The sequence below is a fragment of the Zingiber officinale genome, chromosome 4A (assembly GCF_018446385.1).
Source record: "Zingiber officinale cultivar Zhangliang chromosome 4A, Zo_v1.1, whole genome shotgun sequence".
Classification (NCBI taxonomy): Eukaryota; Viridiplantae; Streptophyta; class Magnoliopsida; order Zingiberales; family Zingiberaceae; genus Zingiber; species Zingiber officinale.
The window spans coordinates 152180956-152253044 of NC_055992.1; positions in this window are offsets into that span (position 1 = coordinate 152180956).

The window sequence follows — 72089 nt, forward strand, 5'->3', positions numbered from 1 at the left end:
TTAGGGATGCGCGCACAACAAGTACAGTTGCCAGGGCCCTACAGCAGTATGTTTAATATTTTTATCTATTATATGTAATAGTTTTCCAAATCAGTTTTAAAACATAATGGAATTCAGCATTAGCTCAGCTTCAGCTTAGCTCACTTTTGTATCAACTCAGCTTATTTCAGTTGTTAACATGATAGCTTCATATACAGTTCTAGACATGTTATGATCAGTTTTATTTTATGTTCAGCTTATGTTATGCCATGCTTTGTATGATACCATGCCATGCCATGCTTGCATATTCAGTATGTTTTCCAAACAGCATGATTTAAAAGCATATTTGCATCGTATGCATGTTTTTGTGAGTAGATGGTTTCTTACTAAGCGAAAGCTTATAGATACTTCTTTCCCTTATACTGCAGACAAAGGTAAAGGAAAGATGGACTAGCAGTGGAGGCTGGAGGTCAGTGCAGATGAGGATGTGTGTGGCAGGAACTGGAATAAAGATCCTAGGGATCTAGTTTTATTTTGCTACGCCTTAGAACTTGTAGCAAGTCTAGTTATTAAAGTCTTGTCCTCTTTTCCTTATGTTTCGCATTCTAGTATGGTTAATGGTATGAACTAGTGAACATGCATTATATCGTGTCTTGAATGTTTCCCAATGCATGATAGAATAGTTATTGGCATTTGTGGAGTTGTTTCACTGATTTTGGCACGAACTAGTGCAGAAATCAGAGTTTCAGTGTGAAATCAGAAACTCCGATCGATCCATGGATCAATCTGGGGTCCCCGATCGATCCATGGATCTATTGAGGGCTGATTCCGCGAACAGAAGGCTTCTGGATCGATCATCCGATCGATCCAGTCACATTCTGTCGCGAACAGAAGGCCTCTGGATCGATCGGTCGATCGATCCAAGCTATTTCTCGCGAACAGAAAGGTTTTTGATCGATCATTGGATCGATTGACCTATGTTGGATCGATCAGCCGATCGAACCAAATAAAATCCCGTGCACAGAAGCACGCTGGATTGATCACTGGATCGATCAGTGAGCCTGGATCGATCAGCCGATCGATCCAGATTATCACCCGAGCACAGTAGCAGTCTGCATCGATCCATGGATCGATCCAACAGAGAGCAATCGACCCAGTTCAGCCTAGATCGATTGGGAAGTTCAGTTTCGACCAAGAAACTTCGCAGATCAGCTTCTAGTTCATACAGGATGTAGGATACACCTTGTATTCCTTAGATTACATCCTTCAGTACATGTAGAACCAAGAATGGTTATCAGTTAGCAACTAAAATTTAAATTAGATTAGTTTTCCTCACAATCAGCTCAGCATAACTGTAGCGATCGGCCTTACAGCCTAGTTAGTAGAAGGCGGGTCGTTACATGTCACACACAGAGGATCATGTTATCGGCACCTTATAAATTATAAACAGTTGCTCACGACTAAGATGGAAAAGAATGAACCATTGGAATAGTCGTAGTGTAATTAGGCATTAGTTTATCTTGATTAATAAATTACACTAGTACACTCTAAGTGTATTGAGTATGATCATTTTAGGTAAGTTCTTTTTATACTGACTTAATAAAAGAACTAGACCTTAGTTATTATGGAAGTGTGTGCTCTTAATCCTATTATAATAACAAGCACATATATTTGATATTTATTTCTTTAATTTATCAATGGGTGAGATTTAGTTCGATAAATCAATAAGACCGATAAGTTGGGAAATGATATCACTTATAGTGTGTGTTGTTGATTATAGAAGGAAACTGTGTCCTAGTGATCTAGGTTGAGAATGACCCCAAGAGGAGCTCATAAGGATTGTCATGTTAAACCCTGCAGGTGGACTTAGTTCGACATGATGATAAGGTTGAGTGGTACTACTCTTGGACTAAGATATTAATTAAGTGAGTTGTCAGTAACTCATTTAATTAATGGGCATTCATTATCTTAAACACAGGGAGACTAACACACTCATAATAAGAAGGAGCCCAAAATGTAATTTGGGATTGGTGCGGTAGTTCAATAATAGTTCTTTAGTGGAATGAATTATTATTGATGAAATTAAGTTATGTATTCGGGGCGAACACGAGATGCTTAATTTCATCGGGAGACCAAAACCAATTCCTCCTCTCGGTCCCTATCGTAGCCTCTTGTATATAGAGATTTATACCCACCACATACCCACCTTCTTACCCATCCTATTGGGGCCGGCCAAGCTAGCTTGGAACCCAAGCTAGGGTCGGCCAAGACCAAGTGGATGAGCCAAGTTGGTGGCCGGCCAAAGCTTGGGTCCCAAGCTTAGGTGGCCGGCCACTAAAATATTAAAAAGGATTTTTATTAAAATTATTTCTTATGTGGATATCATGTTTTTAAAAGAGAGTTTAAAATTTAAAATTTTCCTTTTATAGCTTTCTACAAAAGATTAAGAAAAGATTTGAAATCTTTCCTTATTTGTAGATTGAAAGGAGATTTTAATTTTGAGAAAACTTTCCTTTTTAACCATGATCATAATTTAAAAGAGAGTTTTAAAAATTAAATATTCTCTTTTATTAGTTTCTATAAAAGATTAAGAAAAGATTTGATATCTTTCCTTATTTGTAGATTGAAAAGAGATTTTAATTTTTAGAGATAACTTTCCTTTTTGGAAATTATCCACATGTTTAAAAGAAAGATTTTAATTTATAAAATTTCCTTTTTATAACCCACCATGAAGGGAAAAATTATTGGAGAATTTTTTTTATAAATTTCTGGAAATAAATTAGGAAATTTAAAATTTTGTTTTAATTAAAACTCTCCTTGTTTTGGGGAAATAAGTGGTCGGCCATGTAATAATGAAAAGGAAAATTGTTTTTAATTAAATAAAATTTTCCTTTTCATGGCAAAAAAATTAAGGAAGTTTTTAATTAAATTTGCTTATTTGCCAAGACCAAGGAATATAAAAGAGGAGGTAGAGGTGCCTTCATGGTGTACAACTCTATTATTTTTCTTCTTCTCTTTTCTTCCTTGGTGGTGGCCGACCCTATTATTTTTCCCTCTTCCTTTTCTTTCTTCTTCATTGGCCGGACCTTGTAATCTCATGGAGCTTGAAGATGGCCGGATTTTAGCATGGAGAAGAAGGAGAGAAAGGAAGTATCCCTTGGAGCTTGGTGGTGGTGACCGAACCACATCTATTCATGGAATATTTGTGGTGGCCGAATCATGCTTGGAGAAAAAGGTGGCTTAGGTGGATTCTCATCTCGGTAGATCGTTGCCCACACAACGTCCGGGATAAGAAGAGGAATACGGTAGAAGATCAAGAGGTTATTTGCTTACAAAGAAAGGTATAACTAGTAATTGTTTTCCGCATCATACTAGTTTTCTTTGTATAGTTATTTTTGGAAATACCAAACACAAGAGGCATTAGATTCTAGATTTTCAGATTTGTTTTGAAGATGTGTTTCTTTTTGTTTTATTTTTCGAATTTGTGATTCGATTGTTCTTTTTGGTTAACCTAGAGTTATTTAAGGAAATTAAATATTAGCTTTCCTTAAAAGACTTTGTCTAGGTAGTGGTGGTTGCTCTCATATCCAAGAAGGTCATGTGCCTCACCATGCAGTCCTAAAAGCCAATTTTGGAAATTAATATTTAATGAAATTAATAACATAGGTGGATTTGGATCAATAGTGTTGAGTTCCGCTTGCGATCCAAATCTAAACCATTAAGAACATATAAGTTAAATTTGGAATCAATGATGTTAAGTTCCGTCTGCGATTCCTAATTTAACTTCTAAAAGAACACAATAGGTTATTTAAGGAAAGGTTCGACACTTGTATAAAATTTTTGTACAGTAGAACCGATACGATTTTCTTAGGACTAACCAACACCTTTCCTTAAATAACCTATTGTGTTCTTTAGAAGTGAAATTAGGAATCGCAAACCAAACTTAACATTATTGATTCCAAATTTAACTTATCTGTTCTTAATGGTTTAGACTTGGATCGCAAGCGAAACTTAACACTATTGATCCAAATCCACCTACGTTATAAATTCAATTAAATATTAATTTCCAAAATTGACTTCCAGGACTGCATGGCGAGGCACATGGCCTTCTTGGGTATGAGAGCATCCACCACCGCCTAGACAAAGCCTTTTAAGGAAAGCTAATATTTAATTTCCTTATATAACTCTAGGTTTAACCAAAAAGAACAATCGAATCACAAATTTGAAAAACAAAGAAAAACATAAACACAAATAACTAATTCGAAAAACTAGATCTAACGCCTTTTGTCTTTGGAATGCTTACAAAGAAAATAACTAGTATGATGCGGAAGAAAAATACTAGTTATACATTCTTTTTGTATGTTAATGACCTTGAGATCTTCTGCCATATTTCTCACCTCGCTTTGGGCGTCGTGTGGGCGACGATCCTCCAAGATGAACACCACCCAAAGAGCTTTCTTCTTCCTCCTCTAATATTCGACCACCACCACCACCAAGGAAAAGAGAGCAAGGGAAAGGAGATGGAGAGAGGGGCCGACCACACCAAGATCTCCAAGCAAGAGAATAAGAATTGTTCCTCATGAGGCCTCCTCACCCCTTCTTTTATATTACTTGCCCAAAGCAAATAAGGGAAGAATTTTTACAAAAATTAAAATCTTTCTCTATTTTTTCTTTTCCCTTTTTATTTTTCCTTTTCTTACCTCTTGATTGAATTAACCACCAATCATTGATTGAGTTTAATCCTATTGGCCAGCCCCTTGCTTGGGCACCAAGCAAGGTGGCCAGCCACCTCATCAAGGAAAAAGAATAATAATTTTTTTATAAAATTTTATAAGCCCTTATAAAATTTTACAAGCTCTCTTCTAATTTCCTAAAGTAGGAGTTAAAAAAGGAAAGTTTTAAAAATTAAAACTATGTTTTAAAATTTAAAACTTTTCTTATAAAATTTTCTTTTTTAACATGGTGATAGAAAATTTAAATTTTAAAACTTCTTTTCCTTTTTTTTCTTAAACCATGAGGATGGTTAAAAAAGAAAAGTTTTAAAACTTTTAAACTTTCTTTTAAAACATGTGACCTAATTCAAATAAGGAAAGTTTTTAAATTTAAAAACTCTCTTTTAAAACTTGTAGTTTTCTACAAAGAGAAGATTTTAAAAATTCAAAACACCCCTCCTTGTTTGAATTATTGTGGCCGGCCCTTACATGCTTGGTGTTAGAGTGTATACTAAAAGCCTAGCTTTTGGTATAAACATTTATCTAGAAATAAGAATCACATTGGTCAAATGTCTACATTTATGATAAATATAGTTGTTCAATTAATTTATATTGTAGATAACATGGTGTGTGGTGTCACACACAGAGGATCATGTTATCAGTACCTTATAAATTATAAACAGTAGCTCACGACCATGATGGAAAGGAACAAACCATTGGAAGGTTGTAGTGTAATTATGTATTAGTTTATCTTGACTATATAATTACACTAGTACACTTAGAGTGTATTGAGTAGGACCATTTGAGGTCGTTTCTTTTATACTGACTTTATAAAGAAACAAAGACCTCGGTTATTATGGAAGTGTGTGCTCTTAATCCTAATATAATAACAAGCATATAAATTTGATATTTATTTCTTTAATTTATCAATGGGTGAGATTTAGTTCAATGAATCAATAAGCCCGGTAAGTTGGGAAATGGTATCATTTATAGTGTGTGTTGTTGATTATAGAAGGAAACTGTGTCCTAGAGATACTAGGTTGATAATGTCCTCAAGAGGAGCTCATAAGGATTGTCATGTTAAACCCTGCAGGTGGACTTAGTCCGACATGATAATAAGGTTGAGTGGTACTACTCTTGGACTAAGATATTAATTAAATGAGTTGTCAGTAACTCACTTAATTAGTGGACATTTGATATCTTAAACACAGGGAGACTAACACACTCATAATAAGAAGGAGCCCAAAAATGTAATTTGGGATTGGTGCGGTAGTTCAATAATAATTCTTTAGTGGAATGAATTATTATTGATAAAATTAAGTTGTGTATTCGGGACGAACACGGGATGCTTAATTTTATCGGGAGACTAAAACCAATTCCTCCTCTCGGTCCCTATCGTAGCCTCTTATTTATAGAGTACTATACCCACCTATACCCACCTTCTATACCCTCCAATAGGGGGCCGACCAAGCTAGCTTGGGAACCAAGCTAGGGCCGGCCTAGGTATAAATTTGGGTAGCCGACCCTAGCTTGAACCCAAGCTAGTGGGGGCCGACCAAATTAAATTAAAAAAGAATTTTAATTTTAATTTTTATTATGTGGAAGAAATAATTTATTAAAGAGAATTGAAATTAAAATATCTCTCTTGTAAAAGATTTACAAAAGATTAAAGAAAGAGATTTGATCTCTTTCCTTATTTGTAGATTGGTGAGATATTTTATTTTCTCTTTAAAAATTATTCACATGTTGTAAAATTAAAATTATGGAAATTTCTTTTTATCAACCATGAAGAGATTTTTAAAGAGAAATTTTTATTTTTAAATTTCCGGAAACAAATTAGGAAGTTTTAATTGATGATTGAAACTTGTTCAATTTGTTCTTCATGATGTGGCCGGCCACTTGAATTTAATTTGGGAAATTTTATTTTATTTTTCTCAATTAAATCATGTCAAGGAAATTAAGGAAATTTTATTGTAATTAAATTTCTTAATTTGCCTAGGCCAAGGAATATAAAAGAAGGGGTGAGGGTGCTTTCATGAGATAACCTCTATTATTTTTCTCCCACTTTTTTCCTTGGTATGGTGGCCGGCCCTTCCCTTTCTCTCCTCTCCTCTTGATGGCCGAAATCTATCTTCTTGGTGGAGCTTTTGTTGGTGGCCGGATCAAGGAAGGAGAAGAAGGAGAGAAAGCAAGTCTCGTCTCTAGCATCCCTTGGAGCATTGGTGGTGGCCGAAATTCTTCATGCTTGAAGAAAGTTATTTTGGCCGGCCATCTTCTTCTTTTCTTCCTCTTTGTGGTGGCCGAAACTTATCTCTTGCTTGGAGCTCTTGTGGTGGCCGGATACTACTTGGAGAAGAAGAAGAAGAAGAAGGAGAGGAAGCTAGCATCTCTTGGAGCTTGGTTGGTGTTTTGATTTTCTTCCTTGGTGAAGCTTCCTTGTTGTGGCCGAACCTAGCTAGGAGGAGAAGAAGGTGGTTGGTGGTTTCTCATCTTGGTAGATCGTTGCCCACACAACGTCCAAGGTTAGAAGAGGAATACGGTAGAAGATCAAGAGGTCTTTCTAGAAGGTATAACTAGTAGTTTTTCCTTTTCCGCATCATACTAGTTATTTATGGAAATAATACCACATACAAGAGGCTTACGATTCTAGTATTTCGAATATGTTTTTTCGATGTTGTATTCTTTTGTTTTTTCTTTTCCTTGTGATTTGATTGTTCTTTTCGGTTAACCTAAAGTTATTTTAGGAAATTAAATATTCGCTTTCTATAAAAGGTTTTGTCTAGTCGGTGGTGGTTGCTCTCATATCCAAGAAGGCCATGTGCCTCGCCACGTCAGTATTGGGAACCAATTATGGAAATTAATATTTAATGGAATTAATAACTTAAGGTGATTTGGGTTGAATGTGTTAAGTTCCGCAGGAGATCCAAGTCAAAACCTAAAAGAACAAATAGATTAAGTTTTGGATCAAACGTGTTAAATTCCGCAGGCGATCCAAAATTTAATTTAAAAGAACACATGGTAGCTAGGAAAAGGTTCAGACCTTTGTACAAAATTTTTGTACAGTGGAACCTCTAGGCTTTCCGAGTAGCAACCAACACTTGGGCACCAAGCAAAGGGCTGACCCTTTAAGAGGAAATGTGGCCGGCCATTGCTTGGTCACCAAGCAATGGACCGACCCCCTTCTTGGACACCAAGATGGGCCTTTCTTTGAATGGACTTGAGGGTTTAATCAGGCTACGACAGAGACCTAGAGGAGAAATTGGTTTTGGCCTTTCGATGAGTTTGAGTATCTCATGTTCACCCCGAACATACAACTCAAGTTCATCGATAATAACTCATTCCACTAGAGAGTTATTATCGCACTACCACACCAATCCCAAATTACATTATGGGTTCCTTCTTATCATGAGTGTGTTAATCTCCCTGTATTTAAGATTACGAATGTCCACTAATTAAGTAAGTTACTGACAACTCACTTAATTAATATCTAGCTCCAAGAGTAGTACTACTCAACTTCATTGTCATGTCGGACTAAGTCCACCTGCAGGGTTTAACATGATAATCATTATGAGCTCCTCTTGGGGACATTCTCAACCTAGATTACTAGGACACAGTTTCCTTCTATAATTAACAACACACACTATAAGTAATATCATTTCCCAACTTATCGGGCGTATTGATTTATCGAGCTAAATCTCATCCTTTGATAAGTTAAAGAAATAAATACTAAATATATGTACTTGTTATTATATTAGGATTAAGAGCACATACTTCCATAATAACTAAGGTATAGTTCTTTTATTAAGTCAGTATAAAAAAACTTACCTAAAATAGTCCTACTCAATACACTTAGAGTGTACTAGTATAATTTATTAGTCAAGATAAACTAATACCTAATTACACTACAACTATACTAATGGTTTGTTCCTTTCCATCTTAGTTGTGAGCAACTGGTTATAATTTATAAAAAGTTGATAACATGATCTTCTGTGTGTGACACCACACACCATGTTATCTACTTTATAAATTAATTGAACAACTATATTCAACAAATATAGACATTTTGTAAGACCGTTAGATTCGATAGAGGGGGGGGGGTGAATATCGATTCGAAAATATCGAGTATAAACGCAGCGGAAAAGTAAAATAGACACAATGGTTTTACTTCGTTCGGAGCCTGTGACGACTCCTACTCGAAGGCCCGTGGTCCTTGACCACTTTCGTTGGGCAATCACTAGCAATTCGAAATGATGATTACAAAAGAACCGTACAGGGAATGCTAATGAAAACTGAAAACAAATACCGACAAAAGGGGAAAAGAACAGAGCGTAGTGTCGGAGCTTTGTTGGCGTCGCACTGAACGTCGAGCAGCAAGACCAGCAGTAGAAGAGTTCTCAGCTTGATTGATTGATTCTGAAGCTCCTGCCTAGGGCTTATTTTATATGCTGTTCCGGGCGCCTGGATTCCTTCCGGGCGCCTGGAATGTGACGTAGCTGCTCAAACCGAGATGCTCCACGTGGCGACGACTTGGCTGGATAGAATTCACCTTCCGGGCGCCCGGACCACCTTGTTCCATAAAACTCCCTTTTCCTGCAAAACAAAGTTAGTCCGAGGCAAATATACTGTAGGACCGTTAGATTCGATAGAGGGGGGGGTGAATATCGATTCGCAAAACAAGAGTTTAAGCGCAGCGGAAAAAGATAAAGTAGACACAAATATTTTTACTTCGTTCGGAGCCTGTGACGACTCCTACTCGAAGGCCCGTGGTCCTTGACCACTTTCGTTGGGCAATCACTAGCAAGTCGAAATATGATTACAGAAAAAGTACAGGAAATGCTAGTGAAAATAAAGCAATACCGACAAGGAAATTAAATAGAAACTGAAGGAGCACTTTGTCGGAGCGTTGTTAGCGTCGCACTGAATGTCGAGCAGCAAGACCAGCAGTAGAAGAGTTCTCAGCTTGATTGATTCTGAAGCTCCTGTCTGGGGCTTCTTTTATATGCTGTTCCGGGCGCCTGGATCCCTTCCGGGCGCCTGGAGTGTGACGTGACTGCTCAAATCAAGATGCTCCACGTAGCGATGAGGTGTCTGGATAAAATTCGCCTTCCGGGCGCCCGGATCCCTTCCGGGCGCCCGGACCTCCGGGCGCTCGGATCCCCTCCGGGCGCCCGGACCACCTTGTTCCAGAAAGACTCCTTTTTCCTGCAAAACAAGGTTAGTCCGAGGCAAATATATATCCTGTAAAACAAATGGTTAGCACAGTTAAAGTTCAACAGATAGATAAAGAGAGTATGACTTAGATTCCGTCTTTCCGAGACCGGAATCTAGTCACGATCTCGACTTAGACATCCGAAATGGATCTAAGCCGGATCGACGCCTAATGTCCCCTTCCCGGGAACGCGTCCTCACAGTCACTCCCCTCCGGTGACTTACGCCAGCTGTCCGGTCAGCCCGTCGACCTAGCTGGACTTCGTGCCAAGCGTCTGGTCCGCCCGTCGACCCGGCTGGACTTCTCCTGCGCACTTTATCAAAGTGTCAGACACCCGTCGACCTAGCTGGACTTCTCGCCAAGCGTCCGGTCAGCCCGTCGACCCGCTTGGACTTCTCGCCAGCTATCCGGTCAGCCCGTCGACCTAGCTGGACTTTTCCTGCACACTTGATCAAAGTGTCAGACAACAACACAACTAACTTAACCTATTTGTCATTCATCAAAACCTGGGTTAGACCATTAGTGCTACCCGCACCAACAATCTCCCCCTTTTTGATGGAATGACAACCTGGTTAAGTTAGTGAAAGCATATGTACGAAACAACATGCATTTGTGTGGTTTTAAAGTCAGTTTGTGTTTTCAAATTGGTTTAGCTAACTTAACCACCTAACCCTCCTCCCCCTTTGGCATTCATCATCAAAAAAACAAGGGTAAACAATCATAGTGTAGAGTTACTGAATAACACTTAAACAATCATAGTTCAGAATTTAAGGACAAAAGTATAATTTTTCAATCCAAGAAAAGATCAAGTTGACTTGGGGGAGTATAAAGTTTTGAAAACTTGTATAAAGCAGTAGTTTTTAGCTTTTAGAAAAATTTCAAGATTTACATTTACAAACATAAGTGTATAAGGTCTAAATTTTAAGATTTAAATATTCAAAACAAGTTTCAACTTTGAGACGCTTTTTCAAACATAAGTTTTCAAAACCAAAAATTCCAAAACTAAGTTTAAAAAACCTATTTTTCCAAAACTGATTTATTTTTCACCACTAAATTTGTAAACGATTTAATTTAAGACTTAAGTTTTGACAATGATTTAAGTTTGAAAAATCTAACTTTCATAATTTTCAACACTGAGTTTTGCAAATCAAATTTCAGTTTGCAAATATTGATTTTGAACTTTACTTTTAGTTTTCAAAGGAGTTTGGTAGAACTAACTTTGATAAAGTAAAATAATTAAATCTAATTTTCAAAAATCAAAATTCTAAAGTTCAAAAGTACTAGTTTCAAAACCATGGTTTAAAATACTTGAAAAGTTGAGTTTTCAAAGACTAAGTAAAAAGGATAAAAAGTTTGTGATTTAAAACAAACAATTTTGAGTTGATTTAAAAATTTTCACAATTTTAAGTAAGTTGATTTTGAAGATTGATTTTTGAACTTTGATTTTCAAAATTAAGGAAAAAGATTTTGAGAAGCTTAGTTTGTAAACTTAAGTTTTGAAAAATCTAATTTCCACAATTTTCAAAACTAAGTTAAATCTAATTTTCAAAATCAATTTTCAATAACAAGTAAAACCCAATTCTTAAAAACAACTTAGTTTTATAAGAGTTAGTTTTCAAAAGTAGGTTTAAGAAATTTTTAAGAAAACATTTTTCAAACAAAATTTAAAATATTTTATATAAAGGGAAATTTTTAATTAATTCCTCCCCCTGAACCTGACATAAAATTTGAAAATATTTGCTAAAAATATTCAAAGTAGATATATATATATATATATATATATATATATATATATATATATATATATATATATATATATATATATATATTTTAAATTGAGGTATAATTTTCTAGAGAGATTTTAAAGAGAAGATTAAAAAATAACACTTAAGGAGATAAAAAAAATAAACCTCCCCCTTAATTTGATACTCCTTTAATTTATTAATCCTCCTTATTTATTACTTCCCCTTAATATAAAATTTTACAACCGTAACATATTTTTGTACCTAAGTGTTTTAGACGATTGTATAATTATCTTTATAAAATTGTTCATTTAAATTTGATTAACCGTAATTAATGTTAGATTAAGTTGAAATAAATTAACTTTTAGTGTAATGTTAAGTAAGATAAGTTGTTATTAATTCAATAATTGATCAATATTAATAATTTATTGATTAAATTTTGCTATAATCTAAATTTTGTATTAGTTGATGAAGGTGTTAGTTATAATTTAGCTTTTCATTTACTTCCTTTTAAGTTGGATTGACTTAGTTTAAAGTTGGTGGTAATTTGAAGTTAAACTCGTTATTAAACAAGGTTAAGTAAGGTTCAATTTAAGTCAAACTTTAATTATTAATATTTTAAAGGTTGATTAAGAAAAATGACTTAGAGTAATTTTAATATTTTTACTAAGGTTAAACCTAGGTTCTGATCAAATCAAGCTTAGTTCTCAAATAAAGTGAGACTTAAATAGTTAAGTTCTACTTATTAATTACATAATTAAGTTTAAAGTTAAAGTTAACGGAATTTAAGTTTTTAAGTTAGGTGTCTAAGTTTTAAATGAATTTAAAAGAATTATAATAATTATTATTTTTAAGGGATTTCTAACAGGATTTTAAAATGATTTTTATAATTATTTAATGACAATTAGTATACGTTCAATTCAGTTTTGATTTTTGATTAAAATTAATATCAGTGATTAATTTAGCTTTAAGTTTTAAGTTTAAGTTAAATTTTTAAGTTTTAATTTTCAGTTAGGTTAAATTAAGTTGAAAAGCAATGTTTAAATTAAGTTTTAATGAGTTTTAATTTAAGATCTAATTTTCAGTTAAGTTAAATTAAAAAATAATTTTAAGGTTAAAATGATGTTTAAGATTAAAAATGAGTTTAAAGTCAAAATAATAATTTTTAAAGTGAAAATAGTCTATAGAAATAATTTATTATTATTACTATTTTTTTAAGTTAAAAGAATTTTATTATAGTGAAAAAAAATAAGAAGAATTTTTCAAAATGATACATAATTTTTAAAATAGTTTTTAAATGATTTTTAAAAGTTTTTAAAATAATTTTTGAAATAATTTTTAAGTTAAAATAATTTAAAAATATAATTTTTATATTAAAATAATTTTAAGTTAAAATAATTTTTAAGTTAAAATAATTTTTATGTTAAAATAATTTTTAAAATAACAATAATTTTTAAAAGGTTTTAAAAGAATTTTTAAAGTTTTTAAAATAGTTTTTTTTTAAAATAATTTTTAAAATGTTTTAAAGTTTTTAAAATGATTTTTAAAATAGTTTTTTTTTAAAATGTTTTAAAAGAATTTTTAAAAGAATTTTTTAAAGTTTTAAAATGATTTTTAAAATAGTTTTTTTTAAAATAATTTTTAAAATGTTTTAAAACAATTTTTAAAAGAATTTTTTTAAGTTTTAAAATGATTTTTAAAATAGTTTTTTTTTTTAAAAAAAATAATTTTTAAAAGAATTTTTTAAAGATTTTAAAATGATTTTAAAATAGTTTTTAAAATAATTTTTAAAATGTTTTAAAGGAATTTTTAAAAGATTTTTTTAAAGTTTTTAAAATGATTTTTAAAAGAGTTTTTTAAAATAATTTTTAAAATGTTTTAAAAGAATTTTTTAAAGTTTTTAAAATGATTTTTAAAAGAGTTTTTTTTTAAAATAATTTTAAAAAATTTTTTTTTAAGTTTTTAAAATGATTTTTAAAAGAGTTTTTTAAAATAATTTTTTTAAAAAAATTTGGAAATAATTTTAAAATAATTTTTAAGTTTAGAATAAAATTTTATAAGTTGAATATAAAATTTTTAAAGTTAAATTTAAAAATATTTTTTTTAAAGTTAATTTTTTGTTTTAAAATAATTTTTTAAAGTTAATTTAATATTAATTTATTTTTTTTTAAAATTAATTTAGTTTTAATTCGAAATTTAATTTTTAATTAATTTAAAATTTAATTTTAATTTGAAATTCAAAATTTTAATTTTAATTAATTTTAATTTAATTTGAAATTCGAAATTTAATTTTAATTAATTTTAATTTAATTTGAAAATTAATTTGATCCTTATTCATCTCACCCGATCTAGATTATCAATAAGGGAATCCTATAATTTTGTGAGATGAATTAGATTTAATTACAGAGTTTGGTTTAACTTTTGTTAGATTCAGGTTTAGCTTTGGTCTCAACAAATGGGCATTCTTCGGATAAACTTCTAAGCTTGGTGAGTCACTTGGACGTCATTAGAAGTAGCCAACCTTTCGAGGTTTTCCGAATAGTCCTATCCACAGAGCTTAGTATTAAACCTTGGTCTAACTAGTTAGGATCCATTTAAGGGTAGCTTCGGTCAGTTCCACTTGGCTAAATGCACCAGATCGAAGCCATATCTTTCTAGACATGCGATGCCCAAGCTTCCCTAACGTACTATCATCCAAAAACTTCACCAGTACCATAATTCAAGTTAAACTTGGTCTCTTTTTAACTAATCCTAATTACCCTGCCGGGTTAGTTTGTTTGGATTACCCTGTCGGGTAAGTTAGTTTTGAAGGTGCCAGCTATTCTGGAGCCTCCCCCTAAATCATTGGTCTTTAATTTAAGAATTTTGTATAATTAGAGTTGGTTTTAGTTAAGTTGTAATGTTTAATTTGTAGTTTAAATTTAAGTTTTTAATTTTGAATTAATTAAATTGGTCAAATTATCTTTTTTTAAGAGAGTGTATTTAATATTTGAATGTTCTTTCAATTTCAATTTTATTGGGTTAATCGAATTATCTTTCTTTAATAGCTTATTTTTAAAGTTTAAATTTTTATTTATTTTTAAATTTGAATTAACTAAACTGTTTGAATTATATTTTCTTAACGGTTTATCTTTTAGCTTTTTATTAATTGTTAATTTTGAGATTTCTAGATTATTTTTGTTTAATATGTTATCTTTAACATTTAATTTTAAGTTTGTTAAATTCCGTTTTGATTTTATCAAAGTGTTTGATTTTATCCTTATTTTTTCTTTGCCTTTTAAATTGATATGGTTAATTGAATTTATTAGATTAGTTTTATCTTTAAAGTTTAATTTCTTATTAATTAAATTATCTTGGTTTGGATAGCATTTTCTAGATTAATATTGTCTAGATTAAATAATTTATTAATTTTATCTAGATCAATATTGACCTTGTCATCTTTTTTGTTTGAATTTTCAAATTTGTTTAGGTTTAAATTAAAATTTTTAGATTTATTAATTATTTTCAGATTTTCTATATTTTCTAAAGTAATTATATTTGTTTTATCAGAAAATATCCTAGAGGTATTTTTTCAAGTATTGTCATGTACACTATTTTCACATATACTTTCAGACATATCCAAATTAATAGGCGCATATTTTAAACTACTACTAGCAAGGGTGTTTTGGTAAATATTACTAACCTTGAGCGCAACCCCTAATTCAGCAGGCTTCTCCGTTGGATCTGACTCGAGTCCGGATTCGACTTTAACTTGATCTTCTAGCTCCATCGGTATCTCGTGAAGCTTGATCAACTGGGTCCATAGCTCATATGCATTCTTGTACTTTTCTAATCTGCATAAAATATTGTTAGGTAAAACATTACAAATAATGTTACTTACCTTTTTGTTCAGTTCCGAGTTTTGAGAAGGTTTCCTCAAAATTAGCATATAATCGATGTCTACGCTTCCTAAGAAGCATTCCATTAATCGCTTCCAGTAGTTGAAGTCTTCATGATCGTATGGTGGTGGTTCGCAGGGGTTCCGTCCTTCTAGAAGAGTCATAATTTCTTGTACACAGAGAAACAAACAAAAGATCCCAAGACTTGGTCTTGGATTAGCAGTGCCGAAAAAAAATAATATTTCACTATTTTCGAAAAAATAATAAAATATTATTAAAATATTAATAAAAAAATATTATTTCAAATTTTTGAAAATGTAATATCTTGTCAATACTAAGTAATTGTGAAGAGATGGTGATGTATTTTTCAAAAATTGTTTTGGAGGGAAAAAAAACGAAAGGCGTACCTGCCTGATTGGTGGTTGCACCAAAAACGAAAGACAAACGATATCTAATTTTTCTTTCAAAAAGTCCCCCCTTTGCCTGATTGGTGGTTGCACCAAATCAGAGCGGTACCTGCTCTGATACCACTTGTAGGACCGTTAGATTCGATAGAGGGGGGGGTGAATATCGATTCGCAAAACAAGAGTTTAAGCGCAGCGGAAAAAGATAAAGTAGACACAAATTTTTTACTTCGTTCGGAGCCTGTGACGACTCCTACTCGAAGTCCCGTGGTCCTTGACCACTTTCGTTGGGCAATCACTAGCAAGTCGAAATATGATTACAGAAAAAGTACAGGAAATGCTAGTGAAAATAAAGCAATACCGACAAGGAAATTAAATAGAAACTGAAGGAGCACTTTGTCGGAGCGTTGTTAGCGTCGCACTGAACGTCGAGCAGCAAGACCAGCAGTAGAAGAGTTCTCAGCTTGATTGATTCTGAAGCTCCTGTCTGGGGCTTCTTTTATATGCTGTTCCGGGCGCCTGGATCCCTTCCGGGCGCCTGGAGTGTGACGTGACTGCTCAAATCAAGATGCTCCACGTAGCGATGAGGTGTCTGGATAAAATTTGCCTTCCGGGCGCCTGGATCCCTTCCGGGCGCCCGGACCTCCGGGCGCCCGGACCACCTTGTTCCAGAAAGACTCCTTTTTCCTGCAAAACAAGGTTAGTCCGAGGCAAATATATATCCTGTAAAACAAATGGTTAGCACAGTTAAAGTTCAACAGATAGATAAAGAGAGTATGACTTAGATTCCGTCTTTCCGAGACCGGAATCTAGTCACGATCTCGACTTAGACATCCGAAATGGATCTAAGCCGGATCGACGCCTAATGTCCCCTTCCCGGGAACGCGTCCTCACAGTCACTCCCCTCCAGTGACTTACCTCACTTACCTGCCAGACGTCCGGTCAGCCCGTCGACCCGTCTGGACTTCTCGCCAAGCATCCGGTCAGCCCGTCGACCCGCTTGGACTTCTCGCCAGCTATCCGGTCAGCCCGTCGACCTAGCTGGACTATTCGCCAAGCGTCCGGTCATCCCGTCGACCCGCTTGGACTTCTCGCCAGCTATCCGGTCAGCCCGTCGACCTAGCTGGACTTTTCCTGCACACTTGATCAAAGTGTCAGACAACAACACAACTAACTTAACCTATTTGTCATTCATCAAAACCTGGGTTAGACCGTTAGTACTACCCGCACCAACATATACATCCTGTAAAACAGATTGTTAGCACAGTTAAAGTTCAACAGATGGATAAAAAGGGTATGACTTAGATTCCGTCTTTTTGAGACCGGAATCTAGTCACGATCTCGACTTAGACATCCGAAATGGATCTAAGCCTGATCGACGCCTAATGTCCCCTTCCCGGGAACGCGTCCTCACAGTCACTCCCCTCCAGTGACTTACCTTACTTACCTGCTAGATGTCCGGTCAGCCCGTCGACCCGTCTGGACTTCTCGCCAGCTATCCGGTCAGCCCGTCGACCTAGCTGGACTTCTCGCCAAGCGTCCGGTCAGCCCGTCGACCCGCTTGGACTTCTCGCCAGCTATCCGGTCAGCCCGTCGACCTAGCTGGACTTATCCTGCACACTCGATCAGAGTGTTAGATAACAACGAACCTAACTTAACCTGATTTGTCATTCATCAAAACCTGAGTTAGACTGTTAGTGCTAACTGCACCAACAATCTCCCCCTTTTTGATGGAATGACAACCTGGTTAAGTTAGTGATAAATATATGTAGAAATCAAGCATGATTTTCGAGGTTTTTAAGGTTTTAAGTTAGTTTTTCAAGTTGACATTTAGTTGTTCTAACTTAACCACCTAACCCTCCCCCTTTGGCATTCATCAAAAAAGGCACAAGGGTGAACAATCATAGTGTAGAGTTATTGTAAAAATCTGAGTTTGGTTCAAGAAAACAATTTTCAAAGTTAATCAAGCTAAATTTGAAAAATTAAGGCTAATTTGATAAAAGCGAAATTTGGAAAGTTTAATTTTCAATAGTTAACTTTTAAAATCAGGTTTGAAAATTAGGTGGGATTAAACTTCCAAGTTTTTCAAATATTTAGTTAAATTTTAACTCTTTGTAAACTGATGTTCAACCACAAGTTAGTTTTTCAAACACATAACATTTTAATTAATTTCTCCCCCTGAACTTGATACTAAAATTTAAACAGCTGTCTAACCAATTAGTTACTAGCTAACTATCAGAAAATAGTAGTTTTCACTTGGTTAGTCAGATTAAGTTGATTATAAGCAGTCAGTGTTTGACTTGACTGATGAACTTAATCTGATTACTGTCTGATTTGTATTTAACGTCCAGACTTATGCTGATGCACTGAGATAAGCATCTTAAGTCCAGACAGTTGGCCTATGCATCTCACCCCTTTCTATGTTTGTCAAACACACGCAAGGTAAACCTAAGGTGTTGGTGAGATGCTCAAAAACTAGCCCTATGGGTGCATGCTTTCTATGGATTCCAAGCTAGTCTAAGGACAAAACTGTTTTTGAAAGTCTAAAAGTGGAAGGTTTTGAAAACAAACAAATTTGACTTATAATTTGAAAGAGTGATTTTTTAAAACAATTTTGAAATTTAAAATTCCTAGTCTATTGAGCACATTCCTAATTTTCGGCGTAAGTTGCTAAACTCACTTTCAGGGAGTGGTTTTGTGAAAATGTCAGCTAAATTTGATTTGGACTCAATGTATTTGAGTTCAATATCACCTTTAGTAACATGATCCCTGATAAAGTGGTGCCTAACTTCAATATGTTTGGTTCTTGAATGATGCACAGGGTTCTTGGTTAAGTTAATTGAACTTATATTGTCAATTAATACTTTTACATTTGTAATGTTTAAGTTGAAATCTTTTAGAGTATGCATCATCCATAGTAATTGTGCAACACATTCACCTATAGCTATGTATTCTGACTCAGTTGTAGATAGAGCAACACAATGTTGCTTTCTACTAAACCAGCTAACAAGTGATGAACCTAATAATTGGCATCCTCCACTTGTGCTCTTGCGGTCTAATTTACATCCAGCATAATCTGAGTCAGAATACCCTATTAGTTCAAAATTATTGGTTCTAGGATACCAAATTCCTACATTTGTTGTTCCTTTAAGATATCTAAAAATTCTTTTAACTTGTGTCAAGTGGGATTCCTTAGCACAAGTTTGGTATCTAGCACATACTAACTGCAAATAAAATATCAGGTCGGCTTGCAGTTAAGTACAGTAGGCTACCTATTGCACTCCTATAATATTTTAGGTCAACTGATTTTCCATTTGGGTCATTATCTAAGATTGTGTTCACTGCCATAGGTGTTTTTATTTCTTTTGTATTTTCCATTCCGAATTTTTTAAGTAATTCTTTAGTGTATTTGTGTTGATAAATGTAATTTCCCTCATTTGTTTGTTTGATTTGTAATCCTAAGAAATAAGTTAATTTTCCTACTAGGCTCATTTCAAATTCTTTTTCCATTAGATTAATAAATTCCTCTAAAAAATCTGAATTTGTTGAACCAAATATTATATCATCTACATAAATTTGTGCAATAAATATGTTTGAATTCAATGATTTAACAAACAAGGTTGGGTCAATTTGACCTTGTTTGAATCCTTTAGATGTTAAGTAGGATGTTAGCCTTTCATACCATGCCCTGGGTGCTTGTTTAAGTCCATATAATGCTTTCTTTAACTTAAATACATAATCAGGGTGTTCTAGACTTTCAAACCCAGGAGGTTGACCTACATAAACTTCTTCTTTTATTAGTCCATTAAGAAAGGTAGACTTAACATCCATTTGGTATAGTTTGAACCCCTTATGGGCTGCATAACTTAGTAACATTCTAATGGATTCTAATCTGGCTACTGAGGCATAGGTTTCATCATAGTCAAGTCCTTCAACCTGACTAAACCCTTTGGCAACTAGCCTAGCCTTATTTCTAGTGATTTCCCCAGTTTCACTTAATTTGTTTCTAAATACCCATTTTGTTTCTATTATTTTCTTGTTCTTAGGTGGTGGTACTAGGTCCCAAACTTCATTACGCTCAAATTGGGCTAGTTCTTCTTGCATGGCTATAATCCAGTCTGGGTCTAGTAGGGATTCATCTATAGTTTTGGGTTCTATCTTTGAAATCAAGGAGATTTGACTCAAGTTCCTACAAGATGATCTGGTTTGAACCCTTAGGTCTGGGTCACCAATTATTTGATTGGTTGGATGGTTGGGATTCACTCTTATGGTTCTAGGGGGTTCATTTTCTTGATGTTGTTCCTCTTCTTCATGACTTAGAGTTTGGTTGGTTTCTGGAACAAATTCAGGTGGTTGTGTAAGTTCTAAGTTTTGTTTAGTTTCTTCAAATTTTACATTAGTAGTTTCTTCAATTTTTAAGGTAACCTTATTGTAAATTCTATAGTCTCTACTATTTAGGGAGTATCCTACAAAGATTCCATTTTCAATTTTAGAGGAGAATTTTCCTAAGTGTTCTCTTGTATTTAAGATGAAAACTGGACACCCAAACACTTTAAAATATTTTATATTGGGTTGTTTATTATAAAATATTTCGAAGAAGGTTTTGTTATGGGTTTTATTTATTGTTGTTCTGTTCTGTACATAGCAGGCTGTACTGACAGCTTCTGCCCAAAGGTATTTAGGTAGGTTATACTCATTTAACATTGTTCTAGAGGCTTCAAGTAAGGTTCTATTTTTTCTCTCTACAATCTCATTCTGTTGGGGGGTTTTAGGACATGAAAATTCATGATGGTAACCATTTTTAAGGCAAAAACTGTTAAATTTGTGATTTTTAAATTCTCCCCCGTTGTCACTCCTGATTCTTTTGATTTTAATCCCTTTTTCATTTTCAATTTGTTTGCAGAAGTTTATAAAGATTTCACAAGTTTCATCTTTATGTTTTAAGAATTTTACCCAAGTAAACCTAGAATAATCATCTATAATTACTAAACAATATAAGTTTCCATTTATGGATTTGACTCCATGGGAGTCAAAAAGGTCTAAATGTATAAGTTCTAATATTGAGTTCGTTTGTGGTTGATTTGTTTGTTTGTGAGTGGATTTAGTTTGTTTGCCTTGTTGACAAGCATTACAGATGGTTGAATCTAAGTTAGGTAATTTTGGTAAACCCCTCACAAGTCCATTTAGTTTGCTTATATTTCGAAAATTGGCGTGTGACATTCTTCTATGCCATAACCATGTTTCTTCTTTTTGTGTTAAATAACACTTATTGGAAGAAGTGGTTAAGTTGATGGCATAGATGTTGTCTTTTCTAAAACCTTTTAGGCTTATGGTAGGATTATCTAGATGTTTGATTAAACACTCTGTGGCTAGAAATTTGACCTTATACCTAGTATCACACAATTGACTTATGCTTAGAAGATTATATTTAAAATTTTCAACAAGTAAAACATTTGTAATTATAAAGTCTATTTTTAATTCAATATTACCTATACCAATTACCTTGAGTTTGTCGTTGTTTCCAAAGGCAACTGTTCCTAAGCTTTTGTAAGTGAGTTGCGTGAACTTGGTGTGATCTCCGGTCATATGTTTGGAGCAACCACTGTCCAAAATCCACTTGGTTTCCTGCAGTAACTGGGATTTAACGTTAGTCCTTTTAGTTTTAAGTTTTAAAATTGAAAATTTTAAGTTAAAATTAAAATTTTGAAATTAATTTTTAAGTTTAAAATTAAAATTTTGAAATTAATTTTTAAGTTTAAAATTAAAATTTGAAATTAATTTTTAAAATTAAAATTTGAAATTAAAAATTAAGATTTTGAAATTAATTTTTAAGTTTAAAATTAAAATTTGAAATTAATTTTTAAGTTTAAAAATAAAATTTGAAATTAATTTTTAAGTTTAAAATTAAAATTTGAAATTAATTTTTAAGTTTAAAATTTAAGCCTTATTCATCTCACCCGATCTATATTATCAATCAGGGAATCCTATGATTTTGTGAGATGAAATTAGTTTGATTACAGAGTTTTGGTTTAACTTGTGTTAGATTCAGACTTAGCTTTGGTTTCCACAAATAGGCATTCTTCGGATAAACTTCTAAGCTTGGTTAGTCACATGGACATCATTAGAAGTAACCAACCTTTCGAGGTTTTCCGAATAGTCCTATCCACGGAACTTAGTACTAAATCTTGGTCTAACTGGTTAGGATTCGTTTAAGGGTAGCTTCGGTCAGTTCCACTTGGCCAAATGCACCAGATCGAAGCCATATCTTTCTAGACATGCGATGCCCAAGCTTCCCTAACGTACTATCATCCAAAAACTTCACCAGTACCATGAGTCAAGTTAAGCTTGGTCTCTTTTTAACTAATCCTAATTACCCTGCCGGGTTAGTTTGTTTTGGGTTACCTTGTCGGGTAGGTTAGTTTTGGAGGTGCCAGCTATTCTGGAGCCTCCCCCTGAATTATTGGCCATTAATTTAGATTTTGGTTTTAGGTTTGTGTCGATTCTTTTTATAGTTATGGTTAACTTGGTGATAATTTTGTTGATTTTTAAAATGTTTAGATTTTGAATTTGATTTAGGTTTGTATTTTGGATTTTGGTTTGGTTTATTCGATTTTATATAATGTATTTTTTCTTTAGGTATATAATATTGATTAAGTCCTACTTGCGTGGTCAGACACGCTTTCGGAACCCAAGCTAGATTGGTTGATTTATATTGGGTTATTAATGATTTGAAGGTTTTATTTGAATTCGACTTATATCCTAATCCGGTTTTATTATAACATGCTTTTTGATTATTTAGGATTAAGTCTAGATTTTTTGATCTTGTTGTGAATTTTTTTAACATTTCTTTTAAATTGTTAATCTCATTTTTTAATGATAAATTCTCCTCCTCAAGTGTTAGATCTTGAGTTGGATTTGAATTTTTGATTTGTTCCTTGAGGTTTTGATTTTCCTCAAGAAGTGATTTGTTTTCATTTTCTACTTTAGTTAATTTACTATTTAAACAGGAAATAATTCTAAAAATTTTTTTGTTTAAATTAAAATATACCTCATTCGAGTCTTCGGAAACGAGTATGGACTCGTGGCTTGTTTCGGGTTCAGACCCGTCTTCATCTTCTGACTCGTCTTCTGTTTCAACTTCGTGGGCCATCAGTGCGAGGTGGCTCTGACGTTTCTGCTCTTCTTCTTCCGATTCGTTCGAGGAGTCGTCCCACGTTGCTTTGAGTGCCTTCTTTTTGGTTGGCTTCGGTTTGTCGAACTTCAGTTTTGGGCATTCGTTCTTGTAGTGTCCCTTTTTATTGCATCCGTAGCAAGTCACGTTCTTTTATTCTGAGGGAGAACTGATCTTTTGAAGGTCCTTTTTGCTGAAGCTCCTTTTTCTCCTGGTGAACATTTTTCTTACCAAGTTCACCAGGTGTTCTTCGTCTTCAGAATCTTGATCGGAGTCTTCTTCAAGTTCAGGCTTGCTTTTCTTTTCTTTGGAGGAACCTGCAAATAAGGCTATACCTTTCTCGGCTCCAGCATTAGTTTGTTCGTGTAATTCCAATTCATAGAAAAGTTCATCTAACTTTAACTTAGAGAGATTTTTAGAAATTTTGTAGGCATCCACTATTGATGCCCACAAACTATTACGTGGAAAAGCGTTTAATGCGTACCTTATTAAGTCTCTGTTTTCCATCTGATGACCTATCGCATGAAGCCCATTGAGGATGTCCTTGATCCTCGCGTGAAGCTGATTCGCCATTTCACCTTCCTGCATTTTTATATTAAAAATTTTATTTAAGAGCAAGTCTCGTTTGGTTACCTTGGCGTCGCTCGTTCCCTCGTGCAGCTCGATCAACTTGTCCCACAGCTCTTTAGCGTTCTTGTGTGGACCGACTCTGTTTAGTTCTTCTCTTGTCAATCCGCACTGTAGAGTGTTGATTGCTTTATTTTCGGTTGACGCCTTCTTCTTCAAGTCAGCTGTCCAGTCTTCAGGATCCAGTATATTCCCGGAGGTGTCTGCCGGAATCTTGTAGGGTCTCGTAACGCTCATCCATTGGTCGAAGTCTGTTTTGAGGTAAACCTCCATGCACTTCTTCCAGTATGGAAAGTCGTCCCCATTGAAGAGTGGAGGTCGTACTGTGCTGAATCCTTCTTGTTGGGACATTCTGTGCACAGGTAAATAACCAAAAAAATATCCCAAGACTTGGTCTTGGATTAGTAGTGCGGGAAGAGAAAAATAGAAAAAAAAATCTAGATTCGTGTTGCACTAATTTAAGTTAAACATACACCAGTTTTAGAATTAATTGAAAGAAAAAAAATTCACCCCCTGTCTGATTGGTGGTTGCACCAAATCAGAGCGGTACCTGCTCTGATACCACTTGTAAGACCGTTAGATTCGATAGAGGGGGGGGGGGTGAATATCGATTCGAAAATATCGAGTATAAACTCAGCGGAAAAGTAAAATAGACACAATGGTTTTACTTCGTTCGGAGCCTGTGACGACTCCTACTCGAAGGCTCGTGGTCCTTGACCACTTTCGTTGGGCAATCACTAGCAATTCGAAATGATGATTACAAAAGAACCGTACAGGGAATGCTAATGAAAACTGAAAACAAATACCGACAAAAAGGGAAAAGAACGGAGCGTAGTGTCGGAGCTTTGTTGGCGTCGCACTGAACGTCGAGCAGCAAGACCAGCAGTAGAAGAGTTCTCAGCTTGATTGATTGATTCTGAAGCTCCTGCCTGGGGCTTCTTTTATATGCTGTTCCGGGCGCCTGGAATGTGACGTAGCTGCTCAAATCGAGATGCTCCACGTGGCGACGACTTGGCTGGATAGAATTCGCCTTCCGGGCGCCCGGACCTCCGGGCGCCCGGACCACCTTGTTCCTGAAAACTCCCTTTTCCTGCAAAACAAAGTTAGTCCGAGGCAAATATACATCCTGTAAAACAGATTGTTAGCACAGTTAAAGTTCAACAGATGGATAAAAAGAGTATGACTTAGATTCCGTCTTTCCGAGACCGGAATCTAGTCACGATCTCGACTTAGACATCCGAAATGGATCTAAGCCTGATCGACGCCTAATGTCCCCTTCCCGGGAACGCGTCCTCACAGTCACTCCCCTCCAGTGACTTACCTTACTTACCTGCCAAACGTCCGATCAGCCCGTCGACCCGTCTGGACTTCTCGCCAGCTATCCGGTCAGCCCGTCGACCTAGCTGGACTTCTCGCCAAGCGTCCGGTCAGCCCGTCGACCCGCTTGGACTTCTCGCCAGCTATCCGGTCAGCCCGTCGACCTAGCTGGACTTATCCTGCACACTCGATCAGAGTGTTAGATAACAACGAACCTAACTTAACCTGATTTGTCATTCATCAAAACCTGAGTTAGACCGTTAGTGCTAACTGCACCAACACATTTGACCAATGTGATTCTTTTATTTCAAAAATAAATATTTACAAAAGCTAGGCTTTTAGTGTACACTCTAACAAAAATACTAAGTCTAAGAGCCAAAATAACCAATAAAAATACTCATTATCATCTCCCCCACACTTATTCTCGCTCGTCTCGAGAAAGTAAATAAAACAAGAAAGATAATTAAAATGCATTCCCTTAACAATTCTTAATCATACATAGAAAATAGTGAAAAGAGAGTTATCTAGGATTGTCCAATTCAAATGACCCAAGCAATCATGGATTCAATTCATACATCAATTAACAAACATGATAACTTCAATCCATAATAGATAAATTGAAAATGATAATAAAATAACCTCACAAGGAAAGTGATGGTGGCTCTCCTCTCATATACATGCAATAGTGGAGCTCACTTAAGCTACTCATGATAAATGCACTACCATATGCTTGCTTTGCTTCTAATCTCCACCACTATAAACATAAGAGTGCACAATAAAATAATGAAGGCATTATTTGAAATGTAAGGGAAATATGAATCAAAGCAAATGATAGTATAAGAGAGGAAATGAGGAAAATTAAACAAGATAAAGGTGGAAGACATGGATATAATAGAATGTTACATAGATGAGTACAATAGAACAATGCCCAAAAAGATATTCCATCCAACTCCCAAGCTAGCTTTTCACAACTCAATAAAATGTGAACAATCTCTACTATAGCTTTTACAATAAACATCTGCTCATGATATACAATAAAATCTAAATTTTGCTACAATAAAGATTGTCACCAACAAAAAGTTCTACCACCTTTCACCAATACAATAAAAATGTGAACAACTCCTACTCTAACATTTCACACTAAAAATCTACACATGATATGTGATAATATCTCAATATCACTAAAGTAAAAATTGTCACTCACAAAAATTCTATCACAAATGAATAAAAATGACACATGTCAAAGTTTTTCACAAATCTAATAAACATGTAGACAATCTCTACTATAGCTTTTCAATAAAAATATACTCATGATATACAATAGAATCGAAATATTGCTATAATAAAGATTGTCTCTCTAAAAAAAAGTTCTACCACACACAAATACAAAAGGGCACAACATGTTAAAGCTCTTTTTTTTTTTTAATTTTTTTTCTTTTTTTTTCCTTTTTTTTTTGCTGCTCTTTTTTTTTTCTTTTCATTTACTTTTTTTTTCTTCTTTTTTTTTCTGATTTGTTTCTTTCCTTTTTTTTTCAATTTTTTTTAACATGTTGTGCAACATTATACAACATCATCAATACCTCAAATAAAAAGATAAATAGCATGATTTACCTATGGTGATCAAGCATGGTTCACCTATGCTTCCACTAAATTTCACTAAGCTATCTCTCTCCCCCACACTTAAACTTTTGACCGTCTCGGGCAAAACACTCATTATGTAACATCCAAAAATATCCACATCCCAAGAGAGCAAGAGAGTGAAATAAATGGAAGAGAGAAAAAAAAAATAATATGATGGATGATATGGATTTTATTCAAGAAACATGTGATAACAAAAGAAATGAATACAAGAAAGTGAGATAGCCTTCATAAAAATCATGCAAACCTATGATAATGTGGTCTTGAAAGAACTAAGCAAGTTCTAGAGTAGCATTAACCACAAGTGCATCACACATCAATAGGAATAATAGGCTCAAAAAATATCCTCACTAGGTATATAAAAAATTATCATCTCAATCTATCAACATAGAATCCATCATCAAGTTGTAATCACATGTAATCCAAAAATCCAATCATGGCAATAAATCATCAAATTTGACAATCAAATTTAACTGACTTTCACAATTTCTAAGATGATAAAAAGAATGCATAGAGAATTTATTATGAAAACCGACAAAGCAAACTAAAAATGAACTACTAAGTAAAAGCAAACCAAGCTAACAAAGCAAAGAAATATATACAAGCAGAAAGGAAAAGAAAAAGTAAGATGGAACAGACTCCTCTGAAATTCTGGTGGTCGGAGTCGATTCAGTTCCAGAAGCCATTCTGGAAGTGGAATGGTTTTAGGTGAAGTGAAGAATGCTCCCTCCACCTTCGCCTCCTTAAAAATTTTCTCTGGTGGTTGAAGATGGTTCAGTTGGAGTGTCCACTCCAGAAACTTCATTATTGCATAAAATGTTAGGGCTTTCTTCAAGTGATAAAATGCATCCTTGTGTGAATGACTGCCAATGAAATATCTGAAGAAATCCCGTGCACTAAAAAGAGGATGCATATCCTACACGCATGCTGTGTGAGAAAGACTATAAACAATATCAATATAAATAGAGCATGAATCAAAAGATGTGTCACATTCAATATAATCAAAATGAACTACTTCCATGGTATTTCTTAAAAATTTAGAAGAAATATCAACCTTACCATCCTGAAAGATACCTAGAGGCTCGTGAATACTGAATGCGACATTATCTTAGTCAGGTAAAGGTATTGGCTCTGGATCAGGTTCAATCAACGGAAGTGATTCTTGAGTTTCCCCAACACTTCCATCGTCACTAGGTACAATAAAAGGCTTAATCGGTGGTAGAATAATCAAAGGAAGCGATTCTTGGGCCTCCCCTACACTTCCATCATCATTAATACCACCTACAACATCAAGAACATTTGGAACATCAATATCATCTACAACAACATAATCAGAATCAACTACAACATCACAATACAAAATACTAGAAGAAGCATGTAGAGTTGCAAAATCAAAGTCAAGAATATCACAAACTCTACAATCCATCTCCCCAGGAATTGATACGGTAGGTTGATCTGAATGCAACTGTAACTGTGTCAATGAATGTGTTCTTTCATGAACTTGCATTTCTTCTTGTTGCCAACATCATTGTGACTGCTTCCTAAAATCCTGCTCAGGCTGATGGTGCTCAGAGTAAGGCTGGTAATACTGGATTCTAGTCGAGAATACACTAGCAAAGGAATGAACATCTTCGGTAATTATCGGTCTAATCCTATACTGCTGATAATTTGCAGCCATAATCTCGATAAGTTCTTTGTCCTGAGTAGATGTCTTGTTAACTAAAGCCCCTCCACTAGCCGCATCAACCATACTTCTGTCCATGGGAAGCAATCCCTCATAGAAGTATATAATCAGTAGCTGATCGCTTATCTGGTGCTGAGGGCAACTAGCAACAAGTCTTTTAAATCTATCCCAATAATCTTGAAACGGTTCTCCTGTGAATTGTTGGATTCCACAAATACTCCTCCGAATAGCTACAATCCTAGAAGTAGGAAAGAACCTTGCCAGAAATAATTTCTTCATCTCGATCCAGCTGGTGATAAAGTTGGGTGGGAGACAGTACAACCAATATTTTGCTGAATCTGCTACTAAAAATGGAAATGCTCTAAGTCTAACATCTTCTGATATGCCATGTGGGTTCCATAAAGAACAAATCATCTCCAAATCTTGCAGATGTCTATTGGGATCTTCACCAGAAAGTCCATGAAATTTTGGTAATATATGAACAATTTTCCATAGCTCGAAGTCTGTCTTTAAATCAGAATAACAAATGCAGAATGAATCAACTGACAAATCTGGTGCCCAAAGCTCTCTGAGAGTCTTTTCAGTGTTCTCCATAATGCACATCAAGTCTGAAGTTCTGATCACACTGAAACTCTAAAACTGCTGATAACACAAGATATTTCCTGGTCTTACCTGAAACACTCATGCAAATATCATCAAAAGACACAAGAAATAGACAAGATAGCACACATGCATACAAGAGATGAAATAATTAAACCCCTAACAATGTTTTTAATTTTTTTTTTTTTGCAACCACAAAAAATAGAAACAAGAAAAGAGAGAAAATAGAAAAAATAATCCTAAGATTACCAAACACCGCTACTTCTCCCCGACAACGGCGCCAATTTGATTAAGGCCCAATTTTGTCATGAATTGGGCATCAAATAATGAAATATCAAACCCCTCCTACGCTAATGTAGCATAGAAATGACTCGGGTTGTCCGCCAACAAAAGCAATGATAGGATGGTAAACTTAGGATCGTATGTTATTTCTATTTTTTGGGGTTCTCAATATGGAAATGGGGGTTTGAGTTTTGATTTTAAATTTAATAAATGAAAAGACAACAAATAGGAAACTAATCTAATGCTGCAATGAAATCTAACTAGGTGCTAACAATTAATCCACAACGCATTGTCACTCTACGCTATGGATTAACTATCAACACAATTAAACTAAGAAATAGAATGACAAAGCATTAAATGAAACCTAATATAGTAAATGAAAGACAATGCAAGTAAAGAAAACTATGTCTACCCTAACTAACCATTGAAGATTTTCCTACATTGCATTGTCACACTACGATACAAGATTATCTATCAATGGGCATAACATGAAGTAAAGCACTAACAAAACTAAGAATGTAATGAAGCCTAAAGCATGAAACAAAACCTAAACTAATCTATCCTAATTGCATTCAATCAAAACTAGAACCTAATGAAATTGAAAGAACAAGACAAAGCAAGAATTAATCGAACTAAAATGCATCAAAATAAACTTAACTATTGGTTGAAGCATTTCATCGAACACATTGTATGCGTGAAACTAATTAAACATAGTAAGTGCAATTCAAACATGGACAATCATATTCAATACAAGCATTCAATGAAATAACTTCAACACAAGCAAACTTAAGCAATGAACAGAATTAAACTAAGTATGAACATGAAATAAACTAAGGATTCCAACCACAATCCACACTTCAATTCTTAATTCCAACGACTACCCTCGTCCTGAAAAGACATGTAACAACCACCCTTCTCACTACTTTCTAAAGGTGTCTGTTACATAACTACTATAAACTCTTACTTAACTAGTGTAACAAACTGTACTTAACTTTTTCCAGAAACTTAAAATTTCGACAGAGTATATGCAGTACAGCGGGACTAAAATACAATAGAACACTGACATGCACATATAACACATAATAGCAGGAACATATGGAACTATATCTCAATGCAAACAAAAAAGTACCTACTTACTAAACTGAACTCATTTTAGCATGCAATCTAAAACAAGAATAATCTCAATGACATGGAGTATAAAGTACAATCTCGAATGACATAGAATGTAAAGTACAATCTCAAATGTTTCTTATCCACTAAAACACGGAAACTTAATACGCCCCAAGTCTCTCCCATAGTCCTGGCATCACAGATCATCGAACACCTCCTTGTCGCCTTCCTTTGCTATAGCTTTTCCTTTCCTTTATCTGCAGTAAGAGGAAATGCAAACTATAAGCGAATGCTTAGTAAGCGCTGTCTAACTCACAAAAACTCGAATGTGCATATAAATACAGCAATGCTAAAAAATGAATCTGTAAGAAGAAAACTATTCATGCTCATCTAGTAGCAAAGCACTAAAATTTGCATACTCATGATATACAAGAATAAAACTGCATGCTGGAAGACAAGGCTAATCATGCTCAATAAACTAATCAGGAAACAAATAAAACTAATACTAGATGCTTCGAATTAAAAGAAACTAAACTTGTTGACTCTAAACATAAGTGAAGCTTGTTTCATTTGTTTCAAAAACTTATAATCTTATACTTGAAAATAATAATAAACTTTTCTCTTGGACCCAGGCTTAGTACCAATGCACGCTCACTAATAGAGACTGTGGTAGCTAGTCACCAGTCCTACGAGGGTAAAGACCTTGGTCTTACTAGGGCCAAGACCTTAGAATTGGTCACATGGATTTGTTTAACGACAACCTTGGAAGTCGGGTACTAGCTTTTTTAAAATAAAATACTTGTTATCTTTTATTACTTCTAATATATAATGCCTCGACATTTTAATAAGCACCTTGTGTGCCAAAATCCCTAAAGTCTTGACCTTGGGATCTACTTAAGGCCTTGGCCTTTTTCTTTCTTATACTTTATCTTTCTTATACTTGTTAATACCTCTAAAAACAATGTCTCATACAAATTCTAACTTTGAAATGCTTAGATAAACTGAACTTGCACACTTAAACATACTAAGAGCGAATGCTTAAACAAACTGAAATTGGATACTTAAACAAACTAAAACTGCTGTGCTTGAGAAGTTCCAAAAATTTCAGTTCAAACAAACAAATAAATCTGCATACTATGACTAGCAAAATCTGCACTAAATTTCAAACATTCTCAACTAATAAATTTCTGCATACTATGCCCACAAAAATCTGCACTTATTGATAAACTGCACTTAATGGAAAACTACACTTAATGGAAGAAATCTGCACTTAATGAAAACTGCACTTAATGGAAAACTGCACTTAAAATTCTGCAAGGATAAACATAAACAAACTATTTGTTCATGTTATACTTTTATCATTAGCACATTTCGTTCATTCTGTATACTTTCTATCCTTTAAAAAAAACATAGAATCATGCATTCGTGAAGGAGATGAAAGAAATGGAAAATTCAGTTCCTTCCCGTATTTCAATACCTGACAGAACAACTAAAGACTTATACACATGGTGAAGAATTGGAACATATTTCAATACCTACAAAATATAGAGACAACTAGCAGCAGGCATACCTATTAAGAAACTAAAATGGAATTTAACACCTACAACATATAGAAATAGATAAAAACTCCACCTGCAATCCCATTTCACCCACAGGATCAAACCACAACCATTAGCAAACTATTCAAAGAATATCACCCCATCAGAAACAATTCACTGATCCGATCAAAAATCTGAATTAAGCTTCATGGCGGCAACTCCAAACAAAAGTCTAAAATCTGAACCAAAAGGCCAAACATAAACCCATCTACAACATGTCTAAATCTGATGTACTAAAAGTGAAAGGATTTAAATTACATGCCCAACTATACTAATCGTTCCTCTCTCTTGTTCTTTCTTTGAATCTCACGGCAACAAGCCCTAAACCACAATTTCCACAGTAAAACTTGAAAACAAGGAGGATAAGAATCCGGAACTACTCTTACCGCAGGTGAGAAGCAACTTACCGAGGTGTTCTTGAACTTACAACCGAATCGGCTTCAAGGGCTTCGGAAAATCTTGAAATTTCCGGCCTCTTCTTGCGCCCACAGATCCTCCTCGACAAAAGGCTCGTGATGGTGGTGACAACCGCTCGGAGATCCCCCTTGGCCAGTCGTCGGAGAGAAACCTAGCCTCCGACTTCGTTTCCACCCGAGAGGAGCCGCCGCGGACGCGAGAGGAAGAAGGGAACGAATTTAGGTCACGGGCTAATACCTAAGTTCTCTTCTTATAACTAGGGTTCTTATTCAATGCTATTCCTTAAATATATTTTGCTACCTATCTGATCAGGATCATCCACTTGGACACTTGGTCTGCCGGATTCGCTTAAGGTTTGGGTCGACCGGAGGTCTCCGGTTCGAATCTCGGCTTGGACATTTTTTTTTTTGAAACTTCTTTCGTTTAGTAAAAATACCAAACGACCTTAAAAAATTGTATAAAAATACTCTAAAAATTTCTAAAAATCTCTAAAATATTTCTATAGCATTTCTAAGTATTAATAAGGACTTTTAGAACTTAAAACAAGGAAATTTTGGATCATTACAAGACAGGAACTAATTACTACTTTGTATTATTATTAAACTGTCCTAATATTTATTTTGTAGGGTATTTTTAGACTACCATTGTTTTGCAGGGTAAAAAGAAGAAAATTGCCTTCGGATGAACAATGTCCGAAGGCACCTTCAAGCAGTGAAGACGCCTTCATACTATTTATAGAATGCACCTTCCATGGCTATGGAAGGCGCCTTCCACAGGAGAAATTTTGGCCGAAGGTGCGGATAAGTGTCGGGCTGTTCGGGATCAAACTTGCCTAATTGGAGGCGCCTTGCATGCCCTTTGTAAGGCTAACTCGAGAAGGCATTCAACAAGAACTACTATTCGAGCTACTACGCGTTCTTTTGAGGTTCTGATTGCTCTGGGCACCTGCTACGACTCTACTACAAAGCTGCGGCGCCCGACGACTGTTCCGAGGACTTTCGAATGCGGCCGGCAGACCGACATCGACACAAGTGCTCTCACTTTAATCTTTAATTGTCGGTAATTTACTTTTGTAATTAATTACTGCAAAAGGACAAGTATAGTGTGTTGCGCTTGTTCAACCTACTTTGTACTCAATTTCCTCTTTTGGAGGTACCGGAAGAGGTCTTTAGTGGATTACTCATCGATAGGTCTACGGGACCTTGGTCTTGGAGTAGGAGTCGCCGAAGGTTCCAAACCAAGTAAAACCGCCCGTGTTTTTCTTGTGTTCGTTATTTTCATTTTCTTTTTCCGCTGCTTATACTTTGATTTCAAAATTGAAAAAACAAGTTTTTGAAAACCACATGATTCACCCCCCCCCCTCTTAAGTGCGATCAATACAACAAGTAATATCAGAGTGGGTACCGCTCTGAATTGGTGCAACCACCAATCAGGCAAGGGAGTTCCTTTTTGAAGGAAAATTATATATCATTTTTTTCCTCCAATTTTTTTTTTTAAATTCATTTTCATTTTTTCACTATTAGTTAGAATCGGTGAAATAACCATTTTGACAAAATTTATCATAATATTTATTATTATTATTATTTTTTATTTTTAAAATTAGTGAAGCACCCTCATTTCCTTATCTCCCATGTTACTTACCCCAAGACAAAGTCTTGGAAATTGCTTCTTGTCAATATTTTTTTTACAAGTATACTAATGTCTCTTCAAGAAAGACGGAGCATCCACGAACCACCACCATACAAAATATACGACAAGAACGAATTTCATCTATGGAGGATGTAAATGGAAAGTTTTATCCTGATGATCGACTTCAATGGTAGCATGGCGCTGAAACAACCTTCTCAGAACTTGAAAGCAAACCAAAAGGTAAAAAAATTGATTTTAGATTTATTACCTAACAAAGTTACCTACAAGATAGGAAAGGTCAAAGATGCCCACGAGTTTGGACCCGCCTAATCAAACATCATGAGAAGTCGTTAAAACTAGAAGAAAAAGATAGAAATAAATCCAAGCTTGAGTTAAATCCAATGGAGAAGCTCGTAGTATTAGGGGTCACGCTTGAGGTTAGTAATATTTACCAAAATACCCCTATCATTAATGATTTAAATAATCTGCATGGTAATCTAGATTTGCATATCAAGTTAGATATAAAAAATTCTAAAACAAATCTAGATTTTGATCTAAGTCAATCAAAACCTTAATCAAATCGACATCAACCTTGATTTGATCAAACAAAACATTGACCAAGTCAATTTAAATAAATTAATTAATTTTGAAAATTTAGATAATTCTAAAAGTAATAAAAATACAACTTTAAATGAAATTTTAAATAAACCAAACTTAACGAAACAAGATAAATCTCAATTAACTGATTTAAATCTTATCCTTAATAATTTAATTGATAATAATACTTTAAGCAATTCAAACTTTAACATAAGCTTAAAGCCTAAAAACGACAGAGTCAATATAGATCGATCTAGATAAAATTAATATATTTCCTGATAAAGTATTTTGCAATATAGATCTAGAAATTTCTATCCAAAATAACAATTTAAATATTAAAGATAAGATCTTAAACTAAGATAATTCAATCAATTCAAAATTAAAAATTAGGAAAAAGTTAAAAACTAAAGATAAAATCTGAAGCACAACCAAGTTAATTAGATTGAGATTAAAAATTAATAAAAATTTAAATAATTCTTTAAACAAAGATAACTTAATCAATTTAAAAAATTAATTTAAAAATTAATAAAACATTAAATATTAAAGATAATCTAACAAGCCTAATTAATTCAAAATTAAAAACTTAAACTTACATTACAATTACTTAAACCTTAACTAAAAATTTAATTAATCCTAATTAAAAAAAATAAAAGTTTAATAATTTAGGAGAGGCACCAAACTAGTTGGCACATCTAAAATAATAACTTATTCAGCAGGGTAATTAGGACTAGTTTAAAAAGGGACAAAAGTTTAACTTGATCAACGATACTGGTAAAATTTTGGATAATAGTATGTTAGGGAAACATCTATACATGTCTAGGAAGATATGACTTCGACCTGGTGCATTTGGCTTAGTGGAACTAACTGAAGCTACCCCTTATGAATCCTAACTAGTTAGACCAAGGTTTTATACTAAGCTCAATAGATAGGACTATTTGAAAAACCTTGAAAGCATGGTTACTTTAATGATATCCAAGTGACTCACCATAACTCAGAAGTTTATTCAAAAAATATCTATTTGTTGAGCCAAAAGATAAACATGAATCTAATACAATGTTAACCCAACATTGAAATTGAACTTAATTCATCTCACAAAATCATAGAATTCCCTAATTGAAAATATAGATTGGGTGAGATGATTAAGGCAAAATATTTAAATTTAAACTAAATTAAATTAAATTTAAAAATATTTAGTTAAATTAAATTAAAATAAGTTAAATTATTTTAAAGATTTTGGTTTAAAAAAACTTTAAAAAAATATATTTTTAAAAAATCTATAAAAAAAATAATTTTAAAAATGATTTAAAAATAATTTTAATTTTTTTAAAAATTATTTTAAAAATCATTTTAAAATCATTTAAAAATAATTTAAAAATTTTATTTTAAAAATCATTTTAAAAATTATTTTAAAAACATTTTATAAATTATTTCAAAAATAAAAAAAACTTAGACACATAATTTAAAACTTAAACCTTATTTAACAAATAATTAAATCAAATAAAATTTAATTAACCTAAATTTTAAATTGAATTAAATAATTAATTAAAGTTTAATTGAATTAAAAACTCAAAATATTAATCTAAACTTAACTTTACTTTAATTAAAACATTAACTTTAATATAATTCACTTTAAATTTGACTTTACATTAAAAAGTTAATTAAAACTTAACTTTAATTTAACTTAAACAACTTTAATTTCAAAGTTAATCAAAATCTTAACTGTACTTTAATTAAATCATAATTTATTAAAGATTGACTCAAGTTGATTCTTAACTTTACTTAACTCTATTTAATAACTCTAATAAATTTAACTCGTGCTTACAACTTAGTTAAACTTAACTCAACTTTAATCAATAATCTAATTAAGTTAAACTTAATTATCATTTAAAATTAAAACTAATACTTTCACTAGTCAATTAACTCAATCAATTAATATGAAATTTTAGTTATTTTTCAAATAAGTATTGAGTTAGTAACAAATTAATTATTATTGAGTTAGTAATAAATTTCTTATCTTAATCCAAGAATAATTGATTAATGATGAAGCTTGTAACGACCACCCTTCTTACTACTACTACTCTCTAAGGATGACCGTTACTTATCTACTAACTCTACTTAACCGGTATAATTAAAAATCTCTAGGAAACCCTACCGAAAAATTTCAACAGACTCTCCCTGTACCGGTGACCATAATCATTAATACATGACATAATATACACAGCCACAAGCGGCTGGAACACATATCAATCAACCACGCAGTATAATAAATCCAAAATAAAGGAAACAATACCACAACTCATCACACCATATCACAATCCTTCTACTATGTCCTAATCACATCAAAATAGCAAATGTTATCTCAAATACTCCTAACATAGCAAAAGACAATGGAGACTAAAATAAAACTTCTTTCCTAGTCCCAAGGCTTCCATAGTCCTGGCACCACACATCCTTCAAACACCTCCTTGTCGCCTTCCTTTCTATATCTTTTCCTTTCCTGTATCTGCAGTAGGAGAAAATGCAGTCTATAAGCATAAAGCTTAGTGAGCGCTATCTACTCACAAAAACTCGATATGCATGTATACAAATAAAATCATGCTAAAACTGAATGCTAACATGTAAAGCTACTCATGCTCATAAATAGCAAAGAAATCAACTAACAGAAAAGCTAACATGTATAACTACTCATGCTCATAAATAGCAAAGACAGCATACTAACTGATATACTAAACATGTGTAGCTAATCATGCTCATAAACTAATAAAGAAAACAAACTAACTGAAATGCTAACATATAAAGCTAAACATGCTCATCAACTAGCAAATAAATAACATGTAAGAAACTAAACATGTAAAAGCTGCTAGCATAAAAGAAAGCTAAACTTGCTGATCTTTAAAACAAAGTGAAACTTACTTCATTTACTCTAAATTTATTCTTTTATTTCACTTGTTTAAAATTTATACTTTAATACTTGAAAATAATAATCAACTTCTCTTGGGCCCGGCATTGTACCACTTTGCGCGCATTCTTAATAAGAATCGAGGTAGCTAATCCCGAAACTACTAAGATACTTCTAGGCCTTGTGCCTAGGGGCAACTTGGAGCCCATCCCTTGGACCTTGTGTCCGGTACATGCCCTTTAAAAGTAAAATACTTATTATCTTATTTACTTCTTCTTTAAATGCCTTGGCATTTTAATAAGCACCTCGTGTGCCAAAATCCCTAAAGTCTTGACTTTGGGATCTACTTAAGGCCTTGGCCTTTTTCTTTCCTTTCTTTATCTATCTTATACTTTTCTTTATCTTTCTTATACTTTTCTTAAACCCAAAATACTGTTAGGGTATCTTTCGTATGCATCTATGAATGAAACTAACTATGTAACACATAACCATGCATAGAATACAAAAGAAATCTGCACATACAATACTTATCAAAAATCTGCACTAATGCTTAACAAAAATCTGCATACTAGCTTGATAAAAATCTGCATAATAGCTTAACAGAAATTTGCATACTAGCTTAACAAAATCTGCACTTGCTTAATAGAAATTCTGCAAAGCGACTTAACAAAAGAAACATATTCTGGCTAGTAAAGATTTTCATCGTCTCTCAGACTTCCTTTCCATAATATGACTAATACACAGCTTATCTGGAATTCACTCAATAAAGATATTATAACTCGTAATCCATTTAAAATTCTAGAATCAGCTAAGCACAGATGTTATCCATATACTTGAATGGAAGTAGCATAGCTAAACCTCAAGCTCAGATTCAACATAAGCAATTTATTTAAACCTCATGCTCAGATTTAATGTAAACAAATTATCTAAACCTCATGCTCAGATTTAATGTAAGCAAATTATCTAAACCTCATGCTCAGATTTAATGTAAGCAAATTATCTAAACCTCAAACCAAGATTTGCAAGGCTACAACCAATTAAAACTTGCTGGAAACTAAAACAATACCCATATAAAACTTATTCACAGCTAAACTTTTATAAGATAACCGAAATCTTTTAACCATGCTTCAATAGAGTTGCAAAGGAAACAACAAATCTTGGGGCTATTCTAAAAATCCCTAACAATCAAAGCTTTACAAAACAAAACTGTTCTGAAATAGATTTCATGGCGACACACTTTAACAGAACTACAAAGGAGTAATCAGATCTTCCTTAAGCTTGCTACAATGGGACTACACAGAAACAATCGAATTCCTCCTTAAGTATGCTACAACAGGACACTAATTCTCGCTACTACAGAATTTAAAAGCAAGGAAAACAAAAACGCATGCTTCTAAAACTTCAACAAAACAGAACCCTAACCAAAAAGGGAACAACATGGCAAGGCTACACGGAAAATCCACAATCGTGGAAAGAAACCAAACCAATCGAAAACCAATCGAAGGGAACTACTCCTACTGCAGGTGAGAAGCAACTCACTCCTTGTATCCTTGAACTCACAGCCGGAAAGGGAGATCTAGGGTTTCGGATAGATGAGAATCCCGGCGGCTTCTTTGCGTTTCCGAGCTCCTCTCGTCGAGGTGGTCACGCGTGGATGAAGATCGGTCGGAAAACGATGCTCGTCGGCCGCCGGAGACGTGCCCTAAGTCATCTTCATTTCCACCCGAGAGAGAGCCGTCGCGCGGCGTCGTGAGCGTGAGAGAAGAAAGGGAATTTCGGGAGAAATTTTAGGTTTAGGGAAAAGGATTTAAAACTTATACTCAAGGTTATTTTCGTTTCCAACTATAGCTTAAATGGAATTTTTCTCCTTCTTTAATAACAAACGATCGCTAGCACACTTGGTCAGCCCGGCTTTAACCAAGTCTAAGATCTTGGCTTCGATTCCTCAGCCGCGCACTTTTATTTCCAATTTATTTTACTGTTCCTAACTACTACTTAAATATATATCGCTCCATATATGATTAATAAATTGAGCGCAGCTCGGTTGGTTGGGCCGGTTTTGCTTGGGTCCGGGGTGCTGGGTTCGAAACCCAGCTTCTACAACCTTTTTTTTTTTTTTTAATTTTAGTTTATTTTTAAAACTTATTCTCCTTGGTAAAAATACCAAACGAACTCCAAAAATTACATAAAAATACTCTAAAAATTTCTAAAAATCTCTAGAATTTTTCTATAGCATTTCTAAATATTTTTGAATTATTTTTGGGGCTCAAAATGAGGAAATTTGGGTCGTTACAAAGCTTATCTTAATAAATCCCTTAGACACTTAGGTAAAAATTCTTGTACTTAACAAAGATAATAAGGAGGAGTTAGCTTAAGGGGGAGGAAGGGTAGAAAATTCTTCCAAATAGTTTAAAAGCAAACAAGCAATTTTGAAAAATCTTTAGTCTTTGAAAACCCTCATAAATATTTTGAAAATACTCCTTGAAAACATTATTAAACTATTAGTTTGGATCTAACCCTAAGAGGCTAAGACATTTAAGGACCAATTTTTAATAAATATTATTTTTGACGTAATCTCAAATTTAAGGGGAAGTAGTATTTTGAGTAAGTTAAACAAATCCAAACCTTAGTAACCTTAGTATCAAATTAAGGGCGAGTATCAATTTAAGAAGGACAACTGCTTGAAAAACTCATGTTTAATACTTAAAATATATTTTACTTTGAAAATCACTTTAGAAAAGCTATTTGAAAAATACTTAAAAACTTAGTTTTATTCAAATGCTATTTCAAAAATCATGTTTTCAAGTTTGTGAAAAATAATAGCAAAGTGTTTTGAAAAATATTAGCAAAAATCTTTATGAAAAGCATTTTGAAAACCATCTTCGCTTTGCTTGAAAATCCTATTATACTTTTCAAATATCTATTTTTGAAATAATCTCAAGTTTAGGGGAGGATTAATAAGTCAATAAATTTTGAAAATATTTCTTTTATTCAAAAAACTATTTTTGAAAAAGATTATCACATGCTTTGAAAAATTATTTTGAAAAATTATTTTGAAAACTAGTTCTATATTTCCAAACTATCTTAAAGTTAATGCACTTAGTACTTTAACTTTTTCTTTATAGAACTGTAACTTTAAATCCTTTAAGTTTTGAACATTTTCAATATGTTTTGAAAACTTTAAAGTTTCTAAAATTAGTAGATTTTAAAGTATTTTCAACTTTATTAGCCTTGTGAAAATACTTATATACATTGCTTTAAAGTTTTTGAAAACACTTTAAAAAAATCTGCTTTACAAAATGTCTTGAACACACTTTGAAAAGTTTTTGAAAAGATTCTTTTCAAAACTTATTTTTGAAATTGTTAATAAGTTGTTTTATACTAAAGGGTTTCAAAACTATCTTTGAACATATTTTAACATATGTTATCAAATTTTTTATATATTATGGTTAGCACATTTTTTTTCCTCCCTCAAAATAATCTTGAGAATTATTGTATTGTCAATGTTTTTGTTTACTTTCCCTAGCAATTTTTTTTTGCTTAAATGTCTGTTCATGTTTTTTTGATGAATGCCAAAGGGGGAGGATTAAGGGGTTAAGTTGAAACAAATCGAAATTTGAATAAATTAAACCATATCATTTGTCTATGTATGCTTGCATTTTTTCCCTAACTTAACCCAGGTTATCATTGCATCAAAAAGAGGGAGATTGTTGGTGCGGTTTGCACTAACGATCTAACTCGGGTTTTGATGAATGACAAGTAAGTTAATTTAGGTTTGGTTGTGATCTAACCACTTGATTAAGTGTGTAAGAAATCCAGCTAGGTCGACGGGCTGACCGGATAGCTGGTACGAAACCAGCTAGGTTGACGGGCCAACCGGATAGCTGGTACGAAATCTAGCTAGGTCGACGACTGACCAGATAGTTGGTATGAAATCTAGTTAGGTCGACAAGTCAACTAGATAGCTGGTACGAAATCCAGCTAGGTTGACGGGCCGACCGAATAGCTAGTACGAAATCCAGCTAGGTCGACGGGCCGACCGAATAGCTAGTACGAAATCCAGCTAGGTCGACGGGCTGGTACGAAGTCCAGCTAGGTCAACGGGTTGACCAGATAGCTGGCATGAAATCCAGATGAGTCGACGGATTGACCGGATGTCTGAAAAACTAGTAAGTTAAGGTAAGTCACTGGAGGAGAGTGACCAAGTGAGGACGCGTCCCGGTTGAAGGGACAGTAGGTGTTGGTCCAGTTTAGATCCATTTGAGATCCCTAAGCTGAGACCTTGACTAGTTTCTGGTCCTGGAAGGATAGAAACTAATTATTACTCTGTATTATTATTAAATTATCTTAATACTTATTTTGTAGGGTATTTTTGGACTTACATTATTTTACAGGGAAAAAAGAAGAAATTACCTTCGGATGAACAATGTCCGAAGGCGCCTTCAAGAAGTGAATGCGCCTCTCGTGTTTTTCTTGTGTTCATTATTTTCATTTTCTTTTTCTGCTGCTTATACTTTGATTTCAAAATTGAGAAGATGAGTTTTTGAAAACTACGTGATTCCCCCCCCCCCCCCCCTCACGTGCGATCGATCCAACATGTATAACTCAACATATGTAAGCATATCACATGGATATAATAAAACAACTCCATAAATAAGCAATCAACATCATAAGCAAGTATAATAATAAAAGTGTAGGCACGGATGGTCACTCTCACCCACCCCTCTACACCATAACCCCTGTATAGTTGAGAGGTTAGGTCAGTGACAAACTGTACACCACTACAACTACCACTACTCTCGAGTGGCCGAGGGGACAGTTGTATAGTAACTAACTAGTTATGTAGCGACGAGGGTCCCTGTTACTTGCAACTCCAGCTGACACTACCCATGAGTGAGTGAGTGGGCGCACGATAAGACAAGTGACACACTCTAGTTACTACTACCCATCAGTGGTCGAGCGTGCGGCCTTGGCCAACGACCCTCTCAACCACAAGGGAAACATGGTCGCCGGCATGCATACAATGACATGATGTGCAAGACGTAGCAGTCATTACATATATAACATAAATCAGGCATGCTACATAAAGCCTGCATGCTCAAATAAGATACATGAATAACTAGCAATCAAAGCAAGTAAGTATGGTATTTAGTATCTACTAAATATTGTGGATAACAACCTGAGACTGTATAGATATGAAAATGAGTATCTCAAAGATCGGGTGGATAAGTATCAAACACAAGAAAAATAAGAGTGGAGTCAAGATAAATACAGTTACTATCCGAACACAGCTCATGCACTAAGGTCAAAGAACTAAAGAATCAAGGTAAGAAGTACCCACCTTTATTGTAGATCAAACTAAATAAATCCCACATTGATGTGCTCGCCTCGAATCAGAGTCCTATAACTAATAGTATAGCTTAGCTAATTACAACATGCATCAGCTAACTAAATCCAAAGCTCAAACTATTAGAAGAAAACCCTAATCGAACGATCATTAATCAATCCTAATTAATGATTAACTTCAATTAATCATCTATTCGATCACATCCACTCTTCTTGTGAATTAATCCATTCGATAGATATCAATTACCCTTAATCTATAATCAAATTCTAACCATCATCATCACAATACAACTCAATCCAACAATCATCCAATCGTTTAATCCCTTAAATCAACTACTAAGCATTATAAACCCAACATACATAGTTCATCCACATAATCAATTACAAACCATCAAATCTGATAATTAATCTCATTTATAAATCCTTTCATCACTTATCACAATAACAATTAATGACTTCCTATTAATGCTCATGAAATCATTCAAATCAACCTACAACTGATTAACCTAACCACCATAAAAGATTGAAATCAAATCTGCATTAACAACAAAAGATTAACAATCCCAAATAATCCCAAACTAAATACAAGCATAGATTAATCCACCTATCAACTTGGTCAAAACTAGTTTGTTACCTCAGTTGTACTGCAACAGCTCGGTGGAGATCCCAATCGTAGCTATGATGAATAGGACCCCCCCCCCCCCCCATTGAATCCAAAGAGAAGATGGTTAATTGTCGTCCAACACAGTTGCCCTAAATCAATACCAAGTTTAGATCCAGTACCAAATCCTCTACTAGGTTTAATTGATTATCTCTACGATGGAAGAAGGGCAGCAGAGGGACATCATGATTAGTGGAGGGGTGTTGCTAGCCTCTTGAAATGCCATCAACAGTTGAGATTTGGAGCTGATGGATACAGTCATGGATTGCCCCCAACCAATTATGGCCGAGGCTAAGGTGCATTGGTGTGATAAATCGGGAAGAATAGATGGTGACGATATTGCGTCAGGCGATAGTGAAGGTCTAGGGTAGAATACGCAAGGGGTGGTGTCGACCCTTCCTTCTGGCGATGGCGTCACCAGGCTAGGTCGGTGACGACGGAAATGGAGACGACAAAGTGGAAGAGAAATCGACCAGCGAGGAGAGGCTAGGGCATGAGTGAGGTGGAAACCAGAGGCTCCCTCAATAGCTCATGTCGACCGATCGGGCACAGGCCGATGTCAAGTGATCGGTGAAGGCAGCGGTGCTCGAGGGCGAGCGATAGATCGGAGAGGAGACACTGCTTAGGGTAAGACGAGCTAGGGCTTACAGCCATCCGGCACGTCGATCATCCTCTAATTAGGTCCGTCATCCAGGGAGGAGTGGCCAGCGGTGGCTTGGCCGATGGTGGATTGAATGGAATTGGTGTGGCATTGGGGCAGCATTGCGATGAATGGCAGAGTCGGGGATGAGAGGAAGAGAGTAAACGGTGTATAAGGCTTATGGGTACTGTAGTGATAGCTTCATACTTAGACTTAACCCTAAGTTAATTCTTCAATCAACTCCCAACTTAAATGGACATTCCAAATAGGATTTATCTAAGCCCAATAGATCCATCCCCTTAAACATGTCATACGGACTCCGTTTAAATCTAGAAAAATTTCTAAAATAAGGTTATTTCTCCAATAACACTTATTATTTATTTGTCGTATCTTACATATATACTCGTCTTTGCTTGCACAACCTTGATCTTGCCTTCTAGCCTCCTCCATTAGCCTTATGTCCCTTGGAAGTTTTCCTATCCTTTATGTCTTGCCTTCAAGAGCTTCCTTTGGCCTTGCTTTTGTTGTTGAGTCTTCCTTTGACAGTATAACCATGATCTTGCCTTCTAACCTCCTCCATTAGCCTTGCGCTCCTCAAATGCTTCCGCATCCTTCATACCTTGCCTTCAAGAGCTTACTTTGGCCTTGTCCTTGTTGTCGGACCCTTTCTTTACCAAGTTACACTTCGACTTATAAGGCCAAGCCTCATGCTTGGACTTACATCGCCAAGACTCCCATGCTTGGACTTCACCTTCGCCAAGATCACACTTGGACTTTCCTTTGCACATGTCACTTGCACACTCAATAGCGCATATCAAATACAGATGCAAACTCTAACTTACCCTTTGCCCAAATATCAAAACCTAAGGGTACATCGATTTCTCCAACATATAATGCCAAATTCACACTCTGACATCCACAATGTGTATAAAAGGCTCTAAGATTTATTTCAAGTAATTTTTTTGCACCCCATTATACTTTCCTTTTATATTGGATCCATTGTCATACCTCTACCCTCTTATATCATTAATATTAAGCTCAAGATCATTCAACACATTTTTCAGTTCAGTAAAAAGTCAAAATCTAAAAGTGTCATCTACTTTTAAAAAACCTACCCAATATTCTTCAACCACAACAAAGTTTGTTGAATTATCCACACAACTTATTACAAGAGACATTTGTTCCTCATGACTTATCTTTGGAGTGCAATATAATATAACTGACTAATATTTTTCTCCTTTGTTTTTCTAAAAATTACAATTTTGACTTCATTTGTCAACATCGAAATCAATTCATTTTGAATTTTTTGGATCAAGATATGTGTTATGTGTCTCATGTGTTTGAATATGTTGTATATGCTCTTGCATTATTTGATCGAACTCAACAATCATTTCAATCATTTGTAAAAATACTATTATTCTTAATATAAAACTTTCCATAATTTCCTTGATATGCTAGATTATTTTTTGCAAGTCTATAGGAAACAACAATTAACCTCTTTAACACTAATATCTTTTTCTTTATTAATTTCTATCTGAATGCTTTCATCAATTGCATTGCCTTTTTCAGTGTTTTTTCCAATTCATTCCATGTTGTCATACAACCAATATATTGCTTACTTTATGCTTTGTAAGACATCGAGTCAAATTATGTAAATCCTTGTAGTCGTTCATAGCTAATTAACTAATTGTATTCATGTTGTTGTGATTTATGAACAACTTACAACAAAATAAAAATATTCTATCCAATGAAGATAAATAACTAGACATTTTCTATCCTTTTTTTCTCCATTTTGCAGTATCCATTCATAATGCAATGCATCAAAATGTCTACCAGTTTTACTTTTAGGAAACAAAATGTTATAAATTCTAGTTGGACCCTTTTCCACTAAAAAATCTCTTAAATTTTGATCATTTTTTTTATTTTCCAGGATCATCAATATTCAAATGTGTTAGGACACTTGAGAACTAGGGGGGGCGTGTAACGCCCGAAAATTCTCAAATTAGTTTTAGAAATATTCTATGATTTTTCTGGAATTTTTAGATATTTTTCCGGAATTTTCCGAGTAGCGGAAGCAGCAAAAATAATTAGAACCGCAAAATATCTTAAGCGAGAATCGAACCCGAGACCTATGGCTTAGGGATAATGTTGGGAACCAGTTGAACCCAGCAGGGCCGTGCTGAAAGGAAAGGGAGACGATTTAATTTATATTAGAGTTGGGCCGGAATTACCACTTAATATAAATAGAAGGTTTAAGTTGGTTTGGTTTATTTTGTGTTGGTTCGGCAGCCCTCTCCTCACAAACCTCACGCCACCTTCTCCTCTCAAACCCTCACCGCCGCCTCTCCCTCTCCTCCTTCTCACGACACACCAAGCCCAAGGGCGAAGGGAGCTTCTTCCGGCGACGACTCCAACACGAAAAAGGTTCTTCTCCGCGAGAGGAACGTGAAGACGCTAGTGGATCGTCGAGAGGATCGTTTCCATCGGAAAACCAGCGATTTGAATCGTAAGAAATTACGAATAGGAGGTAAGAAACCCCTCACCTGCAGTATAATAGCTCCGTTTGGTTTTCTACACATTAGTTTTAGCTATATGCAGGTTTTTCGGCACATAGGGGGTGTTTAAACCCTCCTCGAGGATTAGGGATTTAGTTGAGCACCTCTAGACGGGCCGGACACGTTGGTCTCCTTTAGTTGGAGATTCTAGACGTTGTCGGGTGCCTAGAGGTGATCTCCCTATTAGAGGAGAGAGTTGGAGCACACCAAGTGTTCGGTAAAATGTTAGTATAGCTAAATACCACCTCAGTTATGTTTAATAGCTCAGTTAGATGCATTAGGAGCATTTAAAATAGCACATTAGTTTAGTTCAGTTTATGGGACTACGGTCCAATGGGTGGGCTCCCACAGTCGCCTCTAGGTTCAGATAACCTAGCTCTAGGTTTAGATAACCTAGAGACAGCAAGTTAAAACAGTTAGCTATATTCAGTATTTTATTTTCAGTGGCACTGTACTGGATCAGATATCCATTGGGTTGGACTCCCACAGTCGTCCCTAGGTTTAGATAACCTAGTTAACCCTACTAAATTCGGGACTTGCAAACCCGGGTCTAGTTAGGGATGCGCGCACAGCAAGTACAATTGCCGGGCCCAAACAGCATGATTACTATTTTCACTTATTAAGATATTAGCTTTCAAACTCTTAATCTAATCCAGTGATTATAGTTTAAGATCAGTTTTAGCGCAGTTCAGTTTCAGTTCAGTATCATGCTCCAGTTTAGTTTTTCCCTGTGAATATGCATGATAACTCTATGTGCAGTTGTTATACATGTTTTTATGTTCAGGTTTAGATATGCCATGATTGTACGCTTATGTGCCATGTCATGCTAGTTTATTCAGTATATCCAGCATATGTTTTAAACAGCATGATTTAAAATCATATTTGCATCGTTGCATGTTTTTGTGAGGTAGATGGTTTCTTACTAAGCTTTAAGCTTACAGATACTATTTTTCCTTATACTGCAGATAAAGGTAAAGGAAAGATAGACTAGCAGAGGGAGCTGGAGGACAATGCAAAGGATGGTGTGTGTGGCAGGAACTGGAATAAAAGACCCTCTGGGGATCTAGCATTTACTTTAGCACTTTGCAATTTATTAGTTCTAGTTTTCATGTTTTATGCACTCTTGAACCTTAGCAAGTTTAAACAATTAGAACTTTCAGGAATTTATACTTCCATGCACTTTAAGTCGTTAAAATGTGTTTTAGCGAGAAAAATGTCATGAACCAGTTTAGAATTGTTACTACATGTTATTAGAATAGTTTATTATGCATTAGGTAGTTGTTGTATGACGTTTTGGCACGAAGCCGTGCTGAAATCAGAGTTTCTGATTCGAAATCAGAAACCCCTGATCGGTCAGTAGACCGATCAGGGAGTCTCTGATCGGTCGGTAGACCGATCAGGGATCTGGTTTCTGCAACAGAACTTTCTGTTCGCTCCCTGATCGATCCGTGGATCGATCAGGAGCTGGATCGCGGCTCACTGATCGGTCAACAGACCGATCAGTAAGCCACTGATCGGTCTACTGACCGATCAGGGACCAGCTGGATCGGTCGACAGACCGATCCAGCAGCATACAGAAGCGATGCAGCTTCTGGATCGGTCAGTTGACCAATCCAGGGTGTTCATCCGTGCCAGTAGCAGCCGGGATCGATCCGTGGATCGATCCAACGGGAAGCAATCGATCCAGTTCAGTTTGGATCGATTGGGAAGCTCAGTTTCGACCAAGAAACTCAGTAGATCAACTTCTAGTCCATGGGGGATGTTCCTCAGATTACATCCTTTAGCACATGTAGAACCAAGAACAGTCATCAATTAGTAGAAAAATTTTAATTAGCCCAGCTTTCCGCACAGTATAGTTTAGCATAACTGTAGCGACCGGCCTTACAGCCAGTACCTAGAAGGCGTTTCGTTACAGAGTGGTATCAGAGCCAAGTTCCATACTTCCTACACACACATCAGCATTGTACCTGCAGCTTCCAAGTAAGAATACCTCTACTTTATTTATGCTCCTTGTCTTGTTATTACAGTTCATGTTTATATGCCTACTGCTTGTTAGTATGTGATAGTTTAAACATGATATCAGTAGTTATATAACTGTGATTACATTAGTTATGTTATGTTCTCTATGTCTTTAGAAATGGCACGAGGACGCCCAGCTAGAAGGGCATTAGCTACTGAGCCCAAAGAAGAGGCGGTTCGGTGCCTCCTCCGGACCTTCTGACATTAGTGGCTCGATTCTGACTAGGTGAATAGCAACAGAAATAGCCACCTTAAAGGCTAATCGGCAGAACCGTCACCCCGGAACCGAATTTGACTACTCCGGTAGTCTTGGAGGTTCCACCAGCAGCCCCAGCAGCTGAGCCAAGAAAGGAAGCCTATCTAATCCAGTGGCAGCGGGTCAAGCTAGAGAACTTCTCAGGCACTAGTGAACCATGGGATGCACAAGCCTGGTTCAAAACACTGGAGAGCACGATGGAGCTTCTGGACTGGCCAGAACACGAGAAAGTGAAGTGTGCCTCCTTCTGCCTGACAGGAGTTCTTCGAGGAGTTCTTCGAGAAAGTGAAGTGGTGGGAGAGAATCAGAACGAAGCGCCCAGTGAACTAGATGTCATGGGCTGACTTCGAGAAGGAGTTCTTCGAGGAGTTCTTCCACATACGGGTTACGAACCGCCACTACGACGAGTTCACTGAGTTTCGTCAGGGCAACTTTTCAGTTGAGGAAGCCGTGAAGAAATTCAACAGGTTGGCTCGTCTGTGCCCAGAGCTAGTCAGCACAGAGAAGGAACGAATCCGGTTGATGCTCAAGATGCTGAGGCCAGAGATAGCAGTGAACGTGGCTGGTGGCATACATAGGCCACAAACCACAGAGGAGCTAGTGAGCAGTGCCTTGACCACGGAGCATTACCAGAACAGCATAAAGCAGCAAAAGCAAGTCTCCTCAGAGTCCAAAGGCCAAGGAAACTCTCACGCTCAAAAACAGCAAGGCCACAGCTCTAACTGGAAAGGAAACTCCAACAGCAAGCGCAGATCAGGAGGTGACCCAAAAGGAGGACCATCTAGCAAGCGACCCAGTTATCCAATGTGTGCTACTTGTGGGAAATTCCACCCAGGGGTTTGTCGCAAGGGCACACGAGGATGCTTTGAATGTGGACAAGAAGGGCACATGGCCAAGCAGTGCCCGAACAAGACCGGTCTTCCTCAGCCATAGCAGATTCAGTATGCAGGCCAGCCAGCTCAGTTATATCAGATGCAGGCCGCTCTAGAAGGTCCACTCATCAGCCAGGGCAGATTAGAAGCCCCTCCAGCTATGACGAATGCAAGGATCTACTCACTCACCAGAGAGGACGTAGCCAATGCCTCGACAGTTGTCACAGGTCAGATTAGCATTTTTCAGTTTAATGCTACTGTTCTACTTGATACTGGGGCAACTCATTCATATATAGCCAGGATGTTCTCCGAAAAGTTAGAAATACCCTCAGAAGTACTCAGTGGTCAGTTTTTGACGACACTACCTTCAGGAGAGATCATGGCATCCACGCACTGGCTCAGGTCATTATAGCAGACAGAGAGCTCTTTTGTGATCCGATAGTGCTAGAGATGACCGACTATGACGTTATCTTTGGAATGGACTTTCCGATCAAATGCGGTGCTACCATAGAGTGCAGTAAAGTCATCTTCCAACCTGAAGCGGCAATGCAATTTGAATCAACGGAGAACCAAAGAGAAAGGCCAAGAAGTTCCTCTCAGCTATGAAAGCAAAGCTGTTGGATTCGGGATGTATGAGATTTCTAGCACACGTGGTCAACGCCAGCCAGACAAGAACCAACTAGCAGAGGTTCGAGTCGTATGTGACTACCAGCAGTCTTCCCTGAAGAGTTACCAGGCTTAGCACGACAGGGAGATCGACTTTGAGATAGAGCTCATTCCGGTACAAATCCTATCTCCAAAGCGCCTTATCGCATGGCTCCAGTAGAACTGAAGGAGCAGGAGCAACTACAGGAGCGGCTTGACAAGGGTTTCATACGCCCGAGTCACTCACCATGGGGGGCGCCTGTATTGTTCGTGAAGAAGGATGGAAGCATGCGACTGTGCATAGACTACGGATCAACCAAGTCACAATCAAGAACAGTATCCCTTCCCGAATAGATGACCTGTTCGACCAGCTGAAGGGAGCAGCGGTGTTCTCTAAGATAGATCTCGGATCGGGTTATCATCGGTGAAGGTTAAAGAAGAGGATATACCCAAGACGGCATTCAGAACCGGATACGGACACTACGAGTTCGTAGTCATGCCCTTTAGCGTGACCAATGCTCCACTACATTCATGGATCTCATGAGCAGTATTGGGAGTATTTAGATAAGTTTGTTATTGTGTTTATCGATGACATCCTTATCTACTCAGAAACTCAGGAAGAACACTCAGAGCACCTGAAACTAGTATTGCAGACCCTTCAGTAGAACCAGCTATATGGCAAGTTCACGAAATGTGAATTTTGGTTAGATCAGGTGTCCTTCCTGGGTCACATCATCTCAAAGGATGGTATTATGGTAGATCCCAGCAAAATAGAAACAGTAAGTAACTGGAAGAGACCTAAGAACGCCAGCGAAATCAGGAGCTTTCTGGGATTAGCAGGATATTACAGAAAATTCGTAGAGGACTTCTCCAGGATAGCCTCCCCACTGACAGCTCTTACCAGAAAGAACAGGAAATTTCAGTGGACAGAGGACTGTGAGGACAACTTCAGTGAGCTAAAAAGGAGATTGACCAGTGCTCCCATTTTGGCTCTATCAGACAACACCAGCAGCTTTGACATCTATAGTGATGCCTCTAAGTTGGGACTAGGAGCGGTGCTGATGCAAAACGACAAGGTGATCGCCTATGCCTCCAGACAACTCAAGGATTATGAGAAGAATTATCCTACTCATGACCTTGAGCTCGCAGCAGTAGTGTTCGCTCTCAAAATTTGGAGACATTACTTATATGGAGCTCAGTGCAGAGTGTATACAGATCATCAGAGTCTGAAGTACTTCTTCACTCAGAAGGATCTGAACATGCGACAGCATAGCTAGAGCTGGTCAAAGACTATGATATTGATATCCTCTACCATCCGGAAAAGCCAATAAGGTAGCGACTCAGAAAGTCCAGCTACCTTATTATCTCTCACCATGTCACCGCCCCTCTGAAGGAGATCATAGACTTGGTCTCGAGCTTATAGCGACTCTCTACTATGACCTTAGAGTCTACCTTGCTTGGTGATATTCATCGGCTCGGGGCGGGACCAAATCGTAAAATCAAGCAAGGGCTAATCGAAAGTAGAGAATTCAGAATGTCCGATAGTGGGGTGTTGTATTTTGGTGATAGCTCTGTGTTCCGGATCGGGAGGAGCTATGGAGACAGATTTTAGATGAGGCTCACAAGACTCCTATGCGATGCATCCAGGTTCCACCAAAATGTATCAAGACATGAAGAAACATTTTTGGTGGCCGGGATGAAGCGAGACATCGCCAGATATGTTAGCATCCGCCTCACCTGTCAGAGGGTAACATCAGCGACCAGGAGGAGTTCTGCAGCCTATACAGATTCCAGAATGGAAGTGGGAGGATATCTCTATGGACTTCATAGTGGGACTACCCAGAACCACGAATGGTTTTGATGCCATCTGGGTAATAGTCGACAGGTTGACTAAATGAGCCCACTTTTTAGCTATCAAGATATCCTACTCCATGGAGAAGCTAGCTCAGTTGTATCTCCAGGAGATCGTCAGACTTCATGGAGTCCCATTTCAGACAGAGACAGCAGATTTACATCACACTTCTGGGAGTGTGTACAGTCAGCATTGGGCACAAAGTTAAAGTTCAGCACAGCATTCCATCCGCAGACAGATGGTCAGACAGAGCGAGTAAATCAGGTACTCGAAGATATGCTCCGAGCGTGTGCCCTAGACTTCAAGGGAAGTTGGTGCAAATATCTGAGCTTAGCAGAATTTGCATACAACAACAGCTATCAGGCCACTATCGGTATGGCACCTTATGAGGCTCTCTATGGGCGGAGGTGTAGATCTCCAATCTGCTGGTATGAGAGTGGTGAACAGAAAGAACTAGAGCTTCAGACAGATCTAGTAGCAGATACCACAGCAGCTATACAGCAGATCCGCCAGAGGATAGAGACAGCTCAGAAGAGCTATGCCGATACACGGCGCAGACCCTTAGAGTTTTCAGTTGGGGATTCAGTGTTCCTCAGAGTAGCTCCCATGAAGGGAGTAATGCGTTTTGGGAAGAAGGGCAAGCTAAGTCCCAGATATGTGGGACCATACCTTATCAGCAGAAGAGTGGTCAAGGTAGCATATGAGCTAGAGCTACCCCAGGAAATGTCAGCTGTCCACAACGTATTTCATGTCTCTATGCTGAAGAAGCATACCCCAGATGCCACCCAGGTGATTGAGCCCCAGTCGGTACAGATCCGCGAAGACCTCAGCTATGATAGTCGGCCTATTCAGATAATAGACCGAGCAGTTAAGAAATTGCGGAACAAGGAAGTACCATTAGTCAAAGTCATTTGGCACAGTCACACAGCAGAAGAGGCAACTTGGGAGACAGAAGCCAGCATGAGACAGAAAGAACCGCAAAATAGCTTAGGCGGGAATCGAACCCGAGACCTATGGCTTAGGGATAATGTTGGGAACCAGTTGAACCCAGCAGGGCCGTGCTAAAAGGAAAGGGAGACGATTTAATTTATATTAGAGTTGGGCCGGAATTACCACTTAATATAAATAGAAGGTTTAAGTTGGTTTGGTTTATTTTGTGTTGGTTCGGCAGCCCTCTCCTCACAAACCTCACGCCACCTTCTCCTCTCAAACCCTCACTGCCGCCTCTCCCTCTCCTCCTTCTCACGGCACACCAAGCCCAAGGGCCAAGGGAGCTTCTTCCGTCGACGACTCCAACACGAAAAAGGTTCTTCTCCGCGAGAGGAACGTGAAGACGCTAGTGGATCGTCGAGAGGATCGTTTCCATCGGAAAACCAGCGATTTGAATCATAAGAAATTACGAATAGGATGTAAGAAACCCCTCACCTGCAGTATAATAGCTCCGTTTGGTTTTCTACGCATTAGTTTTAGCTATATGCAGGTTTTTCGGCACATAGGGGGTGTTTAAACCCTCCTCGAGGATTAGGGATCTAGTTGAGCACCTCTAGACGGGCCGGACACGTTGGTCTCCTTTAGTTGGAGATTCTAGACGTTGTCGGGTGCCTAGAGGTGATCTCCCTATTAGAGGAGAGAGTTGGAGCACACCAAGTGTTTGGTAAAATGTTAGTATAGCTAAATACCACCTCAGTTATGTTTAATAGCTCAGTTAGATGCATTAGGAGCATTTAAAACAGCACATTAGTTTAGTTCAGTTTATGGGACTACGGTCCAATGGGTGGGCTCCCACAGTCACCTCTAGGTTCAGATAACCTAGCTCTAGGTTTAGATAACCTAGAGACAGCAAGTTAAAACAGATAGCTATATTCAGTATTTTATTTTCAGTGGCACTGTACTGGATCAGATATCCATTGGGTTGGACTCCCACAGTCATCCCTAGGTTTAGATAACCTAGTTAACCCTACTAAATTCGGGACTTGCAAACCCGGGTCTAATTAGGGATGCGCGCACAACAAGTACAGTTGCCGGGCCCAAACAGCATGATTACTATTTTCACTTATTAAGATATTAGCTTTCAAACTCTTAATCTAATCCAGTGATTATAGTTTAAGATCAGTTTTAGCGCAGTTCAGTTTCAGTTCAGTATCATGCTCCAGTTTAGTTTTTCCCTGTGAATATGCATGATAACTCTATGTGCAGTTGTTATACATGTTTTTATGTTCAGGTTTAGATATGCCATGATTGTACGCTTATGTGTCATGCCATGCTAGTTTATTCAGTATATCCAGCATATGTTTTAAACAGCATGATTTAAAATCATATTTGCATCGTTGCATGTTTTTGTGAGGTAGATGGTTTCTTACTAAGCTTTAAGCTTACAGATACTATTTTTCCTTATACTGCAGATAAAGGTAAAGGAAAGATAGACTAGCAGAGGAAGCTGGAGGGCAATGCAAAGATGGTGTGTGTGGCAGGAACTGGAATAAAAGACCCTCTGGGGATCTAGCATTTACTTTAGCACTTTGCAATTTATTAGTTCTAGTTTTCATGTTTTATGCACTCTTGAACCTTAGCAAGTTTAAACAATTAGAACTTTCAGGAATTTATACTTCCATGCACTTTAAGTCGTTAAAATGTATTTTAGCGAGAAAAATGCCATGAACCAGTTTAGAATTGTTACTACATGTTATTAGAATAGTTTATTATGCATTAAGTAGTTGTTGTATGAGGTTTTGGCACGAAGCCGTGCTGAAATCAGAGTTTCTGATTCGAAATCAGAAACCCCTGATCGGTCAGCAGACCGATCAGGGAGTCTCTGATCGGTCGGTAGACCGATCAGGGAGTCTCTGATCGGTCGGTAGACCGATCAGGGATCTGGTTTCTGCAACAGAACTTTCTGTTCGCTCCCTGATCGATCCGTGGATCGATCAGGAGCTGGATCGCGGCTCACTGATCGGTCAGCAGACCGATCAGTAAGCCACTGATCGGTCTACTGACCTATCAGGGACCAGCTGGATCGGTCGACAGACCGATCCAGCAGCATACAGAAGCGATGCAGCTTCTGGATCGATCAGCTGACCGATCCAGGGTGTTCATCCGTGCCAGTAGCATCCGGGATCGATCTGTGGATCGATCCAATGGGAAGCAATCGATCCAGTTCAGTTTGGATCAATTGGGAAGCTCAGTTTCGACCAAGAAACTCAGTAGATCAACTTCTAGTCCATGGGGGATGTTCCTCAGATTACATCCTTTAGCACATGTAGAACCAAGAACAGTCATCAATTAGTAGAAAAATTTTAATTAGCCCAGCTTTCCAAACAGTATAGTTTAGCATAACTGTAGCGACCGGCCTTACAGCCAGTACCTAGAAGGCGGGTCGTTACAGAGTGGTATCAGAGCCAAGTTCCATACTTCCTACACACACATCAGCATTGTACCTGCAGCTTCCAAGTAAGAATACCTCTACTTTATTTATGCTCCTTGTCTTGTTATTACAGTTCATGTTTATATGCCTACTGCTTGTTAGTATGTGATAGTTTAAACATGATATCAGTAGTTATATAACTGTGATTACATTAGTTATGTTATGTTCTCTATGTCTTTAGAAATGGCACGAGGACGCCCAGCTAGAAGGGCATTAGCTACTGAGCCCCAGCAAGAGGCAGGCAGTTCAGTGCCTCCTCCAGACCTTACAGCATTAGTGGCTCAGTTACAGCAACAGGAAATAGCCACCTTAAAGGCTAATCAGCAGAGTACCCCCACAGTCACCCCGGAACCGAATTTGACTACTCCGGTAGTCTTGGAGGTTCCACCAGCTCAGCCTACAGCACCAGCACCAGCACCAGCAGCCCCAGCAGCTGAGCCAAGAAAGGAAGCCTATCTGATCCAGTGGCAGCGGGTCAAGCCAAAGAACTTCTCAGGCACTAGTGAACCATGGGATGCACAAGCCTGGTTCAAAACACTGGAGAGCACGATGGAGCTTCTGGACTGGCCAGAACACGAGAAAGTGAAGTGTGCCTCCTTCTGCCTGACAGGAGTTCTTCGAGGAGTTCTTCGAGAAAGTGAAGTGGTGGGAGAGAATCAGAATGAAGCGCCCAGTGAACCAGATGTCATGGGCTCACTTCGAGAAGGAGTTCTTCGAGGAGTTCTTCCACATACGGGTTACGAACCGCCACTACGACAAGTTCACTGAGTTTCGTCAGGGCAACCTTTCAGTTGAGGAAGCCGTGAAGAAATTCAACAGGTTGGCTCGTCTGTGCCCAGAGCTAGTCAGCACAGAGAAGGAACGAATCCGGTTGATGCTCAAGATGCTGAGGCCAGAGATAGCAGTGAACGTGGCTGGTGGCATACATAGGCCACAAACCACAGAGGAGCTAGTGAGCAGTGCCTTGACCACGGAGCATTACCAGAACAGCATAAAGCAGCAAAAGCAAGTCTCCTCAGAGTCCAAAGGCCAAGGAAACTCTCACGCTCAAAAACAGCAAGGCCACAGCTCTAACTGGAAAGGAAACTCCAACAGCAAGCGCAGATCAGGAAGTGACCCAAAAGGAGGACCATCTAGCAAGCGACCCAGTTATCCAAAATGTGCTACTTGTGGGAAATTCCACCCAGGGGTTTGTCGCAAGGGCACACGAGGATGTTTTGAATGTGGACAAGAAGGGCACATGGCCAAGCAGTGCCCGAACAAGACCGGTCTTCCTCAGCCACAGCAGATTCAGTATGCAGGCCAGCCAGCTCAGTTATATCAGATGCAGGCCGCTCTAGAAGGTCCACTCATCAGCCAGGGCAGATTAGAAGCCCCTCCAGCTATGGCGAATGCGAGGATCTACTCACTCACCAGAGAGGACGTAGCCAATGCCTCGACAGTTGTCACAGGTCAGATTAGCATTTTTCTTTCTATTTGATACTGGGGCAACCCATTCATATATAGCCAGGATGTTCTCCGAAAAGTTAGAAATACCCTCAGAAGCACTCAGTGGTCAATTTTTGACGACACTACCTTCAGGAGAGATCATGGCATCCACGCACTGGCTCAGAGCAGTGCCAGTCATTATAGCAGACAGAGAGCTCTTTTGTGATCTGATAGTGCTAGAGATGACCGACTATGACGTTATCTTTGGAATGGACTTTCTGATCAAGTACGGTGCTACCATAGATTGCCGTAAACAGCAACCTGAAGCGGCAGTGCAATTTGAATACAGCGGAGAACCAAAGAGAAAGGCCAAGAAGTTCCTCTCAGCTATGAAAGCACAGAAGCTACTGGATTCAGGATGTACAGGATTTCTAGCACACGTGGTCAACGCCAGCCAGGACAAGAACCAACAGCTAGCAGAGGTTCGAGTCGTATGTGACTACCCAGCAGTCTTCCCTGAAGAGTTACCAGGCTTAGCACCAGACAGGGAGATCGACTTTGAGATAGAGCTCATTCCCGGTACAAATCCTATCTCCAAAGCGCCTTATCGCATGGCTCCAGCAGAACTGAAGGAGCTTCAGGAGCAACTACAAGGGTTTCATACGCCTGAGTCACTCACCATGGGGAGCGCCTGTATTGTTCGTGAAGAAGAAGGATGGAAGCATGCGACTGTGCATAGACTACAGATCACTGAACCAAGTTACAATCAAGAACAGGTATCCCCTTCCCAGAATAGATGACCTGTTCGACCAACTGAAGGGAGCAGCAGTGTTCTCTAAGATAGATCTCAGATCAGGTTATCATCAGGTGAAGGTTAAAGAAGGGGATATACCCATGACAACATTCAGAACCAGATACGGACACTACGAGTTCGTAGTCATGCCCTTTGGCGTGACCAATGCTCCAGCTACATTCATGGAGCTCATGAACAGAGTATTCAGGGAGTATTTAGATAAGTTTGTTATTGTGTTTATTGATGACATTCTTATCTACTCATAAACTCAGGAAGAACACTCAGAACACCTGAAACTAGTATTGCAGACCCTTCAACAGAACCAGCTTTACGCCAAGTTCACGAAATGTGAATTTTGGCTAGATCAGGTGTCCTTCCTGGGTCACATCATCTCAAAGGATGGTATTATGGTAGATCCCAGCAAGATAGAAGCAGTAAGTAACTGGAAGAGACCTAAGAACGCCAGCGAAATCAGGAGCTTTCTGGGATTAGCAGGATATTACAGGAAGTTTGTAGAGGACTTCTCCAGGATAGCCTCCCCACTGACAGCTCTTACCAGAAAGAACAGGAAATTTTAGTGGACAGAGGACTGTGAGAACAGCTTCAGCGAGCTAAAAAAGAGATTGACCAGTGCTCCCATTTTGGCTCTACCAGACAACATCAGCAGCTTTGACATCTATAGTGATGCCTCTAAGTTGGGACTAGGAGCAGTACTGATGCAAAACGTAAAGGTGATCGTCTATGCCTCCAGACAACTCAAGGATTATGAGAAGAATTACCCTACTCATGACCTTGAGCTTGCAGCAGTAGTGTTCGCTCTCAAAATTTGGAGACATTACTTATATGGAGCTCAGTGCAGAGTATATACAGACCATCAGAGTCTGAAGTACTTCTTCACTCAGAAGGATCTGAATATGCGACAGCGCAGATGACTAGATCTGGTCAAAGACTATGATATTGATATCCTCTACCATCCCGGAAAAGCCAATAAGGTAGCAGACGCACTCAGCAGAAAGTCCAGTGCTACCTTATTATCTCTTACAGCCATGTCACCGCCCCTACAGAAGGAGATCATAGATTTCGGTCTCGAGCTTCTAGCGGGACAGCTCTCTACTATGACCTTAGAGTCTACCTTGCTTGGTGATATTCAGTCAGCTCAGGAGTAGGACCCTGAAATACAGAAAATCAAGCAAGGGCTAACAGAATCAGAAAGTAGAGAATTCAGAATGTCCGATAGCGGGGTGTTGTATTTTGGTGACAGACTTTGTGTTCCAGATCAGGAGGAGCTACGGAGACAGATTTTAGATGAGGCTCACAAGACTCCCTATGCGATGCATCCAGGTTCCACCAAAATGTATCAAGACCTGAAGAAACATTTTTGGTGGCCCGGGATGAAGCGAGACATCGCCAGATATGTTAGCATCTGCCTCACCTGTCAGAGGGTCAAGGCAGAACATCAGCGACCAGGAGGAGTTCTGCAGCCTATACAGATTCCAGAATGAAAGTGGAAGGATATCTCTATGGACTTCATAGTGGGACTACCCAGAACCACGAATAGTTTTGATGCCATCTGGGTAATAGTCGATAGGTTGACTAAATGAGCCCACTTTTTAGCTATCAAGATATCCTACTCCATGGAGAAGCTAGCTCAGTTGTATCTCCAGGAGATCGTCAGACTTCATGGAGTCCCACGTACCATTATTTCAGACAGAGACACATCACACTTCGGAGTGTGTACAATCAACATTGGGCACGGTTAAAGTTCAAGACAAGATTCCATCCATGACGGATGGTCGGACAGGCGAGTAAATCGTGCTCGAAGATATGCTCGGCGTGTGCCCTAGACTTCAAGGAAGTTGGTGCAAATATCCGAGCTTAGCGGAATTTGCATACAACAACAGCTATCAGGCCACTATCGGTATGGCACCTTATGAGGCTCTCTATGGGCGGAGGTGTAGATCTCCAATCTGCTGGTTGAGAGTGGTGAACAGAAAGAACTAGAGCTTCAGACAGATCTAGTAGCAGATACCACAGCAGCTATACAGCAGATCCGCCAGAGGATAGAGACAGCTCAGAGCCGCCAGAAGAGCTATGCCGATACACGGCGCAGACCCTTAGAGTTTTCAGTTGGGGATTCAGTGTTCCTCAGAGTAGCTCCCATGAAGGGAGTAATGCGTTTTGGGAAGAAGGGCAAGCTAAGTCCCAGATATGTGGGACCATACCTTATCAGCAGAAGAGTGGGCAAGGTAGCATATGAGCTAGAGCTACCCCAGGAAATGTCAGCTGTCCACAACGTATTTCATGTCTCTATGCTGAAGAAGCATACCCCAGATGCCACCCAGGTGATTGAGCCCCAGTCGGTACAGATCCGCGAAGACCTCAGCTATGATAGTCAGCCTATTCAGATAATAGACCGAGCAGTTAAGAAATTGCGGAACAAGGAAATACCATTAGTCAAAGTCATTTGGCACAGTCACACAGCAGAAGAGGCAACTTGGGAGACAGAAGCCAGCATGAGACAGAAGTACCCAGAATTATTCTAAGTTCGAGGACGGACTTTTTATAAGGTATGGGGAGTTGTAACGCCCGAAAATTCTCAAATTATTTTTATAAATATTCTATGATTTTTCTGGAATTTTTAGATATTTTTTCGGAATTTTCCGAGTAGCGGAAGCAGCAAAAATAATTAGAACCGCAAAATAGCTTAAGCGGGAATCGAACCCGAGACCTATGGCTTAGGGATAATGTTGGGAACCAGTTGAACCCAGCAGGGCCATGCTGAAAGGAAAGGGAGACGATTTAATTTATATTAGAGTTGGGCCGGAATTACCACTTAATATAAATAGAAGGTTTAAGTGGGGTGGGTTATTTTCTTTTATTGGTTCGGCAAAACCCTTCCTCTCCAAAGCCTCACGCCGACACCTTCCTCTTCCTCCTCCTCTCTCGGCGCCCAAGCCCCAAGGGCTCTCGGATCATCTTCCGGCGACGACTCCAACACGAAAGAGGTTCGTCTCCGCGAGAGGAACGCATAGACGCGAGCGAATCGTCGAGAAGTCGTCTCCACCGGAATTTCTAGCGAAAGGAATTGTAAGAAAATTAGCGTACGAGGTAAGAAACCCCTCACCTGCAGTATAATAGCTTCCGTTTGAGTTTTTATACTTTAGTTAGGGTGTATGCAGATTTTTTATCGATATCTAGGGTGTTTTTAACTCTCTTCGCAGATTAGGGATTTAGTTGAGCACCTCTAGAAGGGCCGGACACGTTTTCCCTCTTCAGATAGGAGGTTAGACGTTGTCGGGTGCCTAGAGGTGGTCTCCCTAATAGGAGAAGTGTTAGAGCATCCTAGGTGCTCGATTAAAGGTCTAACTCAGTAATAGACAGTTTAATTAACTGATTAAATGCACTAGAAGCATTTAAAACAGCAAATTAGTTTTATTTCAACTTATGTAGGACTACAGTCCCATGGGTGGGCTCCCACAGTAGCCTCTAGGTTCAGACAACCTAGCTCTAGGTTCATATAACCTAGAAAGAGCAATTTAGAACAGTTTAGCTATACTCAGTATTTTACTTTTCAGTTGGTACTGTACTGGATTAGATATCTATTGGCCTGGGCTCCCATAGTCGGTCCCTAGGTTTAGATAACCTAGTAGCTCTACTAAATTCGGGACTTGCAACCCCGGGTCTAGTTAGAGATGCGCGCATAGCACGTACAGTTGCCGGGCCCCTCAGCAGCATGTTTAGTATTTTCACTTATTATATGTATACGGTTTTCAATCTTTCACAAATTAGTTCGTGAACTCAGTACAGCTCTAGCAGTAGCTCAGTATTAGCGTAGCTCAGTTTCAGTATCATGCTCCAGTTTAGTTTTTCCCTGTGAATATGCATGATGACTTTATGTTCAGCTCTTGATATGCCATGATTGTATGCTTATATGCCATGCCATGCTAGTTTATTCAGTATATCCAGCATATGTTTTAAACAGCATGATTTAAAATCATATTTGCATCGTTGCATGTTTTTGTGAGGTAGATGGTTTCTTACTAAGCTTTAAGCTTACAGATACTATTTTTCCTTATACTGCAGATAAAGGTAAAGGAAAGATGGCCTAGCAGAGGGAGCTGGAGGATAATGCAAAGGATGGTGTGTGTGGCAGGAACTGGAATAAAAGACCCTCTGGGGATCTAGCATTTACTTTAGCACTTTGCAATTTATTAGTTCTAGTTTTCATGTTTTATGCACTCTTGAACCTTAGCAAGTTTAAACAATTAGAACTTTTAGGAATTTATACTTCCATGCACTTTAAGTTGTTAAAATGTGTTTTAGCGAGAAAAATGTCATGAACCAGTTTAGAATGTTACTACATGTTATTAGAATAGTTTATTATGCATTAGGTAGTTGTTGTATGACGTTTTGGCACGAAGCCGTGCTGAAATCAGAGTTTCTGATTCGAAATCAGAGTTTCTGATTCGAAATCAGAAACCCTTGATCGGTCAACAGACCGATCAGGGAGTCTCTGATCGGTCGGTAGACCGATCAGGGATCTGGTTTCTGCAATAGAACTTTCTGTTCGCTCCCTGATCGATCCGTGGATCGATCAGTAAGCCACTGATCGGTCTACTGACCGATCAGGGACCAGCTGGATCGGTCGGCAGACCGATCCAGCAGCATACAGAAGCGATGCAGCTTCTGGATCGGTCAGCTGACCGATCCAGGGTGTTCATCCGTGCCAGTAGCAGCCGGGATCGATCCGTGGATCGATCCAACGGGAAGCAATCGATCCAGTTCAGTTTGGATCGATTGGGAAGCTCAGTTTCGACCAAGAAACTCAGTAGATCAACTTCTAGTCCATGGGGGATGTTCCTCAGATTACATCCTTTAGCACATGTAGAACCAAGAACAGTCATCAATTAGTAGAAAAATTTTAATTAGCCCAGCTTTCCGCACAGTATAGTTTAGCATAACTGTAGCGACCGGCCTTACAGCCTGGTACCCAGAAGTCGGGTCGTTACAGGGCGGGGGGTTGTTGAATAGCTTGCTTCACTTCTTTGAACTTGATTTGCAACAGAAACTCAAAGTGAAGAATCTTCACAATGCTAATGCTTGGATTTTACTTGGTATTCACCTTCTTGAGGTACTTACTCCAAGGGTCCACTCCTTACTCATAGCTCCACTATGAAAATCTTCTTTCTAGAGGTTGAGAAGCCTCATACAAACTCGAGCATCAGAATACAACAAGAAACACAAACAAGATTACAAATGAAATTAAAAATAACTTTAGAACAATGAACATTACTTTACTTGCTTTTTACTTGCTTTTTTCTTGCTTTGATTAGATTATTGATGCTTGGAAAGTGCATCAACACTTGTCACCAAAATCTCAAGAACCAGCATCGAAGAAACTCCACCAAAATCCCTTTTCTAGGTTTCCTTCGACGCCTCCCAATCGATTGTCATATCAACTTGACCATTCAAAATCTGTAGAATGACTCTTTTTTACCTTTCTAAATGATTGGTGAGTCATATCAATTGATTCTGAAGCTTTTTGTTCTTCGTGAAGAGCCTCCAATTGATTACCCCCAATCAATTGACCCATGTTGAATTGATTGCCCAATGGATGGTACCTTCTGTGCTTTTCATGAAAACCTCTCATTTGATTGCCCCAATTAATTCAGAACCTTTCTATTTTGGAGAAAACAATGCTAATCAATTGCCTCAATTGATTAGACAATGCTGAATCAATTACTCTAATTGATTTCAGTACTTACTGTGCTTTGTGAAACCATCTCCCAATCAATTTGAGCAGCAAAACCTGAACTTTCAAGTTTAGGATTTGCTAATCGATAGGTGAATCCCACCAATCGATTGCTAACCCTAATTTCAGTCTTTTAAAGATTAAAATCATGTATTATATGATATTTGATTAACCTTAACCTATTGGACTTCCGTTGCCCAATATCCAGTCATCCATGATCTGTTGGAACTTCTCATTGTCTATTATCTGGTCAACCTTGACTTACTAGAGATTTTTCACCAAGTATCTGATCCTCCTTGATCCACTTGGACTTTATCTTGCCAACATCTCGTTGGACTTTAGATCATCAAGTGTCCGGTCAACTTTTGACCCATTTGGACTTTCTCACCAAGCATCTGGTCCTCCTTGACCTACTTGAATTTTTCTTCTGCCAACCTTCCCGTGGACTTCTCCTGCCTAACCTCCAATTAAGACTAGTCACTCACTCACATTTGCCTAACCTTTGGTCAGGACTTCCCCTTACCTAACCTCAGTTAGGACTTTTCATTATCTAACCTCCAGTTAGAGTTTTTCCTTGCCTAACCTTAGTTAGGACTCTCTATTGCCTAACATCTAGTTAAGACTTTCCTGTCAAGTATCTGATCCTCCCTTGATCTACTTAACTCCTCTTTCACATATTGTCAAACATCAAAACTCAAGTTCAAGTCAATCCAAATTTAGTCAACTTGGTCAACCTTGACTAGAGTATGATTGCACCAACAGTCTCTTTTTTTTTATATTTGACAATATGTTTAAATTAAGTTAACTCAATAACCCATTTTCATCTTCATCCCATGCCAAAGCATGAATGTTGATTTCCTAACTTAGACCCGACATTTTTCCCCTTTGACATACATTAAAAATCTTCTCCTAGGATTCATCTAACCATTTCAATGAATGTGTCCTACCTTCCATTGTTTCAAAAGGTTCCATTTCTCAAAATTCCTCTTCTCACAATCAAGGTTCCTAACCTTCCATTATTTTCAATGCTTAACCATGAGCATACATCCATCATCCTTCTATAGATCTCCTTTCTTATCCGAATTATGGTTTTAAGGTGAAACTCTCCCTCAAGGCATGCTCTAACTTCTATCATTATACGAACGATGATTTAGAGTTTCTAAACCTTTAGACAATCTCAAAATTGAAGTCATGAGGTTAAAAATTTAAACTTGAATGCAAATCTCCTTAACTCCACATTAGTCCCTTTAACTATTATTTTCTCATTTTCATCAAGAAAATACTCTCAAATACTTGTCCAAGTATTTCATAGGATTAGGAATAATTAAATAGGCTAAATGTGATTTAATCAACTGAAATAAATCTATTTTAGCTAAAATTAGTAGCCACCAATCGATTGGTATCCGTTACTAATTGATTGCCTCTTATGCCAATCGATTGGTGTGAACTGCTAATCAATTACAGCATGTACCAATCGATTATTGATTTCTCAAGTCTTATTTCTGTCCAAAATTTAAAAATTCATAAATAATTTCATGATTTTTTAAAAATCATAAAATTTCATGTAGACATTATTTATGTAATATACTATCAGGAAAAAAAATAGTTTTCTATAAAAATATATCTTATTTTTAAAGAATGATACAAAATTAAAAACCATTGAATACTTCAATATTTCACTATAACTTTATATATAACTAATCATTAGTGATTGCTATCAACAAATAGACTTCACTAAGGTTTTTAAAATATTTTTAAAATTATTTTTGAAAATAATTTTCAACCATGATCTATGGACTAAATGTATATGACTTGCATATTAGCTTTCCTTATGATTGGACTTCACAAAATTTATGTATTTTGATAAAATTAAAACTCAAATAGATGTACTAAATCAACATCTTGAGTTTTGCCCATCTTCCTAACATCTCACTTTATCTAATGTGTCTCAATGCACATGCAAGTTAACTCTAAAGTTTTGTGAGATGTATAAAGTTGTTTTTCCTAAATTAAGGGATCATGCATCTTTTTCTAGACACTTTAACTTTTATCATCCTACCTAGGATGTCAATTTATGTCATTGTCCTTAATTAAAAAAATTAGGAATTTATGCATGTAAATGAATATGATATATATCAATTGAGAATTTTTAAAAATAAAAACTATTATAGCTTAATGATGCATGTATGACATGATGTGAAGTATTTTTATAATAATATGAATGTAAAATATAATGTTATGGCATATGATAGGGTACACAAAATATGACCATTTGGGCAAAAAGAATATACCTAGATTTACTATCTAGGTTTTAATAACTAATCACCATGCCAAAAGAGGCATAAGCTTCCCTAATCTCTCTATAAAATATCAAAATCTCAACTTGGCATACTCTTAAACTCTACCCTATTTGTGCTAATTTAATTAAGCTCAAACCTTTAAGTTTATTATTTTCACATTTCAAACTCCTTAAGAGTGAAAATTAACTTCTCATTTTTAAGATGTCACAATACCGTAAAAATGCTCTAAAGTGTCAACTTTATCATGGTTGGGTTAACTATCCTTTCAATTAGTGTTGACACACTCTAAACCCATTTAGTGTGATGAGAACACACTCTTAGAAACATAATATCTATTGGTGCTCCTTGGGTGTACAAAATATTTACTAGGGATAACTTCCCTTGATGCATTCCTAATTACTTTTTAGGCTTCTTAGAAGTCTTAGTCACACTAGTCTTCTCAAAGTCAACTTTAGGGATAGTCTCTCTTGTAACTATGACATGACTTCTAAACCAAGGGTTAGATTCATAACTATATGGAGCTTTATGATATCATGATACATTATGTAAAATACTAAAAATATATATATATGGATTGAAATTGATCCTATCCGAAAGTCGATGGGATGGATACTGGGACGTGGCGCTCCTGTTGACATCCTGTGTGTTGGAACCCCAAGGTGTTTTGATGTGATCAAACAAGTTAAGTTAGGTCCTGTTTTGTCTAACCCTTGTGTCTAAGTGTGCAGGAGCTTAGGAACACAGGAAGTCGAGCGGAAGACGCGGCTAATGAGAAGGACAGCACGGGGAGATAGCCGACGAGCTCGGTGCGTCCGAGGGACGAGGTGACCGCGGAAGAGTACACCGGTGGACGAGAAGAACATGTGCGGCGTTCGAGAGATGAGAAACCGGGAAGGAAGGCTGCTCGAGGAGAATGCCGGAACTTGGGTTCGGGTGAGCCCTATTCCGGATGGCCGAGATCACCCAAGCTAGCGGAACCGGAGTTGAGGACCCAAACCGAGACGAGCCAAACCGAAGCAGAGCTACCAGACGAAAAAAGTCAACCAGAGTTGATTTTGGGGTCCGGGGCGCCCGGAGCTGACCGGGGTGCTCGGACCCCTCCGGGGCGCCCGGAACGTACCGGGGCGCCCAGAGCGAAGATTTTGACCAGATCGAGTTTTGACTCGATCTGATCATTGGGGGATAAAATTTTATCCCCCAGGGTGCTCGGACTCTTCAGGGCGCCCCGACCAGTGCTATAAATATAGCACTGATTAGCACAGATGATTTAACTCACTTGTAATCAGTTTCTTAGTGCTTTACTTTTTTGTCTGTGCTCTCAACACTGTAAGAGATTACTCCGCCCAGAGGAGATCATCAGATACCGCGCCTTCTTTTCCTTGGATTAGCAATCCCCTTATTGCAAACCAAGTAAACCCTCTGTGTCTAATCTCTTTTAATTAGTCTCGTCTCTTTTTTATTACAAGTGTTTGTTAATTAGTCGATATATCCGAGAAAGGTTAGATTTATTTTTGGAGGGCAATTCACCCCTCCCCTCTTGTCGGCCTCCAAAGGGACCAACAAGTGGTATCAGAGCAAGGCGCTTCAGGAGGACTAACCGCTGATCGAAGCAACGAGATGGCCAGACCAAGCATCGTTCCACCAAAATTCGAGGGGGACTTCGCACACTGGAAGCGTCGTATGGAGGTATTCCTAAGAACTGATTCCAAAATTTGGTTAATTATAAAGTATGGCTTTGTAACTCCGACGAATCAGAATGGAGAAGAAAAAGAAGAGAGCCAGTGGACAAAGAAGGAGAAGAGTGATTCCGTTGCGAACAACTGTCCGGAATATCACCTGCTGAGCGTGTTGCTGCCTCAAGAAGTCAATCGCATCGGAAGCTACTCGTCGGCCAAAGAACTCTAGGAGAAGTTCCTGGAACTCCACGAAGGGACATCCGAAGCAAAATTGGCTAGAAGAGACATCCTCCAGAACAAACTGACGAACATCCGTCTGGAAAAAGGTGAGAAGGTAGCCGATCTACACGCGAAGGTAAAGAAATTGATTACTGGTCTCGAGAACCTCGGTGAAACGGTAACAAACCGGGACACCATACGCTACACACTTAATGTGTTTCCTAGAACTCCAGAATGGACATCAATCATCGACGCCTACTATATTTCAAAAGACCTGGAGGTAAGTACTTTAGAAGAATTGTTCTCTACTCTTGAATTACATGAAACCAGGTGTGCAGGGACAACAAAGGAATCAAGCCAGATGATCGCACTAAACGCAACCAAGAAGGATGAACCCGAGTCAGATTCAGAAGAGGATCAGGAAGCATATATGGTAAGAAACTTTAAAAAGTTTTTTAGATGTAATAAGTTTAAAGAAATGTAGAATAAAAAGAATCCAAGAAATAGAAGAAGGATGTGTTACTACCAGTGTCAAAGGGAAAGACACTTAAAAGAAGACTGCCCAGAACTAAAGAAGGACAAAGACAAGATACCCAAGAAGCACAAGAATCTAAAAGTAACTTGGGATGATAGTTCATCATATGAGTCCGAGATTCAAGAATATGTCGGGATAGCACTGATGGCAAGCTATGAAGGGAAAAGTACATCAGAACCCAACATCGATGAAGGGGGAGCGACCTCAGATGAATGTAGCGAAGCAGGGGGAGAATCAAGCTTCAAGTCTGATATGGTAAGTGAGGTATGCCTCTTACCTCCTGATCAACTTTACTTTAGTATTAAGGCTATGGCAAAATCCATGTATAAATTAGAAAATAAAAATAACAAATTAGAAAATGAAATTTTAGAAACCAAAAGAATTTTGGCAAAATCATGTCTAATAGAGGATTTTGATAAATTGAAACTTGAAAATGAAAAATTAAAAGAAGAAATAGAAAATTTGAAAAAGTCTACCTGTTCAAATATTTCTGCTTTTAAGAATTATAGAGGACTAAACTGGTACTATAGATTTCACCAGAGTCAAATTATAAAAATATCAAAAGCTTATGTACTTAGGAAATACTTGATTAACCCTGTAGGTAGGAACCTCTATTGGGTTCCGAAACATGTTTAACTTGAATTTAAAACTAAACTTAGCATCTTCAACGAGAAAGTTAAACAGATAATTTCTTTATGAGGCTTTGTCTAAGGAAGTGGTTGTTGCTCCAATAACTAAGAAGACCTAGTCACTACAAGAAAAACGTCATTCAACAACACTCAAACGACAACGGTTTTATACCAAACCGTTGTCTTTTTGCCTTTTAACAACGGTTTTAACAAAAACCGTTGTCTTTTAGCAATTTTTTTGGCCTACGACAACGGTTTTTAAAAACCGTTGTCTATTTATGTTTTTTTAAGACTACGACAACGGTTTTTAAATGCTACAACAACAGTTTTTGAAAACTGTTGTCTATGTGTGCCTTTTTTGGGGATTACGACAACAGTTTTTAAAAGTCGTTGTCTATTAAGTGATGTTGAATACTGGTGTTTTTTTTCCTTCGCCGTTTTTTCCCCTTCGCCAATTTTTGCCCCGCTTTTTTTCTTTCCCTCTCCTCGAAAGTTTTTTGCCGCCGCATTCCACCCTTTTATCTTCTCAATCCGTCCCTCTTTTCTCTTTTCTCACAATCTCTCGCTCACCGGAGCCGCGCAGGAGCAGCAGCAGTCCACGAGTCCATTAAGGACGCCCTCACCGGCAAGACCTCCGACATGAAATCCACTAACAGTAAGTGTCCTCTACTTCTTCCTCCTGCATCTTCTCGTCGAAAACCCTAGATGCTCCACTGCCTTCCATCCTAGATGGGCCTCAGGTTCGCTTCTGCCATATGCGTCGCTGTCGCCTCAACTAAAAGGCCTCTCTATCATGCACTCTTCAACATACGACTCAATGATCAAACACAAATCCTAATGAAAACAAACCTGCGATGGAGGAAGAGATCTCTGCTGCTCTTGGACAAACTTCTTCTCCTCGTACTCGCCACTGTCACTGACACCCTTCGCCTCCCCGCCTCCCTCATTTTCAAATCATTTGAGGGGTTTTGTTCCTTACATATTTTTTATGCTTGTTTCTGCCCAAATAGAGTCCTTTTTGCGACCTATTTCTGCGTAAATTTTTAGTCACAAAATCTTCAATTTTTTGACTGATTTCAGGTCGATTCTTAGGGCTTCCAGTTGTGAGATGTTGGTGTTCAAGCTTAGTAGAGTATTGAATCTACTCATCCCTTTTTCAATGATTTCCAACATCAATTTGGATTTTTCTAGTGAGTATAGCCTCCTGCTCTATTCTAGCTTTCGGTATATCAAGTTTAAAGATTTTTAAGAGCTCGATTTCAACCTCTAGTGTGAAATTGCAGATGGGTTTCGTGAGGTATACAGGCTGCCAAAATGGGAATTTTACCTACTTCGATTTAAATCTATTCACTACAATGTTTTAGCTCATGATCAAAGTAAACTTAAAGGATTAATCCAGAGCCTATGGGAACTTTCTGAATTCATTTTATTTAAGGTATTCTTTCCTTTAATGGTCATCCCTTTAGTTTTCTTTATATCAGTATATTGTTATGTTACATATCTTTTTTTTGTGGAAATACTGAAGCTAGTTACATGATTATCTGTCATAATTGCAAATAAAACTAAATTTTTATGTTTGGGGTGTTTTCTGTTGTTAGTCTTATTATTGGGGTACTTTCTGAATTATTTTTAGAGTTCAACCATGTGGAAGGAAAATGCATTTGGTAAATATATATACAACACGGCAGAATATGTTGCTTGTTCTTGTGTTGGATTTATTATTAATTATGTTTTTTTTCATGGTGTTAAAATATATTCTAGTTTGCATTTTACTGCTTCACATCAACATATATATCTATATATATATTGACTTAAATTTTCTTGCAGCATCATTCTATCAGAAGACTGAAGCAAGGCAATCTCGCTCTCCTTCTGCCATTGTCATTGGTGGTGGATTTGCAGGAATTGCAGCTGCTCATGCACTGAAAAATGCAGCTTTTCAGGTGTTATGTCGATATAAATTAACAGTTTTTTCAGTTGCCTTTACATATTAGATTCTAAGTTCTGATATGAATGCAGTGTGTGAAGTGGCTGGGTAAATTTGTATCACATGGAAGTTTATTTTTTATTCCTTAGGTTGTGCTTTTAGAATCTCGGGATAGAATTGGTGGTCGAGTTCACACTAACTACTCATTTGGTTTTCCTGTTGACATGGGAGCAGCCTGGTATGCTTCTTTTTTTTGTGTTTTTGTTTTCATTCCTTCTGAAGAGGATTGTGGCCAGCCTTCAAAATTTCAGTGACTAGAAGTTTTAATTTGGACACTTCAGGTTGCATGGTGTCTGCAACGAGAATCCATTGGCATCTTGGATTGGAAGACTTGGTCTACCAATTTATCGAACTTCTGGTGACAATTCTATCTTGTATGATCATGACTTGGAGAGGTAATGGTTAACTGAATAACTAACAGATATCACTGATCATGGAGACTATAATCTTATGGAGACAAATTTACTTCTATTTTTCAGCTACGCACTCTTTGATGGTGATGGACATCAAGTGCCTCAAGATCTAGTGGAAAAAGTTGGTAAGGTGTTTGAAACCATTCTGGAAGAGGCAAGTTCTTTATTAACCTTATATCTGCAGTGCTGATAACTTGGAAATATTTCTCTTGTGAAATGACTGTTCAACGTTTACAGGCTAACAAACTCAGGTATGAAACAAATGAAGACATGTCTATAGCACAGGCTATTAAGCTAGTCATGGAGAGGCATTCAATATGATGCATTATTAATGAATTAAGTCTACTTTATGAGATTTCAGATTTTTTTTTATTATTCATAGGCATTTAGTTTAGATCAAGTGGCATTTCTTTATCTTCTTCTTACAGGTGGAGTTTGAAGGATTAGGAGAATTAAGAAGCAAGGATGAAGAAGATGAAGGATTAGGAGAATTAAGAAGCAAGGATGAGGAAGATGAAGGCATTTAGTTTATCTTCTTTCTTTATCTACTTGGTCCACTTTGATCCAAGTACGATGCAAACATGGCAAGGATGAAGA